Here is a 72,089-nt window from a genome sequence, read left to right as displayed (position 1 = left end):
TAACTAGGACATCCAACTTATTTAAATACCTCCAATTATGAAAACATAACCAAGTATGATATATCCTGAATCCATACAGCCTCCCAAATCTGCATCAGGAAAACCTTCCAAAACAAACCTTTTTCTTTTGAAATATTAAGGAGCCTCAGAAGTACCCTTAAAGTAACGTAACAATCACTTGAATCCTTCCTAATTCTCTTTCCTTGGTTTAGACATAAAACAACTAATAAATCCCACTACATGAGCAATATATGGTCTAGTGCATACCATTGCATACATCAAGCTAAAAACTATTGAGGCTTAAGGAACTTTAGCCATCTCTTCTTTGTCTTCTTCCTTCTTAGGGGAATGTTTCTTTGAGAGTCTCAAGTGACTCAACGAAGTTGTGTTTCTAGGTTTTTCATCTTCCGTATTGAACTTCTTAGAACTTTTTTGATGTACTTTTCTTGGGATAGTTTCAAAGTACCCGCAACTTTGATTCTGGATATGCTCATGCCCTATATCAACTTAGCAACCCCTAGGTCCTTTATCTTGAACTGTAGATAACTGGTTTCTCAACTTACTAATCTCCTGCATTTCTTCTGTAACACCAAAAATTTCCAAAACAATTTTTCGCATTTTACAAAAACATAATTCATTCATTATTGATAAAAACATCACTGTTTACAACTCAATTCATAACATATATCATTCCCAAGATCTCATAACATAAAAATCTCGTGTGTGTACTGATCAAGCCGGCGCCCTTCTGCGATCCTCACTAGTACCTGAAACACTTAACATAAAACACTGTAAGCACAAAGCTTAGTGAGTTCCCCAAAATACCACATATAACACATATTAGCCACTCGAGGCTATAACTATGTGGGTCCGTGCACCCAAACTCTATGAACCCTCAGGTTCTAACTCTGTAAACATGCACAACATAAATTACATAGAATAATACAGTGCAACACATAACACATATATAGCATACAAACACTGTATCACATAACTCCAGTTACCTACTCAAGGTAAAGTATAGTGAGAAGACTCACCTTGGATATCTCAGTAAATCTCTGACTCGGTAAACTCTGGTCTAGCCCCTGCCTAATCACATGAAATAAATAGTCTAATTAATACAACCCTCCGGGCTAGGCTAATCTCTCTCTCTCTCTCTCTCTATACATCCTCTAGGAAGGGTAAAAGACTATCCTACCCTTCCGATGACTCTAAGGTCCAAACATTGACTAACCCTAAAAGTCAACGAAGTCAACGGTCAACCTTGACCAAACTCGCCGAGTGCACAACTGTGACTCGGCGAGTCCACACGTGTTCTTCACTCTCCTAGTCCTCATTCGACTCACTGAGTCAACCTCAACTCTGCAAATCATCACTGATCACATTCTGTGAAATGTCCTGACTCAACTCGTCGAGTCCGGCTCCTGACTCGGCGAGTACCATCGTGCACTCTGTCCTCTAGATTCCCTCTGACTCACCGAGTCGCTTCCCCAACTCATTGAGTCACCAACTGTGTGATTATCGGGAAAACCCTCGCCTATTCGCCGAGTCGGCTATTGAACTCGGCGAGTTCATGTCATGCTCAAGCTAAACTGACCTCCTGAGGTCAGATCCACTCCTCTAAACCATAGATCCAGCTTCCTAAAGCATTATAGTCACGTAAAGCTAGCATCTTGGTGCTCATGCAAAGGCTCAAAGGCCTTATTTGAAGATATGGCCTCTAAAATGACATCCTAAGCTCATAACCTTCATTAACACCCATAAAGCTCATGGGAAAAGGGTCTATGGACCTCTTTGGGTCCAGATCTACAACACCAACACGAGAAGGGACCAATTACTCCATATAACCATCCTCTAAAGGGCTAAAAAAACCCTAACTCTAAGAATTACTCCATAAACTGAAGAAGGGTCGAATGAATACCTCAAAATGAAGTCTCTGAGCTCTGGAATCACTGGATTAGCACCCTCTTCAGCCTCCTCTTGTCTTGGTCCTCTTCTATTTCCAAAAACACTAACAAATAATCAAGAAATGACTCTTTTCCTCTCAAAAATGCTCTAGCTCACTTAGGGTTTCTCTCTGGGTTCTGGTAGCCGCAAATGACGGCCATAAGGCCCTTTAAATATGCCCCAAACCCGAGGAATTAGGGTTTCATTAAACAATGTGGACTCGCCGAGTCCTTGGGGCGACTCGCTGAGTCCAGCCATCCACCCGGATAATGATTCGCGTCTCTACTCGGCGAGTCTATGCATCAACTCGCCGAGTTCTTCCATAAAACTTGAAATTCAATGAATAAATAAAATACCTGAAATTCCGGATGTTACATCTGCTTTGGCAATTAACATGTCCTTAACATAGAATAAGAGAATAATGTATGGAGAGCCAAACTTCTTCAAGTAACAACAATGATCCATTTCGCATCTCCTATACCCATTCCACTACATGAAGCTATCAAACTTAAAGTACCACTATCTTGGAGTTAGCTTTAACCCATACCAAAATTTTGTAGGATTAGATGTCTAAGGCCATAACTATTATAAGTTCTAATATATTAATATGAAATCATATTATTTAATTAGTATCGATCAAGAATTAATTTAGAATTAATTTATTGATAAAAAAGGAACTAATTAAATATGGACTCTTATATATAGGATGGGTCAAGTTCATTTAGGATGGGCTAAGCTTGCATGGATAGTCCATGGAGTTTTTAACCCATGGATCCTATGGAAATGAAAGGTCATGGGTATTTGGGTTTAGATGAATGTAACCCTAATCCTCCATACTATATAAAGAGGTCTTTGGCACATGAAATGGCACTAGTGTGTGAGAAGACAAGAGTGGGCCAATTTATAGTGTGCTTACTATTCTCTCAAGTTTTACAAGGTGTTTTTGGTGATTTGTGACGACTTGAGGCTTCCACACTATTGGGGCTAAGCTCTTAAAGTTCAAGACTTCAAGCTTCATCAAAAGGTATGTCATCTAACTAGGATTCTATAGTATAATTGCTTCATATTATGCTAGTTAGGACAAAACCTTGGAATATTGAATATTTGCATGTATAATAGAGAAAACATAGATCAAAGGTTTATAGGGTTGCATGTACACCATAGGAGTGTTAGAATGATCAAAACCCATCAGTGGTATTAGATCCTAGGCTTGTTTTCTTTTATACTTGATGCAAATAGCTGAAAAACGAAGTTTGTATGTTGTCTGGACAACTGACTCGCCGAGTCCATTAAGGGACTTGACGAGTCCATGACTAAATTCATCCAACTCGTCGAGTTGGTTCATGCACTCGACGAGTTGGACCACTTGACATCATATCTTCGAGTTTTATGGCTGGAATTGGTCTAGAATCATCACCTTAAACTCTTTTGGACTTATAAAATGTATTTTTGATGTGGTAATGATTATGGTAAACCAATATCAAGGTTGTTATCAAAATATCAAGTTTTATGTGTGTTTATTTAATTCTTGAAATTGTTCATATGATTGTTCATACACTTATGAGTTTTGGTAGATCATAGGAATTATTTTGCAAAATTGTTTGTTAGTTAATTCTGGATCTAAATGTGTTTTAATGGAGTCCATAATTTGTCCTCAAGCTACGGATTACCAAAATCCATTTCTTTTAAAGATCCATTAAAATGCATAGGTTACACAATTGAAGAGTCTTTTTGTTTTATGAACTGCATAACTTGTCCTCATGTTATGGATGTTGAAGAGTCTCTACATTAAAGTTTTTTAAAACCTTAATTAAACTCATAAGTGATGAAAATCCAAAAGTTTTGAATAGTTCAAAACTTTCCCTCAAGTTTTGGAATTTGTAAAGTTTCCCCCCTCATGAATAGTTTAATTCCAAGTTACACTTAGAATTTTAAAAGTTAAAATTCAATCCTTATAGTATTATAATATTAATAGTCAATAGTTATATATATATATATATATATATATATATATATATAAGAACAAAGTCATTTTTACCGTTAGTAGGCCTCATTCACGAAGCCGGTCTATAAGAGGGTTATAAGGTTACTGCCTATAAAATTACAGTTTAATGGGTGTCCACTCTCACCCACCGCTTCCTTGACTGGTGGAGGGTCGTTAGCCGAACGGGTAGGATAAGGACTATAATTCTCCCTTCATTATAAGTATAATGATAAATACAAATTAACTAAACCTTTTATTCCCAATCTTAGTTCCTTTAGGAAAATGTGAATTTGGTGCTAACCCATGAAATTACACGTTGAAATTTGCTTAAGTCGGTTGTGGAGCGCGTGTGGTTAATCGGCACACTAGCCTGGATTTAAAAAGGTAGGCAAAAGGTAACTTAATGTTTATCATAGAATCGGTGGAGCGCGTGTGGTTAACCGACACGTCGATTAAGTGATAAATATTAAGGGAACCAAGTATATTTGCATGGTTATTCACACCTTGTTTGTGATCCTCGGCATCCCAATCACAAACTTGAGAGGGCACAATCGAGATTGAAACATGCCATTACAAAGTTCAATGAATTTCAAAAGATCTAGGAGTTTTAAACCAATTAAAACCTAATTTATGTTTCGTTTTTCATGGTGGAAATTGGTGAATCGTCATTCGCCTACCTTCAAATATTTTGTAGCTTGGATTACGGCATCCCTCTTCCAAATTATAAAATATTGTGTTGGGTCCTAGCCTTAATATTTCATGTTGGGTGTTATATAAAGGACCTTAAATCAACTAACTTCAATTCCTCCCATTGTAGATGTCTGGTTCAGGCAACTATGATTTTCCCAAATCTCTTGGAACAAGCTTTCCTAATGAAGATGATATCCCGTGATTGGTTCATGGAAATCACACTTCTCTTCCTCCACCTCCTCCATTTATTTCCCTGACCCACAAGCTCGAAGACTTGAAAAGTTCAAGGTCACTCAAGCCCTACCAACAATGAAACATAAAGATGGAAGACATGTGTGTACTCATGTCTTGGAAATGAAGTCACACATTGACAGGTTGAGAATGTTGGGTGTCGTTGTTCCAAGGATGTTGGCTGTTGACTGGGTTCTTCAGTCGCTTCCAAAGTCATATAGTGAGTTTATTAAAGACTACTATGTGACAGATCACAATATGACCCTAATAGATCTTTTTTATTTGCTTTTTGCTGCTGAATCAACAATGATTTGGCACAATGGTCAATAAAATATTAGTGGAAGGTCTATTTCTCAAACTTTCATGGACATTGAAAATGGTAACATTGGAAGTCCAGAAAAGCTTTCTCTTCCCAATGGAAAGGGATCGGACTTGGTCAACCCGGTTGACCAAAAGGTAAAGGGAAAGACTAAGTCTGTGATAGTCCCGTGTACCATTCCCAAAGAGTCTATATGTTTTCACTGTCAAGAGAAGGGGCATTGGTTGTGAAACTGCCCTAGCTACCTGAAAGACCTAAGAGAAGGACGAATCAAAAAGTTTGACTCTGCTTCAAGTAAGTCCACTATCCAACTCTGTTAAGTTCCTAATTGATGATTCTTAATACAAAATGTGACTCGGTTACATTTTGACGTTTGGTAGGATCAAGCAAAGGGAAGGAAAATTAAAGGAAAACTATGTTGAATCTGATCGCAAAGATGGATTTCAATCGCATGGTTCGAAGATCGGATTCTTGAGCTACTACTTAGGAGTTATGATAGATTGCTAGGAAATATGTAATAGCATAGTTTTAATTTAATGTTGCATTGTAACAAAAAAGTTTTTTCCGCATTTTATAAATAAATAAAATTTTGTTTTACTTTATTTTATATCTCCTTGCAATGACATTTATGAAAAATTGATGTTTGTGTGTTTCTAGAAATATTGGAAATATCAATTTGATTCCTTCATTTGTGGTAGTGTCTAAATTTTCCAAATAAGGAAAGATTCTCGATACCCAAGTTTTAATTGGACCGAAACTTGGAATCATGCAAGTTGTATTGTATGATGAATAAGAATTTTCATCTTTGGAAAATTAAGACTAATTCCTTGTTCACATGTATATGTGAGTCAAGTGAAGGACAAAGGGATCGGGTACACTTGTTTGTGCGATGGTCAGGTCCAACACAAAGATCGATAAGGCTATTCGTCATGATAAAGTTAGTAAATATGGTTACACTTACAAGTTTAAGTGTAATTCGGAAACATTGGAAAAGTTTCAATGTATGGCAGAACGAATGAGAAGAATCAAATTAGGCAGAAAGATAAAAGTTTCTCAAATCTGAAAAGATGGGAGAGTACTTTAGTATCATGTTTTATGATCATCTTAATGATTATGAAACCATATCACAATTAATCCACTAAGGACATCTTAGTGCATTCTTATGGCTAAGAAGATCAGTCATGAACTGTTGAAGTGGTTAAATCAAGAAGATGAGTCATACTTGGTTCCAAAACAATTCTTAGAGTCATGCTCCAAGATTGTAACTTGAGTGACATATCTTAAAGAAGATTTATAACACTTGCCGAATGTAAGAGTAAAATGTTTTCTACTCTTGTACATTTGAAATTGGTAAGTTGTGATGTTTTGGATAAAACAAAGACCAACTAAGGCCAATTGTGTGAAGTGTTTGTCTTGGTAAGAATCCGCACTATCTTTTGAATATTTTTTGTCAATGAATGGTTCTTGGCAAGAGAGTCTTATATATCAAGAGGATAGTGGGAATCTAAAAGATCTTGAAAGAGTTTCAACATCTAATCAAGAATAAAACATGTAGTTTATCACTATCACACGAATTGAGGTTTATAACCTATTGTGTTGACATATTCCTATTTTTGTGCCCATTCTAGTTAAATTTGTATTTGCATATGAGTTCTGAGAGTTCTCAATTGGTTGCATAACAACTTGGAAGCAATGGCAGACCCTTGTGCTGCCAGGTGGCAAGAAGTTAAGACCACGCAAGTTCAGTCCATGAGTTTGGATTTGTCACTAACCTTGTCTTGTGATTATGGTTTTGACAAATTCACATGGATAGGAACACCTACACCATAAAATATAAGTGTTATAAGGTTTCTTTCCGGTTCATGAAAATGATGGTGAGGAAACGCTTTCACTAAGTGGTTTTAAGTAAAATGATGGTGAAAATGATGGTGTGTGTAGGTCAAACTCCACCACAAAGATCGATAAGACTATTCGTCATGATTTACTAAAGTTTAGTAAATATGGTTATACTTCATAGTTTAAGTATAATTCTGAAACATTGGAAAAGTTTCGATGTATGGCAGAACGAACGAGAAGAATCAAATTTGGCAGAAAGATAAAAGTTTCTTAAATCTGGAAAGATGGGAGAGTACTTTAGTATCATGTTTTATGATCATCTTAATGATTGTGAGACCATATCACAATTCATCCTCTGGGGACATTTTAGTGCATTCTTATCGCTAAGAAGAGGAGTCATGAATGATTGAACTAGTTAAAATCGAGAAGATGAGTCATACTTCGCTCCAAAACAAGTCTTAGAGTCATACTCCAAGAATGTAACTTGAGTGACACTTCTTAAAGAAGGTTTATAACACTTGTCAAATGTAAGAGTAAAATGTTTTCTATTATTGTACATTTGAAATTGGTAAGTTGTGATCTTTTAGATAAAACAAAGACCAACTAAGGCCAATTGTGTGAAGTGTTTATCTTGATAAGAATCCGCATTGACTCTTGAATATTTGTTTGGTTGTCAAGGAATGGTTCTTGACAAAGAGAAACTTATATGTCAAGAGGACAGTGGGAGTCTTAAAGGTCTTGAAACTTTCAAGAGTTAATCAAGGATAAAACCTATAGTTTCTCCCTAGCACACGACTTGAGGTTTGTAACCTATCGTGTTGACATAGTTCTTGTTTCTATGCCCATTCCCGTAAAGTTAAGTATGTATATGAGTTCTATGAGTTCTCAATTGTGTGCATAACAACTTGGAAGCAATGGTGGGCCCTTGCGCTACCAAGATACAAGAAATCAAGATTGGAGAAGTTCAATCCATATGGTTTTGAGTTTGTCACTAACCTTGTCTTGTGATTATGGTTTTGACAAATTCATATGGATAGGAACACATACACTATAAAATCTAAGTGTCATAAGGTTTCTATCCGATTCATGAAAATGATGGTGAGGAAACGCTTTCACTAAGTATATTTTAAGTAGATAGCAATTGTGATATTTGCATTCTCAAAGTCGTTAGTGGAGCGTGTGTGGTTAACCAGCACACTAACATGGACTTGTGAGGAATGGAAAAGGTCTAAACAGTTGAGACTATGATTACAAAATCCCTTCTTCATAGTTATGAAATTGTTTAGACACACATATGTGCTATCTAAGGAAAGGTGTATGATTTTGATAAAGTTTTATCAAAGCTTCTCGTATTAGAAGTCTGAACTTTGGTGAGAAAGTCAATAAAGTATTGATCTCTAGAAGTTCAGCTGATTTTTGGATACATGTCAAAGTTGTATGTGTTATGCAAATAATCATCATGTTAGTGGGATCATGATAATTATGATAAGTGTTGCAGTTAGCAATGTTAATTATAGAAAACAAAATTTTCAATTGGGAAAAGTTGTTTTGCTATAGTTAAGGGTGAGGAAATTATACTTCATTTCAATTCTAAAAGGCTTAGATTGAGATTTTAATCATCTTTAGTCAAGGATATATATATATATATATATATATATATATATATATATATATATATATATATATGAATTTTGTGTTGGAATGGCTCAACTTAAGGAAATTCTATATATATTGCTTTCTCAAAATTCGATTATGATTACGGCATCCCTCTTCATAGTCAAATTTTGAAAAACATAGCAAATAAATATATTGTATTAAAAGACTAGTCAAGAATCATTTCTTTATGTGAGACATCATGAATTGTGCCTCATATGCTTCGAGTATGGGATCGATTGCATGTGCTATAATATTTATCCTTTATAAACTTTCGAAATGCGTGGGGGCATTAAGAGGGGAAAAGATCTAGAATTGGATATGACTAAAATGGTTAAGCAATTGTCAAGGACAATCTAAGGTTTACCAAATATTGGTTGCTCAGGGACAATTGGAAATATAGTTTTAATTTTGGAAGGACCATATTGACATATTCTGAAAGGAGGCAACTCTTGGTCAGAAGTGATAGTCAAAATGGGAATATGGAAATGTCTCCATAGGTGGAAATTATTCAATCTCTGTAAGATTAGAAAACTTAATGCAAGAAGGATGTTCAAAGCAATGTACTTTGAATATGAGACTTCATTTCCATGGAGTTGATCTCCATTAATACTCTGTAATGATTGTTGACAAGTCTTTGTGACTTTGTACATAGTCATTACGAGAGGATCAATGCATATAAGTTTAAAATCTAACAGATTTCGATGAATGGCAGGAATTTGGAATTCTTACATTTACGGTAAGGATTTGGGATTGTGAAATAAGAATCATTGGAATTATGCTCAATTGAACTATTCCACAAAGTAAGGATCATAGAAAAACATAGTGTGCATACTTGGTGTATGGCATAACTAGTGTTTAGACAAACATAGTGTGCATGCTTAGAGCATGGCATGACTATTGTTTTGATTCAAATATAAAGTTGATTATTTGAAACATCACACACTGAATAATGAGTAATAAATATGGTGTTTAAATAAAAGGTGTTCTATTTACTCTCAAAGGTGTTTGGGGCCATATTTAAATAGTATTATTCTTTTGTTTCACTTTGCATGTTTTGACTTCCCGAATAACTGGGTTATTCAAATTCTCCAGAGTCGGTCATATGTTGGAAGTAGGTTTCAAATTCAAAAAGGGATCTAGATCTAAATCTGCATAAATTACACACACACACACACACTCGCTCAATGTTACATCTCTCAAAAGCACACCTCCATAAGTGGTATGAACCCAGCTTATATAAAGGTGTTTACATGTCTCTCTCTCTCTCACTCTCTATCTCATAAGTCATAAGGCTAATGCACCACATGCAAGTCGGTCTACAAACGTCAACACATTTACAAAGTCATACATAGATAACTTTGCACCCAACAGTGTTACACGGAGTATCCATTTTAAAGAATAATATTGAGGAATTTGTTCCCAGAAAACATGATAAATATATTATCAAAGCATTTTCGAAGAAATGTATTTTGTTTATATTAAAACATTGGGATGTCATCGTCAATACCAAAACATAATCATAAACATACCTTACATTCATTTACACTAATGATTTACATCTCCTTTAATCTCTCAGTGTACTTTAGCTTCGTATCGACACGTGTGATACAAATAAACTGAGAGGGTCAGGTTGGGAAACCTGGTGAGTACATAGGGTTTTCAACCCACAATAATATAATTGTGTTTAATCATCAAACAATTAACCCAACTTCCTATCCCCATTATCTTCTTTATTCTTAAGGATCTACCCTAAGAATTATCTGTCCTTCATTCATTCATCTTAAAGGATTTTCTTAAGAAATAGGCATGAAGTCCATCGCTGCCAGGTTTTATCTAACAGGCTCTAAGTCTGTAACGACGTAAATTTTCAAAACAAATTTTCATTTTTAAAACGTAATTTCATTCATAAGAAATAACAAAAACTAATGTAACACATGTCATCCTAATGAAACAATCCCAAAATCTCAAATACATAAAAACTCCATCAGTGTGTATAGATCATGTCGGCGCCTTCCGCGATCCTCGCTAGTACCTGAAACACATATCACATAACACGGTAAGCATAAATGCTTATTGAGTTCCCCAAAATACCACATACAACACATACGCCACTCAAGGCCATAACTCTATGGGACCTTCCGATCCATATGTCTCATGGGACTTCCGTCCTAACCTTGGTAGACCTTCCGGTCCTCCTCATTGACCTTCCGGTCCGTCTCATCTTGACCTTCCGGTCAATACCCTGTTGAGCTTCTAGTCCATATCATGATGATCTTCCGGTCCATTCCATGCTACTCATAACATAACATAACACATACATATCACATAAAAACATATATCACATACTCTTCATTGCATATAAGACGTTCCGGTCACACATAACTACCACTCTAGGTAGAGTACAGTGAGAAGACTCACCTCGTATGAAGTCAGATAAACTCTCGTGCTCGAATATCCCGACCTAACCTCCTCCTATCAACATGATAACATCTCTAATCAAAATCCTCTCATGTTATCATCTCTAATAATGGGTAGAAGACCATTCTACCCCTCTCTAACCCCTCTTGAATCAACTTGACCAAAACCCAAAGGTCAACTGAAGTCAACTCTAGTCAATGGTCAAACTTTAACCAGACTCGTGGAGAGCACATGGGTGACTCGACAAGTCCAAGCGTGTCCTCTGGATCCTTCTAAATCCTCACTCGACTCGTCGTGTGAAGCTTCCACTAGACGAGTTACCACTTGTCACGAATCGCGGGGCAACCCGACTCGACTCGTCAAGTTCTCTTATGGACTCGGCGAGTTCCCTCCATGGCGACACTCAAATGACCTTCTGAGGTCAGATCTATTTCTCTAACTTATAGATTTCACTCTCTAACACCCAATAATCACGTAAAGGTCCAATCTTTGTACTCATGCAACACATATATGGCTCTATATGGTGAAATAGCTCTAACAAAGGGATCCTAGATTCATAACTCCAATGGATCTGCAAAAAGCTAGAAGGTTGGGACTCAATGGACCTCTTAAGGTCCAGATCTAATACTTTTTCCACATTGGGACCTCATACACATTTCATACTATCCAAGAAAGGGTAGAGAAAACCCTAAATTCAAGGATTCTACACAAAACAGAAAGAAGGGGCGAGATACTACCTCAGAATGGAGATCCTTGCTTGGATGTCTCAGAATAACAACCTCCATTGGTCCTTCTAGATGAATCCCTTCTCTTCCTTTGCAAAATCCCACCAATATTACTTGTTTTCGTCACAAGAACTCTCCCTTGGCTCCAATGGTGAATTAGGGTTTTCTCACAGGAGATATGAGGCGCACCCAAGGTCATAAGTTCCTTTAAAAAGGCTCCAACCCCGGAACTTAGGGTTTTCTCTGCCCAGCACCTACTCGGCGAGTCCATACTTGGACTCGTCAAGTCCGCTCATTAAATCCACGTGCTCAACTCAACATCACTCGGCGAGTCATCCCTACGACTCGTCGTGTCCCTCCCTAAATCCTCAAAATTAAAACACGAACCATCATACCCGAAATTCTGGATGTTACAAATCTCCCCCACTTAATTTGATTTCGCCCTCGAAATTGCTTCTCAAACCACATAGATAGAAACCAACCACTCGAAAAGCACCACTGAAAGGATCTCGTACCAAAACGATATCTTCCTCCATGAATATCTGAGCCCAACCAGGAACTCCTAAATTCGAAACAAAATGGCCCCTCTGTCGCTAAGATATCCCTTCCGACTTCCAAATATACACCCAACAATCGGTTACCGATCACCCATTCCATACGTACCTGACAATCTCAAATACACTTCGAAAGGGACATGTTACACCAGAGAATCGTCTCCTGCCCTGAAATCGAACCCCACCAGTTTAATGAATTTTTAACACCTTGCCTTCAGATATAAGAAAGTGATCATGCTTCCTCAAAATGTTCTCTAACATCTATAATCATAAACCCCCAACTTACTCTCAACGATCCCTACTCCACACGGGGTACTAGGTCATCTCTCAACCAACTATTGATTTCCAAAGGTTACTCATAACATGTTCCAAGTGTCTTATTGACTTCCTTCTCACATCAACTATCTCGGCCCAGTGACACCCAAGTCACAAAGTTCTCTTTACCTCAACGAATACTATACTCCCAACTGGAATCGTCTCACCCTCGACCTCAGCCAAATTAATAATCATTTGCCTCATGCACCTCATGGTATCTCCCGTACTAACGAACTGACCTCACTTGGGTCTAAGATATTGGGCGACAACAATACCCCTGAACCAATAATCCACCTCCGAATCCAGAATCTCCTCTCGTCTACCCAACACACTACCAAAGCCAAACTCAGACTCGAGAGTCTGGTCCGACCCAATGTTGGGACCACTTATCCCAATGAAACAATCATCTCATGACTCAACCTGCAGTCCGCGTGAATATCACTTTTTCCAATTCCCTCATGATGCGACAACCACAACTCGAGTCAGAGTTTAACGATTCTCGACAAATATGGGGACCCCAGTCTCTTTCTTGGTTCGATCACCAGGTTCCCAAAAAACCCAACTATTAGGGCTACCCTCGCCCAAAACTATTCTGCATCGTGCTTTCATCAAAGAGTACTTCCTCATAACCACCTTTTGCTGACTAAAGAGTACTACGGCTCCCGTAGCATCGCAAAAACCTCCCTCTGACTAATGAGTACTACGGCTCCCATAGCATCATGACAACCTCTAACTGGTGAGTACTACGACATCCCGTAGCATCACAACAACCTCTTACTAGTGAGTACTACGGCTTCCCGTAGCATCACAACAACCTCTGACTAGTGAGTACTACGGCTTCCCGTAGCATCACAACAACCTCTCACTGACTAGTGAGTACTATGGCTTCCCACAGTATCACGACAACCTCTCACTGACTGGTGAGTACTACGGCTTCTCACAGTATCACCACAACCTCTCACTGACCAGTGAGTACTAAAGCTTCCCGTAGTATCACCACACCTTTCACTGACTGGTGAGTACTACGGCTTCCCGCAGTATCACCACAACCTCTCACTGACTAGTGAGTACTACGGCTTCCCGTAGTATCACCACACCTTTCACTGACTGGTGAGTACTACGGCTTCCCGCAGTATCACCACAACTTCTCACCGACTGATGAGTACTACGGCTTCCCGTAGTATCACCACAACTTCTCACCGACTGATGAGTACTACGGCTTCTCGTAGTATCACCACACCTTTCACTGACTAGTGAGTACTACAGCTTCCTGCAGTATCACCACAACTTCTCACTAACTGATGAGTACTACGGCTTCCCGCAGTATCACCACACCTTTCACTAATACATATTCCGCGGACCAATCAAAGATAGGTGCATGCCCTTACCTGAATTAGGCATCACTATATCTGACAGCAATCGCCATAATAAAACACCCTTCTCTGATGCAATCCATATTCTTGGAAAATCTCAGTTGTTTTCATTAACCGAAAGGACTCCCACTACAATCATAGATGCTTGACCCACCACCTGCCGTCTCCACTCCAGACTCAAAATTATCCGAAATCCAATGCAATAAATTCGGATACCTCGATACACCACCATAGTACCTCACGAGGTCTCGTCTCATCCACTAATCTTCATGTTCCACAACCTGAAATTGGTTGTCTAATCAACTTCTACCCTTCCCAAGCTGAATAACAGCCCCATCATTGAACCAGAATTTCTCAACCGTCGAACTCACCCTACAAGCCAACCATCTCGAATTCACCATTATGATCGAAGAATTCCTGTTCACCCCAAGGTCTCCAATCAACGGCCACTTGCCATGGAGGCACTCATCCTTTTCAAACATAACACATGCATTATCTTGCTCTGCACCTCGTCTCAATCACCAATAACCCTGGGCTCATGAATTCGCACTGCCGGTGTCTATATCCAGATCTCTAACCATTCCCGATCGAATCTCTGATCCCCTCAATAAAATACTCGGTTCTCCCCCGCTTAGGGTTCGAACCATCCCCAATCAGCGCACCAGCAATCTATCCCACAGACTGTTTCCACCAGTAACATCGCACCTACTCTTGGAAGGTACTACGCAACGCTCGATGATCTCCCGACAGAGATCGAGCAAATCCAAATGCCCCGAAACTCAGATGAAATCCTCAGAAGTTCCCACCATGACTGCCTCTAGTCACTCAGAATCTCACACCATTCCATCACCGGACCTCCCAACTGTCCAATATTAACCCTGACTCTTAGTCTGGAAGTAATGATCTACCGTACTCCTCATCATCGACTCCACAACCAACGTTCCATCACGTCACTTATCATAAGAGTAGAAACCATATTTCCACTCTTAATACCCATCAAAGGCAATAAGGGTCATCGCCCTGATATACTCCTCTTGATCGTTCGATGTTGTAGCTAACACATGCCCTACTATACTCAATTAGTGGGTATCCTGGTCCTTGACCATCTCAGTCCCCACTGACGACTTGTTCAAGCTACATCTTTACCTCGCGGCAGACCTACTGCCATATACTCTGGTTGAAGGTCACCATCCGTGCAATCCCACAGGGCTCACCCCCAAACTCAAAAAACCGAAATCTCAACACCTCTTATGTCTCCCACAGGAAATGGAAATAGCACCACTCGGGTAACAGAAAGTGACCTCTCCACTATCGGCCGGTCGCCCAGCCCAGAACGTATTCCACCATAACACACCATCCCTACTCATCTCTGAGTCTTGCGACTCCAACTGGCATATCACCCATAATCCCTCGGAGCTCACTCAATTTCCCCTTTCAAGGGATGCTCCACTAAAACTTGTTCTTCATGGATTTCTGGCCCCATACTTATTCACCTCTAATCTAAGTCTAGACAATCCCCACGGAATAACCGGTAAAAACCAGAAACACTAACTGCCACATATCATGGTACTCAAACCGTGTGGCCACCTCTCGATCTGTTATGAATCATGGCACCTGTATCATGTTATCTCCTCTTAATCTTCTACAAATCATGGTACTCGAACCATGTTCCCTCTTCTCAATCCACCTCAATTCATGGTACTCGAACCATGACATCACCTCTTGACCTGCTAGAACTCACAGTACGCGAACCATGACATCACCTCTCGACCTGATACAACTCATGGTACTCGAACCATGTTGTCATCTCTCAATCCTCTATTTATCATGGTACTCAAACCATGACATCACTTCTCAATCTGCTACTTATCATGATACTAGAACCATTACATCACTTCTCAATCCGCTACTTATCATGGTACTCGAACCACGTCATCACTTCTCAATCTACTACTTTAAAATCCTCCGGATTAGCCTTCCGGATCATCCTGGTCATCTCGTCATGAATCATACGGCGAATTTCATCATCGCTAACACCGCTACTCTCTGGTGTGTGTGTTGAACCAACCATGATGTCTCCCAACATAAAATAAATCATAGAATCGCTCGAGTATACTTTCACTTGATCACTCAGCCCTACTTGTTGCTTAGCATCCCAAGGATTCTTACTTGGACTGCTCACTGATCCGGTGCTTCCAGTAGTACGGGATCTATACTACTTTCCACACCACATCAACATTCACCCCAGGTCCTCCTCCTAGGATCCCAAATCACAAGTACTCTATATCTTTCTAAGCATAGGCTACCTTCCGACAGATCACTCAGAAGCTCCTCACTGCTACCTACTCGCTCTCAATGTATCTCAAAGTAGCGTTAATCTCCTAGGCTAAGGCATCACAAATCAGGCCACTCTAGTCCTAATATGAATACCTAGCCTACGCTAGCATGCTTATCATATCATATCATATCTCATAATACATAATGTAAGGGTGGGAAATCACCGTTCGGGCGCTAGCTGATCATACATACTGCTCCTTTCTGCTTTTCTCAAAGTCTTATACTCTTTTAAAAAAATTGTCCCTTTTATGAAAAACTTTCTCAAATCCTCATTTTGAGTTCAGATATGCTCGAAGGGGTATCTGAATCCCTCAAACCAAGGCTCTGATACCAACTTGCAACGACGTACATTTTCAAAACAATTTTTCATTTAAAACATAATTTCATTCATAAGAAATAACAAAATCCAATGTAACACATGTCATCCAAATGAAACAATCCTAAGATCTCAAATACATAAAAACTCCATCAGTGTGTACAAATCATGTCGGCGCCTTCCCACGATCCTTGCTAGTACCTGAAACACATATCACATAACACGGTAAGCATAAAGGTTTAGTGAGTTCCTTAAAATACCACATACAGCACATACGCCACTCAAGGCCATAGCTCTATGGGACCTTCCGATCCATATGTCTCAGGGGACTTCCGTCCCAACCCTGGTAGACCTTCCGGTCCTACCCATAATGACCTTCCGGTCCTCCTCATTGACCTTCCGGTCCGTCTCATCTTGACCTTCCAATCCATACCCTGTTGACCTTCCGGTCCATATCATGATGACCTTCCGGTCCATTCCATGCGACTCATAACATAACATAACACATACATATCACATAACAACATATATCACATACTCTTCATAGCATATAAGACCTTCCGGTCACACATAATTACCACTCTAGGTAAAGTATAGTGAGAAGACTCACCTTGTATGAAGTCGGATAAACTCTCGTGCTCGAATATTCCGACCTAGCCTCCTCCTATCAAAAGGATAACATCTCTAATCAAAATCATCTCATGTTCTCATCTCTAATAATGGGTAGAAGACCATTTTACCCCTCTCCAGCCCCTCTTGAATCAGCTTGACTAAAACCCAAAGGTCAACTGAAGTCAACTCTAGTCAACGATCAAACTTTGACCAGACTCGTCGAGTGCACATGGGTGACTCGACGAGTCCAAGTGTGTCCTCTGGATCCTTCTAAAGCCTCACTCGACTCGTCGTGTGAACCTTCCACTCAACGGATTACCATTAGTCACGAATCGCGGGGCAAACCGACTCAACTCGTCGAGTGCTCTTATGGACTCGGCGCGTTCCCTCCATGGCAACACTCAAATGACCTTCTGAGGTCAGATCGTTTCTCTAACTTATAGATTTGAACCTCTAACACCCAATAATCACGTAAAGGTCCAATCTTTGTACTCATGCAACACATATATGGCTCTATATGGTGAAATAGCTCTAACAAAGGGATCCTAGATTCATAACTCCAATGGATCTGCAAAAATCTAGAAGGCTGGGACTCTATGGACCTCTTAAGGTCCAGATCTAATACTTTTTCCACATTGGGACCTCATACACATCTCATACTATCCAAGAAAGGGTAAAGAAAACCCCAGATTCAAGGATTCTACACAAAACAGAAAGAAGGGGCGAGATACTACCTCAGAATGGAGATCCTTGCTTGGATGTCTCAGAATAACAACCTCCATTGGTCCTTCTAGCTGAATCCCTTCTCTTCCTTTGCAAAATCCCACCAAAATTACTTGATTTCGTCACAAGAACTCTCCCTTGGCTCCAATGGCTATTTAGGGTTTTCTCACAGGAGATATGAGGCGCACCCAAGGTCATAAGTTCCTTTAAATAGGCTCCAACCCCGGAACTTAGGGTTTTCTCTGCCCAGCACCTACTCGGCGAGTCCATAGTTGGACTCGTCGAGTCCACTCATTAAATCCATGTGCTTAACTCGACGTGACTTGGCGAGTCATCCCTACGACTCGTCGTGTCCCTCCCTAAATCCTCAAAATTGAAACACAAACCATCATACCCGAAAATCCGGATGTTACAAAGACCATAGTTGTCGATGTTATCTATTAGGTACTAAATCCATAGCTGTCAACGTTCATTTGTAAGGTACTAAGTCAACAACTGCCAATGATCATCTATAGAGAACTAAATCCATAGCTGCTAGCGTCCATTTATAAGGCAATAAGTCCATAGATGCCAGGTTTTTAGAGTACATCTAGTAAACACGTAGTTCAAAATCACATACAGGTTGCGAGCCTACTAGCGTTCCACTGGACTGTCTAGAATAGTATGTGGTCATTATCTATACTCTTCTAGATGACTGGATCATTGTTAAGGTCAAGGCTTCTCATCATTTTTTCACCTCTCATCATCAATATCATCTTTCATCTCTCATCTTTCATCTACCAATCTTTACGCAATATATTTATAGGTATAAAAATACATATACAATTTTAAATCAAGTAAAATATGTATAAATCGTTCATCCAACATAGATATCAAGAACACAGATAATATGCACACATCACGTGTAATTTATATTTAATACTTCATATCTATGTGTAAGATGAAAGTAACTATGCACTCACTTGTTAAAGTGATGACTCCAAACTCGGGCAACACTTCGCTTCTAACAATTTTATTTTCCTTCGACGAAACCTAGTATCATTATCACTAGATTTTAGTCTAATATTTATTGCGACTAATTATTAACTCGAGGTCTACGAGCGATATTGTTTTATAAGTGTTAAACAATACTTTTCAACTACTATGTATAGACATGGGCCAGACATGAAACACCGGAGGGCAGGACCATTTTGACATTTAAGCTATTCTGCAATTTAACAACCCTATGCAGCCTTACAAACCAGATTCTCCGTACCGCAAGCAGTTAAAATGTATTATAATAACACTTTGTATAATTTATAATACTTAACACATATATTGTTTCTAGGTTCATAATAACGATAATGAACATAAACATAAGTTATACTTAAAGTAGGGTAAGCATCACTCGCTTACAAGGGGGTTTAGCTAGGTGTTGTGCTTTGCGGGGGGCAAAACTTATGAGCTGAAAGCTCTTCTTCTTGAAGCCTTCTAGCACTCCCATACTCGCCTCCAATACTTAGTAAGTTCTAGGGAGTGGGAGCGGTAAAGAGGAGTATTTGAGAGAGAAAGAATGGGAAAGGTGTGAAGAAATCAGGGTATCCTCACATCTATTTATTGGCTGCATCCTCAGTCTATGTTGGGCGTAACTTCTGAGTACGCTGCACATACTCGGTATCTTGTGCGTACGAGGCGCTACGCTGCACGTACCAGGGCTAGGTGTCATCCTCGCATGCGAAGTCGTGGGGAGAAAGGGAGGGTCAGGATTGCGCCATGTGTCGGCCTCGTATCCTCCCATAATTTAATTAACTTCTAAATTTCGTAACTTTCGCATACGAGTTCCGATTTCTATGTTCTCTATATCCACGCATAGGTAGCAACGTGATCTACGACTTTAACCTAGTCTCTATCGGCTAACTTTGACTTAATTTTTTCTAATGTTATATTTTAATAGACTTGGACATATAAAGTTCGTTAAAAGTTCATAACAGTGTCATCCAACATCCGTTTTCGTCTGTGTTTATATCCACTACTAGAAAAACAGCCTTTTACGACGCGCAATCAATGACACGCGCTGATAGAGGACACTCATTTGTGCGTACCCTAAAAGTTGATGTCAGTTTTCCAAAGTATGAAGCATAGTGGACACGCATTTTTGCGTGCCCTAGAATTAGTGTCTAAAAAAAACACGGAGGACACCTTAAATAAAATGTGTGTCGTCTAACCATGTCGCTTTATAAATTTTAATGAAACACGCGTTTCGTCCAAGGGGGAAATGAAATCCAAAAATTAAAAATCCCGCTTTGTTTCCATCGACTGAAAACCCTAGCTCATCCCCGCCGAAAACCCCCTTTCTTTCTTTCGTCTCTCTCGATTCTCAAACCTCCACCGTTTCACTTCTCTACATCTACTCTCCAACTTTGCATCTCTAGCGTGATCCTCCCACAAGTTCGCATCTTCATCGCTTATTCATATAGAATTCAAGAATTTCTATGATTTCGACTATTGAGTGAGGTACAGGGAGGTGTAATCGTTTTGGACTCTTTACTATTGACTTGAAATTGGACCCTAAAAACTCAATCCACACTTCGAACTTCTCTGATTCTCTCTTCTTCCACTCCCCAATCTCGGATTCCACTCCAATCGAGCTCTAATGAAGCAACCAACTCTATAATTTTAGTCTATTCTACCCTCTAGTGATCTAGTATCCAACCTCCACTACTGTACAGTCTATACAATGTTAAGAACATTGAAGGAAGCAACCTCCGGCAACCAGCCCTCAGGTCTCAACAAGTTCCAAGGTTTGGTTTAGCTATCTTTTTGTTATCCCACTTCCCACACAAGTAATTTCAGTTTGTCACCTTATTTCTTCTCTTTTAGGCTGTCACTTTCTTTCTTATCTTGTGGCGTGATGCTCTTCACGGACGATTACGAAGGCTTTGATTGGTGGTCATCGATGTACACCATCACCTCCTTGTTCGTTCCTAAAATAAAGACCTTAGAACAGTATCCGATGTCGAAGACTGCCGGCTTGTCTCTTCAAAATCAAATCGTTCATTAAGGTGTACTTGGCCTTGCTATAGATATCCTTTTTTTGAAGAGAATGGATCGGTTGTGCTTCAGCAAGGAGTAGGTCACCTCATAAATTCAATAGTTGCTATTCTTGGTCCTGTATGTGTTGAATTCTCGATTGCTTGGTTAATCTGGTTTCCTATCACATGAAACTTTCAATTTGCCTCTATAATCAAATAAAGCTTCAATTACAAATATTATTCGCTAATTACTAATCAGATGCATATAAAAAGAGCTGCTATAATATGCATCTCTCACCTTCTTAAAGCATTCTAAGAAAAAAATGAACTTATATAATGACTATTTTTCAACATGGAATGTCCAGGGCTTCAAATTACTTCTTTAGCAATTCATAAAGCTCCTGCCATTTTTGTTTAACAGCTTCTCTAACACTCTTGGGCGAAAAGACTAGCCTTCTATCACCTGAACTTGTTGTTGCATCTGGCGTTCCATGTTGCAGGTGTGTTATTTCTTTGTTCAAAATTGAATTTCACATTCTCAACTTCCTTTAGAAAATCTCAAAGTAATTGTGTAAAACATATGGTGGTAAATTGTTGAGATTTGGGACATTCTACTGAAAATTTCTTCTGTTTTCATGCTTTACCTGCTTACCATGTCATTTATTCCAAGGTCAGCTAGAAATCTTTATAAGTCTTTTGACATATGAAGCTAGAAAGAGTTATTCCAAATATATCAGGAAGGGTAAACTGGTAATATTCTTTAAATGTATTTAAATGGCAGGGTGCCTAAGTCCTTGTTACCAGGGATACGAAGCTCTCATTTAAAAGATCGTCAGAAAGAAGAACGTAAGTTGTTGGTGATGTAAATATGATAACATCTGATGAGGGAATCAATCAAGTTAAACTATGTCCTTTTTTGTAATTTTACCTATAATTAACATCATATTGATAATAATGAGAAATATATATATTTGTTTGAATTACAGATATTTGACAATCTTGTGATGAATTCAAGAATGATGTTGCATTGCCAAATTCAGAATTCAATTCTCCACTTCAAGTAACTCCATTGTTTAGATCAATGGCTGCAGGGATTCCAAGCCCACAATTTTCAGAAAGTGTAAGTCCATTAACCATTTTATGTTTTTTCCCTTGTCATACGTTAATCTTCCACTTAAATTACTTCCTGTCACATTAATAAAAGGGTAAGTTATATTAAAAAAAAACATTATATTTTTAGCAGTTTTAAATTTTAACCAACTAATACTTTATTTTTTCGAATCAAACAATAAAAGTTGAAAGACATTTTGATTTATTATATAAGGTTAAAGTGGTTAATTTGAAAAAAAAAAATGTGTGGAACTTTTATGGTTTGATTGGAAAAAACAAAGCATAAGTGATTAAACTACAAAATTGCCAAAAAAAAAAAAAAAGAATAGTTTTTCCTTACTTTTCCTGTAATTAAACAAGCTAAAAACCAAAAAGATTAAAGAAAGTTTATTTATTTTTTTTTTTTTTGGGTTTTTCAGGAAAGACATTTTCTACTAAAAACACTTGGAATGGAATTGACACCTCCGAATTCAAGCATAAGAACTTCACAACATCCAACCTACAAAAGGGCCCTTCTTCATTGTCTTTAAATTTTAAAAAAGAAAAAAAAATCAGGAAAAAGATTTGACCAATATATGGTTTATGCCTTGAAAGCAAGAATGTTGGGGTACATTCTTGAGTAGAGGGGTAAAAGTGTCTCAATTTTGTGTGTGTGATAATGATTTTGGAGGGTATCGAGTTTTAGGTGTTCGATATTGACCTCGTAACTATTTGGCCTCAAAACATGCCAAATTATGTACAGAAGATAATTTTATGTAACATCCCAAAAATACAGGCCAAAAATTTCATTTTTGAATACGTCATTATAAAACCAACAGTGTAATAAAACATTTGTAATATCATGTCATGTCAAAACCAAAGTAGAAATAATCAAACATGTTATCATAAAACAATATCAGAGTGTAATCCCAAAGATCTCATGTGCGGAAAACCATAGTGTGATGCGCTACGATCAAGCCGTCTCCTTTCCTTTAAACACGAAGTACCTGAAACCAAAACTGAAAACCGTAAGCACGAAGCTTAGTGAGTTCCCCCATCATACCACATACCACACAATCATATAACATACATATACTGTCAGGCATATCTGGGTGCCCGACCTACCCCTTCGGTCCTCTCGACCGGATGCTGCCTAGCATATCTGGATGTTGGGCTCCCCTTCGGTCCTCTCGACCAGATACTGCCTAGCATATCTGGGTGCTGGGCTCCCCTTCGGTCCTCTCGACCGGATACTGCCTAGCATATCTGGGTGCTGGCCTCCCCTTCGGTATCTTTCAACCGGTAACCGGGGACTATTTCACCCCCTAACACTACGACCTAAAAGCATAACATAAAAGTCATATACTGCCTAGCATATCTGGGTGCTGGCCTACCCCTTCGGTCCTGTCGACCGGTAAGTGGGGACTATTTCACCCCTACTGCTACCACATACTATCATATCACATATATCATAATCTGTCTAGCATAGTTGGGTACTAATCTACCCCTTCGGCCCTATCGACCGGTAACCGGGGACTATTTCACCCCCTACTACCACTATCACATAACATCATATCATGCTAGCACATAAACATAACAAGTAGTAGCAAACATAGACAATTATCACAAAGACAATCATCTAACAACAACTCCTACTGGTGGGCCGGCATTGTGGCCATAGACCCACCGTTACTGGAAGGTAACTCACCTCAGACTGTTGAAGTCCCGAAGACACAATCTCACACTTGCTGAAGTCCCGCAGACTCGGCCCTAGCTGCTGGCTGACAGACTCCCGAACTGTCAACACCAAAATAACACCCAATTAATAATTGGGTCCCAGCACATAACCATAATACATACTTGGATAATTACTTAATTACCTCAGGCTTGGCTTATATAAGCCTAAGGCCCAATCCATAGGCCCAAAGCGAATTAGGAATCAAAGCCTAGCATATGGCCCAATTTTCCAAATTGGGCCCAGGCCTATATGTGGTCTTATTGTAAGGCCCAACATTATACTATCATTAAGGCCCAACTATGTCCATCTATGGCCCAATTTTCCAAATTAGGCCCAACCCCTTACATGGGACTTACCCTAGGCCCATTAAATTATTTTAGTCCATATAATTATTCTTAGATGGCCCATTAATAATCCAACCATCAACGCCCAATAGAAAGGCCCAACAATAAACCCAAGTGAAGTTAGGGTTTCACATAAAATGCCGATTAGGGTTAAGTTTCCTACTTAACCCATTAAGGAATTATTCCTTTAAGGACTTAATCCATTAAGTCCATCATTCTTCTAAATAAGTCATATGATGTGATTGGGCTTAATCACACAATTCCATTCTAATGGCCCAAATATGGGTCTCAATAAGTCCAAGCCCATAATCCCAAATTAGAGTTTTCACATGCAATGATGATTAAGGTTTAGTGTTTCTTTCTTAACCCATTAAGGACTTAATCCATTAAGTCCATTATGCCTTACACTAGTTTGCCAATGATTATTAATTATTTAAGATTTAATAATTAATTCTCGTGTGCCCCAAGCAATTTCCACAAATTAGGGTTTTATTTGCATTATGGTTTTTCCAACCCAAATATTAGTCCATTTATCAGTTTCTTGGGCTTTTAGGTCCATTAGGGCTTTATTGGGCCTATTAAGCCCACTAAAATATTATTAAGCCCATTAAGGTTTCTTTAGGGTCCATTAAGGTTTTATTAAGCCCATTGAGTCTTATTGGGCCCATTAGGGCTTCCTTGGGTCCATTAGGGTTTCAAACCCCCAAACGAATCAACACAATCGAGACAAGGCACACCGCCACCCGACACGGCGGCCGGTGGCGGCAGCCACCACCTCACGGTGGTGGTTTCGAATTTCTTTCCATTATTCAGTTTGTTACAATTTACAACGCCAAATACCAAATAAACACACACACCTACTAACACACACACACAAACACGGTGGTGTATGGTGGCAGTGGCGGTCTTCCTCACTTTCCAGCCTAGCATCTCCCTTACAACATCTGTCCGCTACATACATACAACCCCACAAACACCAAACACAGCTAGCACACCCTAACACACACTCAAAATGCGCACACAGCCACCCTCCTCACGGTGGCCGGTGGCAGCAAATGAAGTGACAAGGCAGCAGCCACCATGGCTGGCGGCCATGGTGGTTCTTCGTGGTTACCAGCCAACTGTTATCACAGCGCACAAGGTCCAAAAGCCACTACCCACCAGGTGGCGTAATGAATCGGCGGAAATGGCACCCTAATAGCCGGCGGCGGTCGTTGGATCGTAGCAGCAACAAACGCCAAGCATCCGGCAAAGTCTTTTCTTCGATGGGGACGGGTTACACAGAAGAAGAGAAGAAGAATAGCGGTGGTGGCGCCGGTGGTTTAAGGCAGCAACCCATAACGAACAGCAACGGCCTTCACGAATGAGTTTCCCGATCTCTTCGTGCCTCTCGGACTTTGTTAGCGACGGAATATGGTAGCTACTCGGTGGTCCTTTGGTGATGGCGATGAGATGACGGCTGAGAGAGAGAGAGAGAGCTATAGGGTTTGCGGCTGAAGGAGGAAAAGGGAGCGGGTGCGGCCGACCTTCTCTTAGAGTTAGGGTTTGGCAAGCCTTAAATACCCACTTCATTTAAATGTTCACCATAATGACCAAAATGGTCCCTCCAGCTCCTATTTATTTCAAAATAAGTCCATATTTTTACCTTTTTAACCCTGTCTCTTATAACCCTTTACAAATCAAGTCCGATTTTTACTAAAACAGCCTCTCTGCTACCAATTCTTTTCAAATGGAGTCCTAAAAATTACCAAATAATCCCTGCCCTCATAATTCTTTACGGAACCCATCCAAAACTTACACTTTTAACCCCCCCCCCCCCCCCCCAACTTTTAAAATTGTGACAATTAGCAACTCGAGACCATCCTTTGATATATAATTATTTATTTTAGGGCTACCATTTGCTCATTAATTAATTTATTTATCTAATAAATAAACAGGGTATTACATTTTACTTAGTCTTGGAGAGTGTAATTACAAATATACCTCCCATTGATACGGTTAAAAGATGGGGGAAGGTAGTAAAAGCATAAAAGAGAGTGAAGGAGGATCAACCACCGAATTTGCCCTGTCAGAAAGAAAACAAACTGTTATCCTGTATTCTTAATAGATATTCCTCTTATTATGCAGTTGTATGGAACATGAGTAATGGGTATTTAAGACCTAGAATATTCTGTTTAGACCATGCAAGCAAAGTTGAAGAGCTGTTGGACTTCATAGGTGGAGCATCTACCAAAAGTATCTTGTTGATATTGTTGTTTGGTGATATTGCTGTTACAGGCTATGAGCCTCCAAACACATGCATAGTTCTTCTTGAAAAAGATGAGCCTTTTAAAGCTCCTGTTCGTTTTCAACTTGTCGGGAAAATAAAGAAACATAAAGGAGCTGAAAGTATATCTTGGAAGCTAATCTCAAGGAGTTCATAACTTGGAAGATACTCTCAAGGAGTTCATAACTTGGAAGCTTGGAACTCTTGTTTCAATTGTGCGCCAGGTAGGATTGTATTTGACTTTGTAGAATTACAAAAACTATTTCCTTAAACGCGATGTCATCATTAACCATTCTTGGTTGCTATTTCAGCACATTCGGAAGTATCTACCCAAGCTGCTTTCTTTAATATCAGAATTATGGTCATGATTCAGTCTCCCAATAGCCAATCGTCATGTTCATGGACCCCCGGTAAAGTGTGCTTTTACTATCTGTCTTTTGTACAATGCACATGTGTCAAAGGGCAATAATGTAATTTGACTTTCTGATCAGATCCTGCACCTAGTTGAACAAATTTGTATGGCCCTGAACGATGAATTCAGGAGATATCTTCCTATAATTCTTCCATGTTGTATTTAAGTTCTGAGTGATGCTGAAAGGTGTAATGATTACACTTATGTTCGTGATATTCTTTGTACTTTGGAAGTTTTTGGTGATGAGTGTGATTGTGATTGTGGAAATTATAATAATTAGTCTCCTAAGTCCTAACATAAATTATTATATAATTTTGGTCTACAGGAACATTGGATGAACATATGCATCTATTTCTTCCTACCCTCATACGTTTATTTAAAGTGGATGCTTCTGTTGACATAAGGCGAGCTACTATAAAAACCTTGATATGATTAATCCCTTGTGTTCAGGTCAATGAATTATTATTATTATTATTATTTGGGTTGGTAATAAATATATTTATCATAAATTATTTGACTAAATGCCATAAATTTCTTTTCATTAGGTTACAGGACACATTTCAACACTCGTGCATCACCTGAAACTTGTATTGGATGGGTATGTTAATAATGTTATTGTTAGTTTGTTACTCTCCCAAAATGAATTCCTCTTCACTTTAAATTTTATTTTCTTTTAAAACATTTTCATGCATGTAGAAAAAACGATGAGCTAAGAAAGGATGTTGTTGATGCACTCTGTTGTTTGGCACATGCACTTGGGGAGGACTTTACCATTTTCTTCCCATCAATTCAAAAACTTCTTATAAAGCATCGCTTGCGGGTTTGTATTTTGTAACCATTACTTAATTTCTTACAAAAAATCATGTGTTGCATTCTAGAAATATATACATATTTTACATTAATTTCACTTTCAGCACAAGGAATTTGATGAGATTCAGGGGCGATTACAAAGGCGTAGACCTTTAATTGTTTCAAGTGTAGCAGCACCAAAGTCAATCTGACAGCCTCCTGTGGAGGTTATTAGTGATCCATTGAGTGATATGGAGAATGATCCTTATGAAGATGTTCACAAACAAGCCAAAGTTCAACAGGTATTAAAAAATATATATATTTAAACACGAAATTTTATAACTTAATCATGGTTTTAATTTTTCCAACAGGTTAATGATGCTAAATGGGTTTTTGTTTAGTTATTTCCAACAAAAATGTTTCCATGATGAATCTTTTGGTAGAGACAATGTATAAGAATTACTTCATTGAGCTAATTATGATGTGATCCTTTGTTTATTTGTTTTAAGAGGTCAAGTATTGCTATCAACCAATTAAAATTTCGTTCACCAATGGCGTAATTAAGGTATCAATATCATCACTCTTACTTATTTGTCTATATCATTTTCATGAAAATGTTTATGTTGCAAGAAACACTCATATATAGCTTACTGGATTAAGGGATTGTTTCTTTCTACTTAGTATTTCTTACTGGTTGTGAACAAGCCTCTCATCTCACATTTGAGTTTATAGGAATCAATAATCACTATGAAACTTCTAGTGTTTAGATTTCTTACTGGTTGTGAACATTTGTTTCTTCCCTTTCTACCCTTCACTTGCAGGTTGATGATTTGTCAAGAATGTTCAGACTATTTTCCAAAAATACCCCATGGATTGGATCCTGTCTCTAGTAAGTTTAAACAGGTTTGTGATTTAGGAGTTGGATTCTATGTTTTTTAAAGTAGAATGCAGTTATTTGTATTTGTTGTCATCTGTTTTTATCTTTTTGACGCAATGCAGCATGTTGCTACTGAAGGCACAACCTTGGTCAAATAGGCAGAAGATGCTGCAAGTAATAAGAAGGCAAAAAAGAGATTGCAGGTTGATCCTGCTACATGGCCAATAATGATCTTTAGGGTATGCTAGAAGGATTGGAGATTGCAGTTAAGCTTCTATCTAAGACTTCACGCCAAGGACTTGATGAATTTAAGATATCATATTTTGGCATGGCTAGAAGCTTTGGAGGAAACGAGACTCAAGCAAAAGTAAACACATAGAGAGTTGTTGGCACATAGTAAGCTAGATAATGCAATTGTATATAAATGAGTTCATTTTTTATAACATTTACTCACTATTGGAATAATTATTTGTATTTGACATATTAGTGAAATGATTTATCTTTGTTATTTATGGTATTTTATTTTGTATTATGAGATTTTTAATGTATTATTTAATTTGAAAATTAGTAAATCTATAAATAATATTTTTTTTAAACATTTAAAATTATGATACGCAAAAATGTGTGTCATCTTCACTTATGACATGGCCTTTCTTGACAAGGGCTTTCTTGATACGCATTGCGTGTCATTAACACGTGCGTCGTAAGGTTACGACACGCGAATGCGTGTCGTCTTCCTTTATGACAGGGCCTTCCTTGATACGCATTGCGTGTCGTAAACGCGCGTCGTAATTGTGCATCATAAATGAGCATCGTAAATGCGTGTCGTCTCTCTTTATGACAGGGCCTTCCTTGACGCGCATTTGCGCGTCGTCTGAGCCTTTTACGACGCGCAATGAGCGTCGTAAAAGGTTGTTTTTCTAGTAGTGATCGTTGAGCTCCTATTAACGAGATCTTTGATTCAATTTTAGATTGTGTCAGCTAAAACTCGATCGATCTAAAATTCAAATTCTAGGCTGCACAGTATTATGTTAAATCTTAGAAAAATCATAACTTCCTCATATGAAGTCAGATTTGGACGTTCTTTTTATGTATGTACATGGTTTAACGTACACTACGACTTTCATTTAGATTTCTAAAGCTAAAAAGTATTTTATCAAAAATTCAGTTTTTACGTTACGCAGCGTCGTGCCGGTTTTTTCACAAAACTTTGACAGGTCATAACTTCCTCGTTACAAGTCGGATTTTAGCGTTCTTTATATGTACGAAATGTAACAGCCCGGATTCCCAGGTATTAGTTCTTCTTATAAATTTTGGTGAATTGTGAGGAGACTCGGCGAGTTGGAGCTCAAACTCGCCGAGTATGATCGCGGTTTGGGCGTGGGTTCGCGTCCGGACTCGGCGAGTCCAAAAGGTGGACTCGGCGAGTCCACGCTGTTTAATGAAACCCTAATTTCTAGGGTATGAGACCTATTTAAAGGGGCTGATGGCCGTCATTTGCGGCCACCAACCCCAGAGAGAACCCTAAAAGAGTCCTTGAGCGTTTTGTGAGAGAGAAGAGGAGGATCCTTGATTATTTGTGGGTGATTTTGCATATAGAAGTGGATCAAGGCAAGAGGAGACCAAAGGAGGTGCTAATCCAGTGATTCTTGAGTCCAGAGACTTCATTTGAGGTAACTATTCGTTTCTTTCTCAGCCCTTGGTGTAAATCTTAGAGTTAGGGCTTCTTTGTGCAATGATTCATGGAGTAATTGGCCTCTTCTTATGTTGATGCTTTGGATCTAGACCCAAAGAGGTCCAGAGACTCTTTTCCCTCAAGCTTTATGAGTGTTAATGGAGGCCATGAGCTTAGAATAGCATTCTAGAGACCATATCATCAAATAAGGCCTTTGGACCTTTGCATGAGCACCAATATTTTAACTTTACGTGATGAATGTGCTTGGAAGGACTGGATCTAGGAGTTACTGGAACGGATTTGACCTCATGAGTGAATTTGAGTTCATGCATGGCTTAGACTCGTCGAGTCCGAAGAACATACTCGGCGAGTAGCATGAAGATTGTCCTTAACCACTCAGCGAGTGGTCTTGCCGAGTTAAGGGGTTGACTCAGTGAGTCAGGGAGAGTCAGAGAGGGTTGTCGAGTGGACTGAGTCAAGCTGGAACTCGCCGTGTTGTTCTTGAGACTCGGCGAGTTGAGTCGTGGTGGCCCCGCGATTCATGCCAGGTGGAACTCGTCGAGTCAGGGAAGTACTCGACGTGTCAAAGGAGGATCTTAAGGAGTCAGTGAACACATATAGACTCGCCGAGTCGCCCTAGTGCACTCGCCGAGTCCGGTCAAAGTTGACCATTGACCAGAGTTGACCAGTGTTGACTTGATAGGGGTAGTCAACCTTAGTTGTGAAAGTGTTAATTAGAGATATATTGTGTTATAGGAGGATTATAGCTCGGAGGATCGAGCGCGAGTGATTTTCGGGATTTGCGAGTTATCGAGATACGTGAGGTGAGTCTTCTAACTATACTTTACCTTGAGTAGGTAGTCAGAGTTATGTGACAGAGTATTTATATGCTATATGTATGTCATGTGTTGTATTGCATTATTTCTATGTGATTTATGTTGTGCATGTTTATAGAGTTGGAACCGGAAGGTTCCCAGAGTTAGAACCAGAAGGTTCACAGAGTAGGGTCTACGGACCCACAGAGTTATAGCCTCGAGTGGCTAATATGTGTTATGTGTGGTATTTTGAGGAACTCACTAAGCTTTGTGCTTACAGTATTGGTGTTATTTGTTTCAGGTACTAGTGATGACCGTGGGAAGGCGTCAGCTTGATCAGTACACACACATGGGATTTTTATGATATGTGATCTTGGGATTCTTTGTATGACATTGATTGGAGTTTCAAACACTGATGTTTTTATGAAAATTAAATGAATATGTTTTTATATTATGCGAAAAAATATTTTGAAATTCACGGTGTTACACGAAATCCTTGTGACATATACTATACTTTGGTTAAGATTATTTATTATAAATAATCTTCTATCAAAAAGTTATTTTCAACGCTTATTATCTATAGATTGACTAGCCCGAATCTGCGGGTGTTACATATTATTTCAGGATCGTGGTCAATAAATGTATTAAATGGAGGCCTTGGGCTTCAATTGAATGAAGTTTAGACTCTACTGGAGGTGTATGATGTTAGACAAGTGATTTAAACCTTCGATTGTTCGATGGAAGCTGAGGGATAAAATGGGAAAGGTTATGTTTCGGGTTCTTGCGTAAATTAAGGATTTTAGTTTGAGTTGTTTTTAGTTATAATTATCAATATAGAATTGTAGAGATCATAGGTACCTTTCCGTGGATATAAAGATCATCGAAAACGGAGTTGAAACGAAGAAGTTATGATTGTTTGAAGTTAATCTAAAAAAATGAGTCTGGTATACTGGGTGTACACTAGCTAGTACGTTGGGCGTACTAGGATGAATGAAGTCGCGTTTTTAGGGTGTTACGATGGGCGTAACTTTAGCTACGTTGGGCATACCGCCACAGTGCAAAAAGTTCACTTAAGTGTTAAAACTTATAGCTCCAAATTACAGGTGTTACATTACTTATATAGTTAGATTTTATCATCCTCAAGAGTTAAGACCTTTTTACTACAAACCTTATATGTTGGATCATATCATTTTTTGAGTTGCAAGTTTTCAGTAACTAATTTGGTTGCTCTAAAATTTTCCTTAACATTGTCGGTACCTGGTCACCCGAAAGGCATGCTTCTATCACAAAAGAAATATATCACCTAGATATGAAACTAGCAAACCTACTGACTTACAGGATTGCAGTTTATATCAACTCTAAATTTAGGGTTGTAGGAAACCTTGTCTTTGATCCCGTTTTGTACCTTAGAGCATCCACAATGGGGAGTTTAATAGAAGAGTTGAATGAGGTGTCATGCATACTTGTCATTCAATAGATACAACTCCACCATTGTGAAATGTCACATTGGCACTCAATGGATTTGGAGTTCAATGGCCATTGAACTCTTCAATGGGAAAAAGGAAAGTCTTTAAATCTTTAACTAAATATTTTTTTAATATGTTCTATTAAACTTGTAGAGTTTAATGCATTGTGGGATAAAAATGAATAAAGTTGTATGGAATAGTAAATGATGATGTGACACTCCATTGAACTCTATAGAGTTCAATACATTGTGGATGCCCTTAGCCTTACATGGGCATTACAGTATGTGATGTTCACCCGTCCTGATCTTACTTTTGTAGTTCAACATATGAGTCTATGACGATCCATGTGAACAACATTTTCCCACATTGAATATCATTTTGTGCTATGTCTATAGGAAACTTGATCATTGATTTCAATTGTATGCGTCCATTTCAACCATCCCTATGACATACTTCAGCACATATTAGAGTGGATTTCATGCAATGCATCTTTACATTGTGTACAGTGTTTTCCTAAGTAACAACCTTGTGTCTTAGCCGTGCAAACGCAAACATACGGTCTCTCATTTCATGCAATGAATTTGCTTTGCGAGCTTCATTACGCCGTCCAACACCAGCTAACAAAACACAGTAAGCTCAATATCCACTTTGCTCACGAGTCATGATAAAGTCGGCATGTACTTTACATTCCATCCATATACCATACGTCACCATCTATATGAAAGGCCTCCCATCCTCTTTATTTGATTTATTTCATTCCGATTTAATGTATTTGTTTTTCTCCAAAACTCCAAGAGCATATATTAGTGTACATTATATGTAGGGTTATTGTATTCTACATTTTTTATCCACCATGGAATTCGGGTCTATCATATTATATGTGTACTAACTATTTTTAATATCATTATGTGAAAATAAGGTATATAAAAATGACCAGACCCGACTACAATACAATAGTGGGCCTTATCAATAATATCCGAAAGGCCTCGTCTCAAAAATAAAGATCATTTTGATAAATAAATAAAAGTTGGATATTTCCTTCTGTTTCTAATATTTTTTGAGATATTTTTGTGATCATCCCGATTTCTAGAAATTAACGAACAGAATCTTTTGAAATGCCCTCATCGTAATACTCTCAGTTAAAGAACAACGCTTGAATAATTACATGATACAACATCCATAGGGATTTTCATCACTAAGTAACTCAAAAGTATCGGACGGACGAGGTAATGTAACAAAATCATCACTATCCTCTGTGTAGTCATACGTGTAGGGTGTCGGAGGAATATAGTACGCAGGACCACCATTTCCACTGGGGTGCGTCTCATTGTAACTTACAGCGTAAGCTGGACCAGCAGGCATCGGATACGAGTAGCCACGTGGAGGGCTGAGATGCAGTTGGTCAATCACTTGATTCCTACCCATCTCTGGAGCTACCAATCCAGTGTCCGGTGGTCCACCGGAAGGCTTTGCACTCGAACTCTTTTTCTTTTTTTTCTTCTTCTTCTTTTTACCACCTTGCCCCCCTCCTCCTCCTCCTCCTCCTCCGCCACTAACCTGACTACCACCTCCCGTTTCCTGACTCGCCTGCGCCGAGATGTTCTCCGGTACATCAGCGAACCTCACCGACATACCTCCGTTTTTGCTTGGGGGATTCCCATTCTCAGGTGGAGGATTACGCTCTTCTTCATCACTGCTGTTTCCACTGCTTTCAGACCCTTTCTCTTTCTCATTCTTGCTCTCGCCGCCGGCAGCCGTCTTCTCCTTTTTGTTTGGGTTTTCCGGCCACTTCTCTGCATGCTTTCCAGTCTTGACAAGCTTCTTGATAAGGGTGTCCACCTCAACGTTGCCTACAACCGTAACTTTCTGTTGCTTTGAATCAATATCAATAGTATAAACACCTGCAAAACTAGTGTTTTCTTGATCAGAACACCAAAGGGGTGATGGAAACCAAAGAACGCGAGTGTTTTCAACTTATGATTGTATTCATAACAGCATCTGCGTGTAGATTAACTACCTTCAATGCTTTGAAGGACTCTCTTGACCTTTCGCTTACAGCCAACACAGTGGATGGAGACTTTAAGAAACCATGTCTGCAAAAAACGCGCATGAAGCGTATGCCAGATACATAAAGCACAGATTAGCAGAAATAGAAAACAAAACGGTTGATAGATATATTGAAGCAGAAACGCAGATACCTTATATTTTAGGGGTGGTGTGTTGTGTTCTTCAGGAGGAGGTGCATCCATGGAAGATTGAAGCTTGGAATGGATGGTGGCAGAGAGGAGAATGTGGGTTCTTTGTACAACTAGAACTCTTTGCTTCCACTGATGTTCGGTTGATGCGATATTGAAAATGACATTAGATGCTCTCTAATGTTATTCCATGTACTACGATGGTTTATATTCGTTCGTCATTAGGGTTTTTCTTTTTTCTTGTAGTTTTTTTTTTTTTTTTTTTTTTTTTTGTGAAACTTAATCTTTGTTTAGATAAAAAAACGTCTTTATGTTTTTTGTCATTATATCTTTGAATAAAAAATATTATTCATCATGTAATTATATTTTACAACTTTCAAGAAAAACCGATTTGATAATAATTAACAACAATACTTTAATTGCGGGTCATGTAAACTTTTCATTAAAAGTAGGGATGAGTTTTGGAACCGGAACCGGTTTTCCTATATTATAAGAAACGAGAACTGGACCGTCGGTTTCAGTTCCGGTCCTGGTTTTTGGGTTATTTTTCAAAATAGAACCGGTTGAAATACTATAGATTATATGTTATCTTCTAAAACTTGTAAATGATTCAATATTTAACCAAATTATGACTTTTTACATTCTAAATTGAAGTACAAACACTAAATTACATGATGAAAAAAAAATCAAGTAATTCCGACTTCATATAAGTGAGTTAAGCGTATTTTAAAAGCGGGGAAAGATTCCAAAAAAATAAAAAAAATGTCGAAACAGAAAAAAACGCAGCACTGATATGTTGTCTTCCGAGGTCTATAACTGATTCAATATCTAACCAAACTATGTGTTTTTATAGTCTAAAATGAACTACAAACATCAAATTACGTGCTGGAAAAAAAATTAAATAATTCCGACGTCATATGAATGAGTTATACACATTTAAAAAATGAGACATATTCAAAAAAACAAAAAAAATAATGCTGAAATAAAAAAAATAAAAAAAATTAAAAAAAAAAAAAAAAAACGCAACATCGATATGCTTTCTTTCGGGGCATGTGTCTGATTCCATATCTAACAAAAAAATATGTTTGTACCGTCAAAAATGAATTACAAACTCCAAATTACATGTTGGAAAAAAACATCAAATAATTTCGACTTCATATGAGCGAGTTATACGCATTTTAAAAAATGAAAAAAAAAATGTCAAACCGGTTCCATTTTCAAAAAAATAAAAACCAGTTACCGGACCTATTACCAATTCCGGTTCCGGTTCGGTTTCGGTTCCGACGGTTCTAATGTTCATCCCTAATTAAAAGTTCTATGTGATTTGAGTATATATGTATAAAGATATACCGAGACTCCTAAAATGAAATTTAATTAATGAAAGCCTAGACAACATGGTGGAGTACGACATGAAAGGGATCGTTCAAAGGATGTGTCAAAAGAAAAGAGTTAATGCTCTACCAAATTATCAAAAACTTACTATAAAAAAAAAAAAAAAAAAAAAAAAAAAAAAATTATTCGGTGTCAAAGACAAACAACAAAGTACTAAAAACTTTAAAATTATGGAAATTAACAAAATTAATCGTTAAAAATGAGTTTATCAGGGCCGTCCAAACATATTTTGGGCCCAATGTGAGAAAAAAATGGACCTTTAAAATACATAAATGACATCAAGTTTTTTTTTATAATAACTCAATAATTGAAAGAAAATTACTTGTATTATCTACTAAATATAACAATTTTCATAAAAAATTTGGGCCCTTTTAAAAGATGGGCCCTGGACGGTCACCTCTATCGCCCACCCTCTAGGACGGGCCTGGAGTCTATTAATAAAAATAATTATTTTTTTAATTTATAAATGACCACTAACTCTAGAATGTTATATTTTAGAGTAGTAAAGGATATTCTAGAGTTGTTGGTTCTTGATAGGTCTAACACTCGTATATTTCAAATTGAAAGTTACATTCTATTAAGCAATAGAGTATTGTTCTAAAGTCAAAAGAATAAGATATTGGGATTTATATTGCATATCTAGACCACATACACCTTTGTTGCTTCTATTTGAGAAAACGTGTACATCGAGAGCACATACAACTTTGCGTTATTGAATAAATGAGTTTGTATAATCAATATTTTAGAGTACATGTTTGTAATGAAGGGCAATAAGGATGTATCGATAGTTCGATGTAGTATATTGTTCCACATTACACATGTTTTTGTATAGATTTAACCACTAATATCAACCTTTTTTGGTTTGATTACATTGGTTGCTTGGAAGTCTTGGTTACATACTAATCAAATTTGTGTGTTTTCTATATTCTGGATCAAACATAATTATCCATATATTATTAACGAAAGTGATGTCAAATAGATTATTAGTTTTGTTAGTAATGTACCTCCTACAACAGTGCAACTATTTATTGGTAATAATGTTTTGGAAAGTGACGTTAATTGAATTCCAACGGAAAAGCGTTCTACTGGCAATGAGTTTTCTGGTGTTGGTTGTAACCAAATTTGTAGCTTATTAACTATAATAATGAATAAGGTTCATTCTTACATCAAGCTTGTAGAATGGGTTGTGTAAGGTATAAAGGTAAGGTTGTAACATCCTAATTCAAAAGTTACATGCATCTGAATTAGTGTCTAAGTCTATAACTATTTTGGTATGTACTTGACCCGATTATGAGCATGGTCCTTTTGGGTTGCCTTCACCATAACAACTTGTAGGATGAATTAAGGAGAGAAATGTTTAATTATGATTTATTAATATATTATGAGAATAATATATTAAAGGAGAAATCATATTGTTTAATTAAGAAAAAACATCATAAATGGTCCCTGTGGTTTCCCAAAATCTGAAGTTTAATCCTTGTGGTTTAAAAACCTCATAGATGGTCCTTGTGCTTTCAAAACTTTTGATGTTTGGTCCTTTTTGCTAACTCTGTTAGCTTTTCACCGTTAAATGAAGGGTGTTTCTGTCATTTAACTATCCAGGGACCTTTTATGAGGTTTTCTTTTCTTTTATTTTTTTTTAAATTAAATTTAATATCCAAGGTCTCTCTCCCCCCTCCCTCTCTCTTTCTCTCTCATACACACACCATAGCCATACCCCCACCTTATCCTACTCTTTGTCTGCTATTACCACCACCATCGCCACCACCGTCCACCATCACCACTGCCATCATTAGACCAAAATCACCACCCTTATTTCTCCATTCCAACACTACAAAACACCATAGCCATTGTTACTTCCACCTACCAAACCACCACATACCCTTCACCACCGCCATTATCTTTACTAATACCGTATTCTTCATCTTCTTCATTGAAATTGTTCATTTTTTCTCCCATGTGAGTACCCAATCAATAATGAGCAAAAACAACCATCTCATTCATTAAACCAATAAAAAGTTCATCAACTACACTAGAACTTAGACCTTCAAAATTATCAAATGCAAAAACAGTAAAAAATCAGAGAGCATTGCTTCAACAAGCCGAAAACGGAATTAGGCAAAACCCCAGTTAATGAAATCGATTAAACCTGTTTTGGAAGCCGCCAAAGCATTTTCCCTGAAATCAAATGCTAGGGTTTCCAACATTTACACAGATCGAACAACCATAAACCCTCCACCAGCGATGCAAATAGCCATCGAATTCACAACACCACTAGACAGAACAACCGCCACAACAACATTGGTATCTTAGGAGGTTTTTTTTAGTGGGGATGAAGAAAGCTTAAGTGGTTTCTAAATTGAAATCCAGTGGAATGAAGAGAGGCTTCCGACTTGAAATCCGATGAGGATGAAGAAAGCTTTCTGGTGATGCTATAATATCCGGCGAGCAATGACGGGGAAGCGAAGAAGCTTTCAGACGGGGCCACTGGACATCAGAGGCGATGGAGCTATCGGAGGAGGTGGGAATTGGTAACACCAATGGTGGGAGGTTTGGTTCACCAGCAGTCAATCGATGGATGATTAGATTAGGAAGCAAGGATCGATGATGGTGAATGGTTAGGTTGGGGAAGAATATGAGTGGGGATCTAGTGTATGTATGTGTTTGTCGAGATCGAGAGAGAGAGAGAGAAAGAGAGAGAGAGAGAGAGAGAGAGAGAGAGACCTTTTATATATTTAATTATGTTTAATTTTTTCTTTTTTTAAAAAATACGAGAAAACATCATAAATGGTCCCTGTGGTTGTTAAATGACGAAAATACCCTTCAGTTAACGGACAAACTTAACGGAGTTAGCAAAAAGGACCAAACATAAAAAGTTTTGAAAACACAGGGACCATCTATGAGGTTTTTAAACCACAGTGACTAAACTTCAAATTTTGGGTAACCACAGGGACCATTTATGATGTTTTTTCTTTAATTAATATTAATCAAGAGTTAATTAAGAATTAATTTTGTGACTAAAAGAGATTAATTAAACTTAAGGGACTTATTGTGTAATTATAAGATAATTACATAGATGGGCTAATGGACTCCATAAAAGGTGGAGTGGACGAATTATATGGGGAAGCTCATAAGAATTCGTCTAAGGCTTCTAAAGAAGGAGTCTATGGGCTGCTTAGGGCTTAAGCAGTCAAATTAGGGTTTCCTTGTTAGATAACCCTAATTGCCTACCTATTTAAGGAGCCCCTAAGCCCCAAAAACGTGGTGAATGATTCCCTTAGGGTTTCTGGACGATTTTTGGTGCTCCTTACTCTTCTTTTCTTCATCTTGTTGCTTAGTGGTGTTTGTGACTCCATTAGAGGTGCAACACTTGAGGCACTAAGCTTTCTGAAGCCAAGGAATTGATTGTTATTGCTACATAACAATCAAGGTAAGATCTAAACCCTAATTCATATGTTAATTTGATTACTAGTATGCTAGATCTAGGGTTTGAAAATCTTGGAAGTTTATTGCATGTTCAAAGTAGAAAAACTAGATCCAAGCAATTAGGGTTGCATGAACACCATAGGATTGATGTTATGCTAAAACTCAGCAGTGGTATCAGAGCCTAGGTCGTTTTCTATTGAATAGATGCAATATTGGACTGCCAAAGATCAGAAAAATCGAATTTTTTGCATTCTGACAGGCTGACTTTCGATTTTTTGAGCAGATTTTGTTAAGGATAATTACCAAAACTTGTTTTTATTGCCTAAAATCGATTTTTTATGTTTGGAATGTTTATCCTTATAAAAATTAATGGATTTGGTTAAATATGGATAATATAGAATTATTATTACATAAATATTTGACCTAGTAAGTTTGAAAAGTTTCAATTTGACCCCTTTAGGTTTTATAGTTTAAATTTGAACTTGAAAGTTTTGTTTTTGAAATTTAAATAGTTAAACCTTAATGTTTTGAAAGGTTTCAAAACTTGTCCTCAAGTTTTGGAATTTAAATTTTGATTAAAAGTTTAATTTTGAAATATTTAAATTATAAACCCTAAGTTTGAAAAAGTTTCAAAACTTGCCCTCAAGTTTTGGATTTTAAATTTTAATTAAAAGTCTTAATTTGAAATCTTAAGATTTAAAAACCTTGTATTTTGAAGAGTTCAAATTACACCCTCATGATTTTGTTAAGTTAATTAAAAGTTTAATTAAAAGAGGAAGTTAATAAAACCACCTAGTATTTTAAAAGTGTAAAATACACCCTATACTATATATGTGTAACATTAAAAGTCTAATATTATATATATATATATATATATATATATATATATATATATATATATATATATATATATATATACACACGAGTAAAAAGTCAGTCTTACCGTTAGTAGGCCTTATTCACGAAGCTGGTCTATAAGGTGTGTTCAAGGAAATTGCCTATAAAATGGCGATTGAATGGGTATCCACTCTTACCCACCGCACTCTTGACTAGTGAAGGGATGTTAGCCGAACGGGTAGGATAGGACAGAAACCTTCCATTATAAGTATAATGAAGTACAAAGTAACTACATGCTTTTACAAATTCCCAAATCATAGTTACTTTAGGCAAAATGTGAAATTGCATGCTAACCCATGGAATTACACTTTGTACCCTTATCAAACGTTAGTGGAGCGTGTGTGGTTAACCGGCACACTAATTTAGGTTTGGCATTGGTGGCGAAGGGTGGCTCGATTTTTATCATTGATCAATGGAGCGTGTGTGGCTAACCGGCACATTGATTAGGTGATAGTAACATTGGGTGCATCACGTGATTCGTATGGTTATTCACACCTTGTTTGTGATCCTCGGCATCCCAGTCGCAAACTTGAAGGGCATAATCAAGATTTAAACATGACATTGAAAAGTTTAATGAATCTCAAAAGATCTAGGAGTTTCAATTCATTTAAAACTTAAATTTCTTTTTCGTTTTTCATGGTGGAAATTGGTAAATCGTCATTTACATACCTTCAAATATTTTGCAACTAGATTACGGCATCCCTCTTCTAGGTTGTAGAGTATTGTGTTGGATCCTAGCCTTGATGTTTCATTTGGGTGTTACATCAAGGATTCTAATCAACTTAACTTGAAATTTTCTCCCGTTTTGTAGATGTCTGAATCTAACAATGTTCTTCCCAAATCCCATGGAGCAAGTTTTCCAAATGAAGATGATACTCCACGATATGATCGAGAAACCAGAGATCATGCTTCACTTCCTCCACCTCCTCCTTTTGTTCTCCCTGACCCACAAGTTCGAAGGCTTGAAAAGTTCAAGCTAACTCCAGCCCTTTTGGCAAGTAAACACAAAGATAGGAAACATGTGTATGCATACGTCTTAGAGATGAAGTCACACATTGACAGGTTAAGGATGTTGGGTGTCGAGATTTTAGGTGAGTTGGCTGTTGACTGTGTTCTTCATTCACTTCCTGAATCATATAGTGACTTCGTTAGAGAGTACTATATGATGGACCACGACGTGACCCTCATTGATCTCACCTATATACTTATAACTGCTGAATCAGCAATGATTTGGCGTGCTGGTCAAGCAAATTTGTCTGGTGAATCAAACTCCCAAACTTCAATGGACGTTGGCAACATTGGAAGTCCAGAAAGGACTAAGCATGAGATTGTCCCATGTGATGTGCCAAAGGAGTCCATTTGCTTTTATTGCCAAGAGAAGGTGCATTGGAGACGAAGCTGCCCTATTTACCTGAGAGATCTAAGAGATGGGAGAGTCAAGACGTATGGCGCTACTTCAGGTAAAAATCCATTAAATAACACTTTTAAGTTCCTATTCTAGATTCTTAATACATGATGTGATAAGATTACATTTTGATGTTTTGTATGATCGAAGAAAAGAAAGGAAGCTTAAGGGAAGAAGTGAGCAGAATCTAATCGTGAAGAAATGGATTTCGATCGCATTACTTGAAGATTGGATTCTTGAGCTACTACTTGGAGTTAGAATAGATTGCTAAGAAATATGTAATAACATAGTTTTTCAATTGAATTGCATTGTAAGGACAAATTTTTCCGCAATAAAATAAATTTTGATTTTATCTTATTTATTTATCCTTGCAATGGCGTGTATGAAAAATTAATGTTTGAAGGTTTCTATTATTAGCAATAATGGATTTGATTCTTAATTATGTTATTTGTGGAAATTTCGAGAATTTGCCAAATAGGGAGAGTTTCTCATCGCCCAAGTTTCAATTGGACAGAAACTTGGAATCATACAACTTGGTTGTGTGATGAATGAGAAACTTTATAATTGGAAATTCAAGACTAATTCATTGACAAAGAGTCAAGTGAAAGGACTAGGAGATCGAGTTCGCCATGTTGTGCATCAATCAAGTCCACCCCAAGAGTGATAAAGATATTCGTCATGTGTAACACCGTAAAAATTCAAACAATTTTTCGCATTTTAAAAACCATAAAATTTCATGCACTTCCACATTTTAAAACATTGTATCATCATTATCTCAATACAAAACCCCAAGATCAAAACATATGAACACCAGTGTGTGTGTGTACAAGTCATGTCGGCGCCTTCCCGCGATCATCACTGGTACCTGAAACACCACACATAACACTGTAAGCATAAATGCTTAGTGAGTTCCCCAAAATACCACATATACACATATCAGCCACTCAAGGTTGTAACTCTATTGACCCTCTGGTCGAATATCTCTGTGGGACCTTATCTGTACCATAACTCTGTGGACCCACTGGTCCTAACTCTACAAACTCTGAATCATGCATATCTCATATCACAAAAATCACAACACCTAATATCATACAAATACACTGGCATATAACTCTAAAATACTCTGTCACATAACTTTGTTACCACACTAGGTAAAGTACAGTGAGAAGACTCACCTCAGATGTCTCGGTAAATCTCTGACTCGGTAGAAATATGATCTAGCCTCCGCCTAATCACACAAAGTAAATATTCTCATAAATATAACTCTCAGGACTAGACTCAACCCTCTCTAGGTGAAAGACCATTTTACCCCTCTATCAGCTCAAAGGCCACATTGTTGACCAAATCCTAAAAGTCAACAAAAGTCAACGGTCAAACTTTGACCCGACTCGGCGAGTGCACTTGGGCGACTCGGCGAGTCTACACGTGTCTACTAACTCTTTTAGTCCCGCTTGGCACATCGAGTTCCTCCCCTTACTCGACGAGTCACACCTGGCATGAATCGCAGGGCCACCCCGACTCAACTTGTCGAGTCTCAAGAACAACTCGGCGAGTTCCGCCTTGAACTCCAGTCCCCTAACTCTCTCTGACTCACTGAGTTATTTCCCTACTCGGCAAGTCTACTCACTGAATGATTTACGGGAAAACTTCACCCTACTCGCCGAGTTTGATCCTTGGACTCGACGAGTTCATGCCATGCACAAACTCCATGGACCTCCTGAGGTCAGATCTGTTCCTTTAATCCATAGATCTGACCTTCCCAAGCATGATAATCACGTAAAGTTCAGACCTTGACACTCATATAACATCTCGATGATCTAACTTGGCGATTTAGCCCCAAAAATAACATCCTAAGCTCATGGATCCCAAAATAACTCATAAAGCTCCAAGGGTTAAGGTCTCTGGACCTCTTTGGGTCCAGATCCAAAGCATAAACTCAAGAGGGGACCAATTGCTCCACATATCCATCCTCTAAATGGGTTAGAAAACCCTAACTCTAAGAATCAACACCAAATCTGAAGAAGGTCCGAATAAATACCTCAAGATGAAGTCTATGAACTCTGAAGTCACCAGAATCGCACCTACTTCAGCCTCCTCTTGCATTAGTCACCTCTTTCTTGCAAATACACCAACAAAATGATCAAGAATGGCCTCTCCTTCCTCATAAACGCTCTAGATCTCTTAGGGTTTCTATCTGGGGTTTGGTAGCCGCAAATGATGGCCCTAAGGGCCTTTAAATAGGTCCCAAACCCAGGAAATTAGGGTTTCATTAAACCGCGTGGACTCGCCAAGTCCAAACATGAACTCGTCGAGTCCAGCTGTGAACCCGGATACAAATCCGCGACCATACTCGGCGAGTCTAAACACCAACTCGCCAAGTCCCCTCTCAACTTCCAAAAATAAAGGAATAATTAATATATCTGGTAATTTGGGTGTTACATCATGATTTAATAAAGATTACTAAATATGATTATACTTACAAGATGAAGTGTAATTCTGAGTTAATTGAAAAAGGTTTCAATGAATGGCAGAACGAATAAGAAGAATCAAGAAGGCATAAAGATAAAAGTTTCTCTGTTCTAAGAAGAAGGGAGAGTACCTTTTATTGTGTTTTATGATAAAGTCTTAATGATTAAGAACCATATCTCAATTGGTCCTCTAAGTGAGTCTTAGTACATTTGTTTGTCTAAGAAGAGGAATCGGGAATTGTGGAAATGGTTAAATCAAGAAGTTAATCATACTTCGTTCCAATATCGAATCTTAGAGTCAGACCTTGACACTCATATAACATCTAGATGGTCTAACTTGGCGATTTAGCCCCAAAAATAACATCCTAAGCTCATGGATCCCAAAATAACTCATAAAGCTCCAAGGGTTAAGGTCTCTGGACCTCTTTGGGTCCAAATCCAAAGCATAAACTCGAGAGGGGACCAATTTCTCCACATATCCATCCTCTAAATGGGTTAGAAAACCCTAACTCTAAGAATCAACACCAAATCTGAAGAAGGTCCGAATAAATACCTCAAGATGAAGTCTATGAACTCTGAAGTCACCAGAATCGCACCTCCTTCAGCCTCCTCTTGCCTTAGTTACCTCTTTCTTGCAAATACACCAACAAGATGATCTAGAATGGCCTCTCCTTCCTCACAAACGCTCTCGATCTCTTAGGGTTTCTCTCTGGGGTTTGGTAGCCGAAAATGACGGCCCTAAGGGCCTTTAAATAGGTCCCAAACCCAGGAAATTAGGGTTTCATTAAACAGCATTGACTCGCCGAGTCCACTCATGAACTCGTCGAGTCTAGGTGTGAACTCGGATACAAATCCGCGACCATACTCGGCGAGTCTAAACACCAACTCGCCGAGTCCCCTCTCAACTTCCAAAAATAAAGGAATAATTAATATACCTGGGAATCCAGGTGTTACAATTCTCCCCCACTAGAATTAGACTTCGCCCTCGAAGTCTCACTCTGCAAACAACTCTGGATGATGCTTCCGCATCTCACGCTCCGGCTCCCAAGTCAACTCTGACCCTTTCCGATGCTGCCACTGGACCTGCACCAGAGGCACCTCTTTATTCCTCAAAATCTTGATCTTTTGATCCCTAATCGCCACCAGTCTCTCAATATAGTTCAGGCTCGCATCCACCTGAATATCTTCTAATGGCACCACTGCCGACTCATCGGCTATACAGTTTCTCAGCTGCGACACGTGGAAATTGTCATGGATCTGACCCAACTCTGTAGGTAACTCCAAATGGTAGGCTACCCTGCCTACCCTCGTGATCACCCTGAAAGGACCAATATATCGGGGCCCCAACTTGCCCCTCTTTCTGAATCGAATCACTCCTTTCCAAGGAGAGACCTTCAGGAGCACGAAGTCGCCAACCTGAAACTCGAGCTCGAACCGGCACCTGTCCGCATAACTCTTCTGATAACTCTGAGCGGTCAACAACCTCTATCTGACCTGCTGAATCTGCTCGGTCGTCTGAAGCACGATCTCAGTACTACCCATCACACGCTACCCTACCTCTCCCCAGCAAATGGGGGTCCGACACCTCCTCCCATACAACAGCTCAAATGGTGGCATACCAATGCTCGAATGATGGCTGTTGTTGTAGGAAAACTCTGCCAAGGGCAAGTACGTGTCCCAATTCCCGCCGGAATCCAACACACATGCTCGGAGCATGTCCTCGAGCGTCTGAATCGTCTGCTCACTCTGTCTGTCAGTCTGTGGGTGGTATGCGGTACTTAAATGCAGTCTCATACCCAATTCCTCATGAAACTTCTTCCAGAATCTGGAAGTGAAATGTACATCTTGGTCTGAGACAATCGAGATCAGCACTCCATGCCACGATACCACCTCTCTTACGTACATCTCTGCCAACCTCTCCGCGGAAGAGCTCTCACTGATAGCAAGGAAATGAATGCTCTTCATCAACCTGTCCACAATCACCCAAATTGCATCGACACCTCTCGCAGTCCTTGGCTATTTGATGATGAAATCCATGGTAATCTGTTCCCATTTCCACTCGGGAATCTCTAACGGCTGCAGCTTACCATGTGGACGCTGGTGCTCGGCCGTAACCCAGCAACAGGTCTAGCATCTCTCTACAAACCATGCGACATCCCTCTTCATACTTGGCCAACAATACTCCCTCTTTAGGTCCAAATACATCTTAGTGGCCCTGGGATGGATCGAGAATTTCAATTTATGAACCTCTTCCATCAAAATGGTACGCGTCTCGCCCACAAACGGTACCCATATCCGACCCTGAAATGTCATAAGCCCCCGGCTATCAGTAACGAACTCTGATACCAGCCCGACAACTCGCTCTTTCTTCTGGCTTTCTAGCCTCACGGCCTCATCCTGGGCCCCACGAATAGTGTCCAACATCGGAGTCATCACTGTCAATATCAAACAAACATCTCGCATCGGGGCGCCCTCCGCCCAACGGCTCAGTGTATTGGCTACAACATTAGCCTTTCCCGGGTGGTACATGATCTCACAATCGTAATCCTTCACCACATCCAACCATCTCCTCTGGCGCATATTCAGGTTGGGCTGATCCATTAGATACTTCAGGCTCTTGTGGTCTATGTATATGGTACACCGAACCCCATACAGATAGTGACGCCAGATCTTGAGTGCGAACACCACCGCCCCCAACTCCAGATCGTGGGTGGGATACCTCATCTCATGAGGTTTCAGCTGTCTCGATGCGTATGCTATCACATGACCCCTCTGCATAAGCACCGCTCCCAGCCCATATATCAACACGTCACAATACACTACGAAGTCCTCCATCCCCTCCGAAAGGGCTAACACCGGAGCTTCGCATAATCTATGGCGAAGTGTCTCGAAGGAGGCCTGCTGCTCTGGACCCCATGAAAAAGCAACACCCTTCCGGGTCAACTTGGTGAGTGACACGGAAATCTTGGAGAAATCCCTGATAAATCTCCGATAATAACCAGCCAACCCTAGGAAACTCCTGATCTCGGTAGGTGACCTCGGCACCTCCCAACTCATCACTGCCTCAATCTTGACCGGGTCAACCAATATCCCTTTCTGGTTAACGAGGTGCCCTAGGAACTGGACCTCTCGCAACCAAAAATCACACTTGGAGAATTTGGTATAAAGCCTCTGCGATCTCAGGACTCCGAGGATCTCCCTCAAATGCTCCTCATGCTGATCTCTGGTTCTCGAATACACTAATATGTCGTCAATGAATACAATCACCGAGCGATCCAGCATCAGCCTGCACACTCTGTTAATAAGATCCATGAACATCGTCGGTGCATTGGTGAGTCCGAAAGGCATCACCACGAACTCGTAATGCCCATAACAAGTCCTTAATGTTGTCTTCTGGATGTCCTCATCTCGCACCCTCACCTGATGATACCCAGACCTCAAATTGATCTTGGAGAACCAAGATGCTCCCTGCAACTGATCGAACAAATCGTCGATCCTCGGCAATGGGTAACGGTTCTTGACCGTTAGCTTGTTCAACTCCCGATAATCAATGCACATCTGGTGTGAACCATCCTTCTTCTTGACAAAAAGGATAGGCGCTCCCCATGGCGAACTGCTCGTCCGAATAACCCCCTTCCCCAGAAGCTCCTGGAGCTGCGAGGATAACTCCTGCATCTCTGGAGGCACAAGGCGATAAGGTACCTTGGCAATAGGCGCAGCCCCCCGAACCAAATCGATGTTGAACTCTACCTGCCTCTACGGAGGCACACCCGGTAATTCCTCCGGAAATACATCCGCAAACTTACGCACTATCAAAACCTCATCAACTGACCTCAGTCTCTCTGAATCAACCCTCACATCCATCACATATGCTACAAATCCCCTACAGCCCTGCTGTAGACTCTGTCTCGCTCTGGCGGCCAAACAAAATGTTGACCCAGAACGTGTACCCTCGCCATACACCGTACGAACTCCCCCACTGGGGTCTCGTATGGTCACCAGCTGTCTCTCGCAGTCGATAACTGCTCCCCCTTTGCTCAACCATTCCATGCCCACGATGACACAGATGTCCCCCATCGCAATAGGAACCAAATCAATCGGAAACTCGACGCCGAAAATCTCGAGTAAACATCCTCGGATCACTTCAGCGGCACACATCGTCCTCTCATCAGCTATGGAAACTCTCAGAGGTCGACTCAACGCCTCTCGACTAATACTGATGTGCTGACTAAAAGCCAAAGATACAAAAGACCGACTCGCACCCGAGTCAAATAACACCAAGGCAGGTACAGAATTCACAAGAAAAGTACCTACGCCTAACATAAAATAAATACTACATCCCAACATCAAAATAAATACAAGAAAGGATACATACCAGCCACGACGTCGGGCGCAGCGAGGACCTCCTCCGCAGTCAACTGAAAGGCTCTCTCTCGTGCCTTCGGTACCTCGGCCTTCACTGTCCGGCTCTCAACAGCTCTGATAGCAGCAGGGGCAGATCCCTGAGGTGCTCCCTGGGCTGTCCCTCGCAACTGTGGACACTCTGCCTTGGATGTCCGGTCTGGTTGTATTGGAAACATACTGCAAACCCCTTGGGGCAATCCTTGGCCATATGCCCCTCCTTGCCACATTTGTAGCAAGATCCCACTATTCACACCCCATCGTGGCTCTTGCCGCACTTACCAAAGGTGCGGCCCTTCTGACTCCCAGATCTCGAATCAGCGGGCTTGGCCCGCTTGGCTGCCGGCTGAGACTGCGCCGGTCGCCGATCCCTCCCCTGAGACTCAGCCTCCTCCCTAGCATGAGTCTCCAGCTCTATCTCCCTCTTCCGGGCATTAGCCTGAAGCTCAGCAAATGTCTAGTACGTTGAGTTCGCCACGAACTCCCATATATCCCTCCTCAAAATGCTTAGATAACGGCTCATACGTGCCTACTCGGAGGACACATGCTCTGGGCAGAACATCGCCCGCTCATGGAACATCCTCGTAATCACTGTGACAGACTCAGTACCCTGCTTGAGGGTCAAACACTCCTGGGCCAAACGCTCCCTCTCCACCTAGGGAACGTACTCATCCCGAAACATAGCAGTGAACCTCTCCCAGGTCACTACAGCAGGCGTATAATGCGCACTCACAAACTTCCACCAGTCCTTCGCTCCCAAGCGAAGCTGGTTCAGCGCGAACCGGACTCTCAAATGCTCAGGAGACGAGCAAGTAAAGAAACACTCCTCAATGTCTGAAATCCACCTCATCGCTGCAATTGGGTCTTGGGTCCCATCAAACTCCGGTGGTTTTGTGTTGCTGAACTCCCGGGACAGCAATGCATCACCACCTTGCGGTCTAGCCGCAGCTACAGCTGCAGTGGTCGCAGCAAGAGCAACATCAGAAAGAGCAGCGTATCTCTCGTTAAATGTCTCTATCAGGGTGGTCTTGATAGACCCAAACATCTCTGGAATCTTAGCGCGGATGGCAGCAGCCACCTCATCATGAATCATCTGGCGAAGCTCCTTGTCGTTCACACCCCCTCCACTAGTCCCTGGTCTGTGGCGCGTTCCCACCATGGTACCTCTCTGAAATACAACACAAGATATCAAAGACTCGCTCGAGCGTGCACACACTCGATACCCCCAATCCTACTAGGTTCCTGGTACCCTAAGGATTCTTACTTGGGTTGCGCACTGACCCAGTGCCTTTGGTAGTGTGGGCCCAATACTACCGACCACATCGACTCAGCATTCATTCCAAGTCCTCCTCCCAGAGTCCCAAATTCCAAGCACTCTACTCTCTTAATCATGTGCTACTCACAAGCAGATATCTCATAAGCACCTCGCTGCTATCTAAACACTCTCAAAAATTTCTAGCAGCAAAAGCCCCTAGACTAAGGCATCATATATCAGGCCACTCTAGTCCTAATAAGAATACCTAGTCTACTCTAGCTTGCATATCATAATTCATCATATAGCATAACATAACATATCTTATAGCACTTATTGTAAGGGTATTTTGGGAAATCACCGTTCGGGTGCTGGCTGATCGTACACACGGCTCTTCTCTATTTGTCTCAAAACTCTTTTTACTATTTTCAAAAATTTTACTTTATTATCAAAATTTTCCTCAAATCCTCAGTTTGAGTTCAGATATGCCCGAAGATGCATCCGAATCACTCAAACCAAGGCTCTGATACCAACTTGTAACACTGTAAATATTCAAACAATTTTTTGCATTTTAAAAACCATAAATTTTCATGCACATCCACATTTTAAAACATTGTATCATCATTATCCCAATACAAAACCCCAAGATCAAAACATATGAACTCCACTGTGTGTGTACGAGTCATGCCGGCGCCTTCCCGCGATCATCACTGGTACCTGAAACACCACACATAACACTGTAAGCATAAATTCTTAGTGAATTCCCCAAAATACCACATATACACATATCAGCCACTCAAGGCTGTAACTCTATTGACCCTCTGGTCGAATATCTCTGTGGGACCCTCTTGGTACCATAACTCTGTGGACCCACTGATCCTCACTCTACAAACTCTGAATCATGCATATCTCATATCACAAAAATCACAACACATAATAACATACAAATACACTGGCATATAACTCTAAAATACTTTGTCACATAACTTTGTTACCACACTAGGTAAAGTACAGTGAGAAGACTCACCTCAGATGTCTCGGTAAATCTCTGACTCGGTAGAAATATGATCTAGCCTCCGCCTAATCACACAAAGTAAATATTCTCATAAATATAACTCTCAGGACTAGACTCAACCCTCTCTAGGTGAAAGACCATTTTACCCCTCTATCAGCTCAAAGGCCACATTGTTGACCAAATCCTAAAAGTCAACAAAAGTCAACGGTCAAACTTTGACCCGACTCGGCGAGTGCACTTGGGCGACTCGGCGAGTCTACACGTGTCTACTAACTCTTTTAGTCCCGCTTGGCACATCGAGTTCCTCCCCTTACTCGACGAGTCACACCTGGCATGAATCGCGGGGCCACCCCGACTCAACTTGTCGAGTCTCAAGAACAACTCGGCGAGTTCCGCCTTGAACTCCAGTCCCCTAACTCTCTCTGACTCACTGAGTTATTTCCCTACTCGGCAAGTCTACTCACTGAGTGATTTACGGGAAAACTTCACCCTACTCGCCGAGTTTGATCTTTGGACTCGACGAGTTCATGCCATGCACAAACTCCATGGACCTCCTGAGGTCAGATCTGTTCCTTTAATCCATAGATCTGACCTTCCCAAGCATGATAATCACGTAAAGTTCAGACCTTGACACTCATATAACATCTCGATGATCTAACTTGGCGATTTAGCCCCAAAAATAACATCCTAAGCTCATGGATCCCAAAATAACTCATAAAGCTCCAAGGGTTAAGGTCTCTGGACCTCTTTGGGTCCAGATCCAAAGCATAAACTCGAGAGGGGACCAATTGCTCCACATATCCATCCTCTAAATGGGTTAGAAAACCCTAACTCTAAGAATCAACACCAAATCTGAAGAAGGTCCGAATAAATACCTCAAGATGAAGTCTATGAACTCTGAAGTCACCAGAATCGCACCTACTTCAGCCTCCTCTTGCATTAGTCACCTCTTTCTTGCAAATACACCAACAAAATGATCAAGAATGGCCTCTCCTTCCTCATAAACGCTCTAGATCTCTTAGGGTTTCTATCTGGGGTTTGGTAGCCGCAAATGATGGCCCTAAGGGCCTTTAAATAGGTCCCAAACCCAGGAAATTAGGGTTTCATTAAACCGCGTGGACTCGCCAAGTCCAAACATGAACTCGTCGAGTCCAGCTGTGAACCCGGATACAAATCCGCGACCATACTCGGCGAGTCTAAACACCAACTCGCCGAGTCCCCTCTCAACTTCCAAAAATAAAGGAATAATTAATATATCTGGTAATTTGGGTGTTACATCATGATTTAATAAAGATTACTAAATATGATTATACTTACAAGATGAAGTGTAATTCTGAGTTAATTGAAAAAGGTTTCAATGAATGGCAGAACGAATAAGAAGAATCAAGAAGGCATAAAGATAAAAGTTTCTCTGTTCTAAGAAGAAGGGAGAGTACCTTTTATTGTGTTTTATGATAAAGTCTTAATGATTAAGAACCATATCTCAATTGGTCCTCTAAGTGAGTCTTAGTACATTTGTTTGTCTAAGAAGAGGAATCGGGAATTGTGGAAATGGTTAAATCAAGAAGTTAATCATACTTCGTTCCAATATCGAATCTTAGAGTCATACTCCAAGATTGCGAATTGAGTGACGAGTCTTAAGTAGGTTTATAAAACTCATCAAATGTGGAATTTGAAAAGTTTTCATATTCTTACACATTTGAAATTGGTAAGTTGTGATGTCTTGGATAAGACAAAGACCAACTAGGACCAATTTATGAAGTGTTTTGTCTTGATAATAACTACACTAACTCTTGAATATTTGTTTGTCAATAAATGTTTCTTGACAAAGAGAGTCATATATGTCAAGAAGTCAGTAGGAGTCTCAATTGTCTTGAAAAGTTCAAGAACAAATCAAGAATAAACCGATAAGTAAATCACTAGCACACGACTTGAGCTTGGCGACCTATCGTGTTGACATAATTTTGTTTTTGTGCCATTCCAGATTAAGTCAACTATGCAAATGGATTGTATAAAGGCAAGGCACCCTGGTCAATGGAAAGTACATTGATAAGATAAGGGTGAGCTTGTTAAAAACTTGCAAGCAATGGTGGGCATTCATGCTGCCATAAGGCGAGAAATCAAGATTAAACAAGTTCAGTCCATATGAGTTGCATTTGTGACAAACATTGTCTTATGATTGTTGTTATGACAAATTCACATGGATAGGAACACATACACTTTGAAATCTAAGTGTCATAAGGTTTATCTCCTTCATGAAAATGATTGTGAGTAAATGCTTTCACTAAGAGAGATTTTAAGTAGATTTTAATTGTGAAAATTGTATTCTCAAATTCGATTATGATTACGGCATCCCTTTTCATAGTTCGAATTGTGAGATTTGGCAATTGGTCTGAACATTTGGGACTTAGTAACATAAGTTCTGAATTTCTTTAAGACACACATGTGAGCTTTCTAAGGCAAAGGTGTATGAGTTTAAGAAGCTTAGATAAAGGTTTATCAAAGCATCATGTATTTAGAAATATGAACTTAAGGAATTCAATAAGGATTGTTTTCTGGAAGTTCAAATGTTTTCTGAATATATGTCAAAGCTAGTGGGAGCATAAGTGTTATGCTTGTAAGGAAATAATCACCATGTTAAGTGGGAGCATGATTATTATGGTAAGTATTGCAAGTTAGAATTATTAATTATAGAAAAACAAAGATTCAATTTGCAAGGTCGCAAGGGTTGAAAAGTTGTTTTTGCTATAATTAAGGGAGAGAATATTATATTTTATTTCAAAATCTAAAGCTTAGATTGAGAAATTTTAATAAATTTAGTCAAAGGATAAATAGTGTGTTCTCAAATTTCGATTATGATTATGGCATCCCTCTTCATAGTTCGAATAGTGAGAACGTGACACATAAAATATTATGGCAGAAGATTGATAAAGTGTCATATCTTTATGTAAGACATTATGCATCGTGTTCCATACGCTTCGGGTATAGGATCGAATGCAAATGCTATAATATTTGACCATTCTAAAAATTTTTCCAAATGTCTAGCGCATTAAGAGGGAAAAAGGACTAGAATAGGCTTTGATTAAAGTAATTAAACAACTATCAAAGGACGATCCAAAGTTCGCTGAGGATTTGTTGCTTATGAGTAGTTGGAAGTATGGTGTTGGATGGATCATATCGACATTATTATGAATAGATAAGATTCTATTAAAAATGAGTTGTCGTATGACAAATATGGAAATGTTTCCATATTAGGAGTTGAAAATTAAGAATTTATGTCTAGATTAGAAATTTTATGCAAAAAGGATGTTCAAAGGAATGTACTTTGAGTGAGAGACATCACGTCTATAGAATTGTTTTGTAACAAATTCTAATATAGAACCTTGTATTTTCATTGGCCAAGTCTTGGTGACTTTTGTGCTATGACTTTACGAAAGGATCGTTGCATAAAATGTTAGAATCTAACATATTTTAGTAGTGGCAAGAACCTTGTGTTCTTACACTAACGATGAGGATTAGGAATTGTGAAATGAGCATCATTGAAAAAGTTTTCAATTGATCTATTTCATGGACCATAGGAAACAAAGTGTGCATGCTTGGTGCATGGGACAATTGTTGTTATAATTCAAGTAATGAGTTGATTATCCGAAACATTAAATGATAAATAATGAGTAATCAATATGGTGGTTAAATAGAAGTGTTTTATTTACTCTCACAAGTTTGGGGCCATATAGGATTAAGTATTATTGTTTTGTTTTAGTTTGCATGTTTTGACTTCCAGAATAACTCGGTTATTCGAACCTCCACAGTCGTTCATACTTTGGAAGTAGGTATGAAGCAAGACTGTCATGAAGAGTCTGTAGATTGTCTAAAAGTTTAGACATAGCACAAGTTTGTTGTAGAGTTCATGAGTGCTTTAATAAGATTAGAGTATTGGATTAAACCCAAGCTCACAAGAATCACTTCATGGATTTTATCACGAGTGATTGTGAGTCGATAATATTGTATATTCTTGAAACCGGGACGTGAGAGTTGTTATTAGCTGGTCAGTTACATATTGATGATAAGTAAACGCACCAGTAACTTGGTGTTATAAAACTTATTGTTGTGTGTGATTCGATGAGTGAATGCGAACAAGCATATGATTCGAAGTTTACCCATTCCTTTTACCCAAAGTGGGATAAAAGCGATATATGTGGGCCCCTCAATGATTTAGTGATGACACCTAAGCGCTTGGCCAAGTCGAGACTAAGTTGATGTGTTCAATTGTAGTTTGTTGTCAGTCATCATAAATCGGAACTCAGGAAACAGTATAGAGACAATGATCAAAATTCATGTCTTGTGTCTATATGACATCTTGAGAATGGAGGGATATATGATCCCTTATCTAAAGGACATGCATATCTAATAAGATCAGAGTTGATAGCGGCTTTTGAAAGCTACGATTGCTGATCAGGTTCTGAAGTCATGCAAAATAGTTATTAGACTTATTCAAGTGGGATACTATTGGATTAGTGTCTAAGTCCATAACTATTTTGGTATGTACTTGACCCGATTATGAGCATGGTCCTTTTGGGTTTCCTTCACCATATCAACTTGTAGGATGAATTAAGGAGAGAAAGCTTTAATTATGATTTATTAATATATTATGAGAATAATATATTAAAGGAGAAATCATATTGTTTAATTAATATTAGTCAAGAATTAATTAAGAATTAATTTTGTGGCTAAAAGAGATTAATTAAACTTAAGGGACTTATTGTGTAATTATAAGATAATTACATAGATGGGCTAATGGACTCCATAAAAGTGGACGAATTATATGGGGAAGCCCATAAGAATTCGTCCAAGGCTTCTAAAGAAGGAGTCCATGGGATGCTTAGGGCTTAAGCAGTCAAATTAGGGTTTCCTTGTTAGATAACCCTAATTTCCTACCTATTTAAGGAGCCCCTAAGCCCCAAAAACATGGTGAATGATTCCCTTAGGGTTTCTGGACGATTTTTGGTGATCCTTTCTCTTCTCTTCTTCATCTTGTTGCTTAGTGGTGTTTGTGACTCCATTAGAGGTGCAACACTTGAGGCACTAAGCTTTCTGAAGCCAAGGAATTGATTATTATTGCTACATAACAATCAAGGTAAGATCTAAACCCTATTCATATGTTAATTTGATTACTAGTTTGCTAGATCTATGGTTTGTAAGTCTTGGAAGTTTATTGCATGTTCAAAGTAGAAAAACAAGATCCAAGTAATTACGGTTGCATGAACACCATAGGATTGATGTTATGCTAAAAACCCATCAAATAGCTTCCCCATCACAATGTGTTTTAAAACCGTAAGGGAAGTAGATCTCATAAGAACTATGCGGGTAACCATGCCTAGTGAGAGCAATTCTAGGATGGGTGACTCCCTAATGAAGCTTTTGTGTTGGGTGTCCCAAAGCATACAATATTATGATATATGCCAAATGGGGATTTTACAAACGGTGTGGTTAATGTTGACGTTAATGTTGGTCTAGCATTTGAAGGTGATGAATCATTAATTCATCAGGAAAAATTGGTGAAGTTGGTTAAGGATGGTAAGATACTTCCATATTAAATCCTGGTGGAAAAATTGCATTGTTTCTCTAAATTTGATAAGGATGAGATCAAATCTGATGACAAGAAAACAGATCCGCGACAACCCCAACCGGAGAACTATCCTTATTCTTTTTTAGATTCTGAATAAACAATAACCATTCATTAGGGAATGATTCATTCCTGTAACGTCCAAAAAACTTAGAGTAAAACTTTCATCATTTAAAAAAAACACAGTTCCACAAATCCATAAGTTACCAAAACATCGTTTACAAATCATAATAAGTCAAAGTATCGAATCATGGTATCAATCAACATATATTGTGGGATGATGTGTACATTCATGCCTTCGCTTTTCCCCGCTCATCAAAAGTACCTGAAACATTGAAATCCAAATTGTAAGCCAAAGCTTAGTGAGCTTCCCAAAATACCCCATACCACAAACAAATACAAATACAATACAAGCATGCATACAAGGTTTGTTGGTCATTGACCTCAACCCAATCATACCAGGTTTGTTGGTTAGCAATAAAACCTTAACCCAACCATCCAGGATTTGTTGGTACGTGGCCTTAACCCAAAAATCCTGGTTTGTTGGCATGTGGCCTCAATCTTACCATACCGGTTTTGTTGACCTCCAGTCTCAACCCAACCACACTGTGTTTCTTGGCACGTGGCCTCAACCCAACCATCCATATGTCGACATATACACAGATAAATCACACAGAGAACTATCATAGCAATCCTATATCCAAGGATACATAAAATCAGTAAATAGGTCAGCCTTTGTGCCTTAGACCCATTGGCATAATAAGAGAAATCACCTCGCAATCAAAAGGATAACTGCAATGATCTCTACTACATATACCAGCTCTATCGCTCTCCTAAACAATAAATTGAGACCCAATTACATATTGTTAATCCAAACTACTCAAAAAGCATGAAAGTTAAACTTGGTCAAAAGTCAACAGTCAAAAAAGCCAACTCATGCTGAGTATGGTCAGCGTACTCAGCATGTATGCCCAACGTACTCACCATCCAGGATGGGCCTCATACAACGCACGCTCAACGTACATCAAGGTACGCCCAGAGTACGCAGTGTCTTAATGATCCAACTTTTAAAAGCTTATTCCCTTAAGCCACTTTGTCTAAGTCTCAGATCTAGTCCTAATGACACTCCAAACCATAAAGTTTCCAAATTTATGGTTCTACATGTCTAAATCGAACCCAACAACAAGGCCCTAACTATTCTTAACCACTAAAGCTCTTAATAATTTTAACAAGGGAAACCAAGAGGCCAAAATCACATTTTTATAAATCTAGAAATGGTAACACATCCAAAAGGACAACCCATATGTTCTATAGCATGCTATACATAAGAAAGGCATAGCTTGGGGACGAAAGCTCATAATATCAACATATGAACAAGATCTATCAAGTTAATCACCAAGGTATGAACTTTATACCTCCTGGAGATGGAGAATAATTCAAGTCTTCCAGATCCAAGCTTGCTTCTAGCTTCTAAGCTTCACCACCACCTTCTTCTTCGTTTGAAATATACAAAAAAAAAACACTATTAAGCTTCAAAATGAAACGATAGCGCTAATGTTTGCAAGGGGGAACGTTTCTAGTGATGTAGGCTGAAAATAAGATAAGGGAGTGGGACTTAAGGTTCAATATATATTGTCTAAACCCTAAAGATTCAGGTTTATGCCCAAACAGAGTACGCCCCGCGTACTCAGCTTACACCCTACATACTCTCCAAAACGCCACCATTTCGCTTAATTCCCTTTACACACAACGTACCATCTAGGTACGCCCAGTGTAAGGGCAAAATCTACACAGATTACAAATAAAGGGTAGAAAGGGAAACTTACTAGGACTCAAGTGTAACAATTCTCCCCCACTTGGATCAAACTTCGTCCTCGAAGTCCGCTGAAGTAAACAACTCTAGATAATACTCCCTCATATTCGAATCCGGTTCCCAAGCTCAATCGAAGCCCTTCGGATGCTGCCACTGAACCTTGACCAGTGGTATCACCTTTTTGCATAAGGCCTTCATCTTCCGATCAAGAATCATTATCGGTATCTCAATATAGTTCAGGTGCTAATCGATATGAATGTCATATAGCGGTACCACCGTCGTATTATCAACCAAGCACTTCCATAATTGAGAAATATGGAAAGTGCTATGAATCTGATTAAGCTCCTTCGGTAGATCCATCTGGTAAGTCACCTTGCCCACCCCTGACAATCAGACAAAATGGTCTAATGAATCGAGGTCCCAGCTTACCTCGCTTCCTAAAGCGTATCACACCTTTTTGTTGGATTAGGTGTCTAAGCCCATAACTATAATTGGTATAAACTTAAATTGATAGTAGCACGTCCTTTTGGGTTGCCCTCAAACCTAGTAATTTGATAGGATCTTTTGGAGAGTGAGGTTGATTTATTATTTGATTAATAAATTGAAATAAATAATTTTTTAATATATTATGAATATAATGTATTAATTAGAAATAGTAATATTTAATCATAATATAATTGGAAATAATTTTGTGATTAAAAGAATTAATTAAAAGTATAGGGACTAAATTGTAATTGTTTAATAGTTGAACACGATGCATTCTAGAACCTCCTTGGAGCCTAGGACGGTTTTGAGGTGGTTTTAGGGTTTCTAGAATTATCCTTAGTGGATAATTAGAAAGCTGGATAATTATCCAATTCAAGATAGTATTATTATGTTGGTTTTGGGTTTATCTATGGTTCCTTGTTTCACTATATAAGGAGGCCAACCCCTAGCATTTTCGGCACTCATCATTCCCCAAGGGTTGGATGAATTTCTGATCTCCTCCCTCCTCTCTCCTTAATATCCTTCTTGCTTGTGTTGGGTGTGAACAACTAGAGGCATGACACTTGTGGTGCTTGCTTCCAAAAGATCAACAAAAGGGATTCTAGGTTCTTCTCTTCAACAATCAACAAGGTATGTATTCTTACTAATGAATTCAGGTTTTGTTAGAAAATTTTGTAGTTTGATAGTTCATAGTATGTTGCCTTTATGTGAAAGAAAAAGATCCTTCTTAGGTTGTATGTGCCTTAATCATTTAATTGTTAAATGTTTTTCCGCTTAGAGCATTTTTTGTAACCTCTATAACCTATCAGTGGTATCAGAGCCTATGGATATCTTTCATGTGATTGCATGTTGGTGAATGGATCAAAACTAAAATTACAGATTAATTGCATCTCACGACGTGAGCATTGCTGCTCATGATGTGACATCTGATCAGACTAGATTTTTCGAAATTATCTACCTAATCTGTTTTGTTTGGTAATTATCTGCTTTGAATATCTTCTAAATCCGATTTTGATGAATATTTAATAACAAATAACAAGCCTAAAATTTAGGAGATAAATCTTTGACTTGATTAATTATTTTATTGATTAATATGATTAATTTTTAAGTGTGTAAATAATTGGTTTGGATATTAATCCTAATAATTAATGTCAAATATTATTTGGATTATATTATATTTAAATTAATTTTTTAATTTTTGAAATTTAAATATGAACCTAGTATTTTGGAAAAATTCTAAAATACACATTATATTGTTGTAGAATTTGATGGGTTTTGAGCACTACAACATTCCTATGGTGTACATGCAACCATATTTGCTTTGGATCTAAGTTTTCTCTATTGAACATGCAAATAAGAACAACAAAGCAATAACCCTAGATCTAGCATACGATAATCAAACTCATAATGAAATTAGGGTTATGAAGTTACCTTGCATGTTATGTAGCAATAACAAGTTCAATCGTTGACCCTTGAAAGCTTAGTGCCCCAAGTGTTGCACCTCTAATGGAGTCACAAACACTCAATGCATAGGATGGGAGGAGAGATGCTAGAAATCGGCCACTCTAGGGTTTCTTAAAGCTTAGGGCCGAATACCACTTGTGAAGGGGCTTTAAATAGTTGTGAGGGCTGCTAAGGTTTCTGGAGGAAACCCTAATTCCTTCTTATGGCCTAAGCAGCCCATGGACTCCTTCCTTAGAGCCCTTGGACGAATCTATAGGGCTTCCCTATAGGATTTCGTCCACTCCACTCAATGGAGTCCATCAGGCCCATTTTTCAACTATCAATGATTTGCAAAACCAGTCCCTCCATTATTAATTAGTTCCTTTAATCCCAAAATTAATACTAGAGTAATTTCTAATTAATTACTAATTAATAATATGATTTCCAAATAATATATTAATCTTATAATATATTATTAAAATCATTTTGAGTACCAATTTATTATTCATATAATAAATCCTACTCTCTCTCCACTTGTCATTCTATCAAGTTGCATGAGTGAAGGCAACCCAAAAGGACCATGCTCATAATCAAATCAAGTACATACTGAATATATTTATGGGATTAGACACCTAAACCAACAGTCTCCCACTTGGATAAGTCTAATAACTATTATTGCATGTACGAATTCAAAATCTGATTAGCAACCGTAGCTTTCAAAAGTCGTTGTCGAACTCTAATCTTATCAGTAACGCGTCCTTTAAATAAGGGGTCAAATATTCCTCCATTCTTCAAGATATCGTATGGACATGAGACATGGATAATAATCATTCTCTCTGTCCAATGTTTGTTTCCCGATTTCCGATTTATGACGACTGACTACAGACTACAATTGAACACATCAATTGAGTCCAGTCTTGGCCAAGCGCTTAAGGTGTCATCACTAAATCATAGAGGGGCCCACAGATATCTCTTTTATCCTACTTTGGGTAAAAGGAACGGATAAACTCCGACTAATATGCTTGTACTATTTACTCATCAAATCACACACAACAATATGTTTTGTAACATCAAATTACTGATGTGTTTACGTATTATCAATGCATAACCGATTTGTAAACAACAAGTATATGTATCCGTTTCAAGAATATAAGATATTATCATCTCACAATCACTTGTGATAAAATCCAATAAGTGATTTAGATGAGTGTGGGTTTAATCCAACACTCAAATCTTATTTCAGGAGTACTCATGAACGCTACAGAAAACTTGTGCTATGTCTAAAATCTTAGACAATCTACAGTTGAATTCATGACAGTCTTACCTCATTACTTACTTCCAACGTATGATTGACTATGGATGTTTAAATAACCTAGTTATTTGAGAAGTAAAACATGTGAAGTGAAACACAAGAATAACCTAATTCAACATGGTCTCAAAACTTTTGAATATGAATAAAACACTTATTATTTAATCACCATATTGATTAGACTTTAGTCATTGTATAATGTTTCGACTAATCAACTTAATACTTGAATTAAAACAATAGTCATCCCATGCTCCAAGCATGCATACTATGCTTATCTATGGTCCTTACTTTGTGAAATAGATCAATTGAACACATTTCCAATGATGCTCATTACATAATTCCAAATCCTTATTATAAGTGTAAGAATACCAAATTTTTGTCACTATTAGAATGTGTTAGATTCTAAACTATCATGCAACGATCCCTTTTGTAATGTCAAGGCACCAAAGTCACCAAGAATTTGCCAATGATATTACAAAACATTCCCCTGGAGATTTGTTACTAAACAATTCCATGGAAGCAAAGTGTCAAATTCAAAGTACATTCCTTTGAACATCCTTCTTGCATAAAAGTTTCTAATCCTACACATAGATTCTCAATATCCAACTCCCATTATGGAAACATTTCCATAATTGCCATTTGACTATCCATTCTAAATAGATTCCTATCTCTTCATAATTATATCAATATGGTCCATCCAATACTATACTTCCAACCGTTCACAAGCGACCAATCCTTAGCGAACATTACATCGTCCTTGACAGTAGATTAACTACTTTAGTCATATCAACTCCTATTCCTTTTTCCCTCTTAATTCCCTAGGCATTTTGAAAATTAGAACATGTGAATATTATAGGATATGCAATCGATCCTATACAGAAGTATATGAGACATGATTCATAATGTCTTACATAAAGACTTTGCCAGTCTCTTGCTATAATATTTCCATATATAGAATTTCTTATGTTGAAACATTTCAACATGACATTCATATATATATATATATATATATATATATATATATATATATATATATATATATATATATATCCATGACTAAGTCCCATTAAAAGTTCAATCTAAACTTTTAGATTCAAAATGAAGTATGAGTTCATCTCCCTTAAATCCTACTATAGCGAGACAATTTTTCAAACTATGCAACTTTGCAAATTAAAACTTTGTTTCCTATATATATAGCATTGCTAACTAGCAACCTCAACGTAATAATTATGCTCCCACTAGAATAATAATTACATTCTTACAAGCATAACACTTATGCTTCCACTAGCTTTGACATGTACCCAGAAATCAGATGGACTTCTAGAAATCAATACTTATTGACTTTGTTACCAAAGTTTAGACTTATGATACGTGGTGCTTAGATAAGTCTTTTCCTAGACTTCTCAAGCTCATACACCTTTCAAAATATAGCTTATGTGTGTGTGTGTGTCCAAACCTTTTCAGAACATATAGCGATAAGTCCCAAATCTTCAAACCATTTGCCATTTCTCACAATTCGAACTACAAAAAGAGATGCCGTAATCATAATCGAATTTGAGAACGCAATCAACACACCAGATAACTCTTTAAAATCTTCTCGTGAAAGCATTTCCTCATAATCATTTTCATGGAGTAGAGAGAAACATCTTGTCACTTAGATTTTTATGGTGTATGTTTTCCTATCCATGTGAATTTGTCATTCCCAGCCACTATCATAAGACAAGGTTTATGACAAATGCAAACTCATATGGACTGAACTTTCTTATCTTAATTTCTTGCCATTTGATAGCATAACGGCCTACCATTTCTTCCAAGTTATTGAGCAGCTCACCCTTACAGGTCAATGTACTTTCATTGATCAAGGTTGTAACACCATAAATTTTCAAACAAATTTTTGATTTTAGAAATCACATAATTCTCATAAACACAATTCACAAAAACCTAAAATTTCAAATGATCAAAAACACATGTCCATAATTGTTTTAATAAAAATCCAGGATCCTCAAAATCATAACCCCATCTTGTGTGTACAATAAAGTTGGCGCTGTTACAACCGCTGTCGTGCACGATTTTAACAAATAAAAATGTAAAATAGACTGCTTTATTGCACTAACATGTAATACATGTAAGCAGGTTCGGATCTTCAGGGACATGTCCTAAAGTTTATACCTCTTTGCGTAAGGCATGAACTTATTCTTGATAATTGCATAAAACATAAAAGGGGTGGGGGTTATTTCTGAAAATTAAACTAATAGAAATCAAAAATGACAAAAGAATAACTAAATTTAAAGTGGTGAAAATTCAATTAAGAGAAAGCAATTCCAGTTTCACGGTGACACCCCTGATCATATAATTAACTCTCAACACAATATTTGACTATGCACTTGTTTAAACTGGTACTAAAGTTCATTAACAAGCTCTAATGAACTCTATCACAAAAATCATGTAATCAAAATAAATTATTTGAATTAAATCTAACTGTTTACCAAAGTAACCAAACAAGCTCTTGATTAACAAAGAAAAGTTGCATTAGACACAATGTAATTCCCAGTAAAGTTCAATACCTCTCATAAGCTTGGAGGCGTTAAAACTTTTTTGATCATTTCATATTAGAGTTAACCCTAAACTCAGAATTAATCTAGTATTTGTCACTTTTTACTAATTAGTCTAGACAATTATGGATCTAAACAACCATATGACTAGAATGATTCACATACAATTTAAGTGGCCAACAGAAACTGAAATCAAAACCAAACACTCAATTTAACATATAATTGATCAAACTAAACAGGAATCATAGTCAAACATAGTGCCTAATGACTAATCATACGAAAATGTTACGTCTTGCGAAACTAAAATCTGAGTTTTTAGCCTGACATGGCTAAAAACGGATTACAAACAGTAGGAAATAGAGTCTAAACGATAAATCTTACTAAACTACGAATAGAAATTGAATCGTCTCCTTTAGATCTGCGTTCTTCACTTGAAACCCTCTGAAAATCGCCTTAGTATCGCCAATTAGGGTTACTAGATGAGTATGGGGTTGTATTTATACGTCCAACTGTAAAAACATCGTACATGCGATCGCATAAGGGAATACATACGATCGCATGTATCACCCAAAACATGTCATGGACCTTTTTAATGAAGTTCGTTACCATTTTGATGCAATTTGACCAACCTGCGATCGTAGGTTACAAGGCTGCGATCGCATGTATCACTTTTCCTTAGGCTGATGAAGTTTTGGCACGAAAAAAACCATGAAGCAAAGTTGCAACCAAACCTATGTTCGCAAAGGCCTACCTGTGATCACATAGAGCAAGGTGCGATCGCATGTTGTCTTTTTCTGGCTCTTTTGATCGTCGTTCCTCCTTCAAAGCAGTTCTTGATCATTTCTCGGCATCCTTCCTCGGTCTAAACTCCAGTTAAGCTCCAAAGCATCCAGTAACGCATCCCGAACTCACGCAATATCCATGTGCTCCAAATTACCCTGAAAAGTCATAACAAACGTGAGCAGTACGGGATTCTACAAAATAATCACGAAACACGGAATACATAAGAATAATCGGGAGTTAGTTAACTTTTAATAACAAAATACCAAGGAAATTGTGCTAAAAGATGCATATAAAATGCATCTAACAAACCTCACCAAGCTTAGACCTTACTTGCCCTCGAGTAAGGAAATGATAACTTTGGAAATGGGATAGAGGCTAATGGCAATGAAGAAGTATCCTAGACACACTAACAACTTAGAAACGAAAAAACTAACGAACAAGAACTACCAAAGATAAACATAACAAAGAATAAAATATGCATGCAAAATAAAGAAAATGAATAATGAACAAAAATATTATGAAAAGGATAAATGAACAATTAAAATAAAAACATGCTTCTTTTTGATATTTTTTATATTTTTCTTACAATTACACTTTACATCAAAAAGGGCTCCAATCACTAACACCTAAGCAACCATCCTGCTACCTTTCATGTATCACAGACTCCCAAAGTGAGGAAGTCCACGAAACAGTGTAACTCAATAGTCTAACCCTAGTTTTATTTAAACTTCATATCTTAATTAGCCTTATGAGCGAAAATAACACAGTCCGGAACTCATGTCCTGAAGACTAGATAAGTAAGAATCAGAATCGATGCATCCTTAAGAACCCGCATGACAAAATTAGATTTCGCCGAAGCAGCAAGGGCCAACCCCCGTAGGATCCCGAGCTCTATATTTTCACTTTTTCGAGAGCCACAAGTATCATATCACACAGTTCTTCATTCTCCAGATATAACTTTGAAACGGATTCTAATTTGATTGAACTTTGATTGGTACTTCGTTTTGAGCTTGAATTCTTCAATCTTTATTTTCTTGGAATTTCTTGAAATTTCTTTAATTGAGCGCTTGAAATTCTTGATTTGGGTACTAGATATAACATTGTACCCCTTCTTCTTTTTTTCCTTCTTGACTGTGTGGATCTGATACTTAAGCTCTCTATTACCGCAAGGATAATGTGTGTCAACAAATAGGGTCATGTTCTGTGGGTCCAGAGTTGTCAATAAAGATTCTTTTTAAACATTCAGAAGCAAATCATCATAAAGTTGTTATTACCGCCCACAAAATGTTTTGGTATTTCATTTTTTTAATATCTAAATTTAAGGTCTCCAATCACGGTGTTTGGGTCCCCTGGTTATGACAGCTGATTTTACACTTCCAATAATGTCACAACTGAAAATTTTGAGCCATGTAATCTATACATTCAAGTTAATGTGAATCAAAAACTTCAATCAAATACATCATACAAGTACTACTAGTAGTCATCAAACAATTGGAAAACCCTAGAAGTTCTTGTTAAGTCTATTTTGGACTAGAACTTCCTTATTGGATCCAAATGGACCAATAAGCTTCCAATTAGACTATCATGGGCTTAGAACCCTAATTGGGCTCTATTTGGACCCACACTAATTTATTTCAATATTATGGGCCATATTGGGCCTAGAATGAAATAAATTGAAAGCTTTGAGCCATAATTGACCTAATTTGACCCTAACAAGTTATAAAAATCACCTTTATATTTATTTGGACCAAAAATCACTCAACTTAACCATGAGAATTGGGCTTAAGCATTTAAGCCCCAAATTTTTCTTTTCCCTTCCAAAATCTCGGCCCAAGGCCCAAATCCAAGAAAGAGTTGACTATTTGCTTGCCACCTCACTATTACCCATAGGACTTCCATGCATTATTTCCCATTCTTCCATGCAAATCACTTCAAGGTCACATCTCTTCTTCTCTCCTCTCTCATTCTCGGCCGAGAGCAACACCACACACACACAAAACACTCACAAACTCTCTCTAAAATTCACTCAAGACTTCCTCCTCTTCTCCATCCAAAATCTCGAAAATTAGGAAGCATTCAAGGAAGTTCTTCCACAAAATCATCATCTAAGGTAAGGTTTTGCTTGGATCTATGACTTGTATTCCTTATTTATCAAAAATCTCTTCCTAATCCATGCAAAAATCATGATCTTGCACTCTAGAAACCCCATAAACTCGAAAAGTTCATCAAGGAGTGCAAAGGCCAAAAATCACTTCATTTCTTCCAATCTTTCTTCAAAAACCGAATCAACACCCAAGGTGAGCTTCATACCTCCTATTTTCTGTTTTTATGAGTTTTGTGGGGGGGGGGGGAATACAAGTGAAAGTGTAGATCTATATGTGTTTATATGCCTTGTATGATTTCCATGCTTATATGTATGCTTTTATGTGTTTTAATGTTGGATCTAGCCATAAAACTCCTCAAAACCGAGATATAACTTAAGTTTTATGATTTTAGCATGAAATGTATTTCTACATATAAAGTGTTTCAAGAAAGATAGCTAAATGGTTTAGTAGCAATTTTCTTTAAGCTAAAAACACAAATTTTGGGCCAAAAATGTGAAAAATACAAAATTAAGGGCCCAAATTGACATTTCACAGATTCTGATGGATGAAGTGTGCCAAAACAGTTTCCATAAAACTATTTCTGGAATTATACTCTATTAGAGGATTAAAAACATAAATTTCGAGCTTAATGGGCTAAAAATGAAAATTTCGGCCCAATGAGGCCCATTATGCAAATTTTTCTGTTTTGGAGGGCCAAAACTGTGATTTTCTGTAAAACAGTGGTCCATAAGTGATCCAAGTCCTTTTCAAAGGTTTAAAATGATTGTTGAATTTAAAAAGGACCAAAGTTGCAAAAATTTTACAATTTGGGCCAAAATTGTCAAAATTGCGAAAAGAAGGGTATTAACCGAGAAAAACTGAAATTTCAGGGACCTAAGCTGTTTTCTATGAAAAATATGCTGGAAAATGTTTATTTCAATAATTTTTGGTGTTAAAATGTCAAGAAAATTGATTTAAGGACCAAACCGGAAAATATTTTAAATAAAGAATTGAAAAAGTAAATTTTACAAACAAGGAGGGGCTGAAAACAGAAAATTTACATGACTAATTCAATACATACAATTTGACCAAGTAATGGTACTACAACTATCGACAAAATACAATACACTACAATACCAAAAGTCGTTGTTAAACGAACTGGTTCGGTCTCGAACCAATAAAAATCCGAAACCACTAACACAACGATACTATGATACTACAATACTATGATTCATACAAATAACGATTCGGAATTCATTATACATGTGCACAGACGTCTACGCACTATCTTTGGGCCCCACAAGTGTAAAATCTTGTTCGTTGAGCCTAGCTAGCCCGACAACCTGATCTTAAGGCCCAAAGACTTCATCTTACGAAGTGTTGGGTTTTACCAATCCGACACGACGTAACCGGACTTTCAATGGCTGTAGACTACTGGTCCCCAAGGGTCCTTTAGTGTCGCTAGTAGAGTCTGCCTTTTTGCGAGGCGGGTCTGGGACCCCTCGTACCTTTTTATCCCTAACCGGCTAATGGAGTCGTCGAGGCCTTCGTGTCCTCCTTCTCTTCGGACGTGGGAATACAGGACGGTTGGATAACGTGATTAGTACAGACGACGCCTTCGGGATCGTTAGTATTGCTATAGACTAGTCGTTTGTGTAACGCGTGTTTGTAGCGGATAATCATGCTCAAAAATAATCCAATGTCGTCTGGAATGATAACTTCATGCGTTGCAATGGTTTCAAGTAATTTCATGGAATTCAAAGAATTAGGAAAACATCGGGTTTTCCTAGGGTTTTCAATACATACAATTTCAGAATACATACGATTTCAACAAACATTATTTTACAAGTATAGAAAACAAACAAGCATACTTATGGATCTTCACACCTTTTCAACTATACTATTTTCGGAAAATATCGGATTTTCTGGCGGTTTTCAAAAGACACGAAACGTTTTTTTTAAATACAACTTATGAACTCACCAACATTTCATATGTTGACGTTTTTCAAAATACTTGTATTCTCAGGGAACCCGTGAATCAAAGGAAATCTTATTCAGTGATGGCTTGCAGTTTACTTATGTACGAACCGAACAATTTATTGTGGAATGTAATGTTTAAACAATGTATGACATGTAAACACTACTGGTTGTAATATATTAATGCACGGTGACGAATGTTGTTATGTTTCATATATATTCAATGTTATGGTATTCAATTGAGTCACGACAGCCCCCGGACGTTTCCGCCGTCTGGTTCGGGGGTGTGACAAATAACAATCAGGTCGTTTCGGATTTTTTTCATTTTCAATTCTTAGATACCCACTTCATGGAGCTATCGTATGCAAAGAGTGTCATCATCTCGTGTGTGTGTGTGTGTGTGTGTGTATATATATATATATATATATATATATATATATATTGAAATCAAAATTAAAAAAGAAAATATTTCTTTGTTTTTTTTAATATGCAAATGCAAAATGCAACAAAATGAAAATATATTTTTTTAGAAAAAACTAGGAAGAAATAAAATGACAAATAAAAACATAAATGAAAAATCTTTTTGGATTTTTTTGTTTTTTTGGATTTTTTATTAAATAAAAATAACAAAATAAAAACTTTTACAAAAGGATAGCAAATCCCCTCCCCAAGTTTAAAATTAAGCATTGTCCTCAATGCTTAGGGAGGAATGGAAAACGACTACTCTGGCGAGGATGGAAAACGACGAAAGAACTCGTCGCGGAAATCGGTAAAGTCCTCGCGATATCCTAAGACCTCATCATTATACCCGGAAACCTGGGAGCTATAAAGCTGATAATCGAGGCGAAGACCAGTCATAGTCTGCTGAAGGGAAGCAATATCTTGACAGAGGTCAAGATAAGTGAATGGGGAGTTGGAGTCAGGGTGAGGTGGTTGGGTGGGTGTGGGCTATCCTGAAAGTCAGTCTACATGGGATCAGGATGGCTATAGGAGATAGGTGTGGCGTCCGTGTAATCTGGGTGCATAGTGGATGAAGATGGTTGATATGAATGCAGGCGTGGGGCCTGTTGTGACCTACGTGGGCGAAGAGGTGGTGGAATGTTTGACGGAAGAACCCACGCAGTCTCGCTAATGGGGTCAGCGATAGTGATGTCATCAGGGCCAGTGACCTTGAAATAAGTGGATCAGTCCTACATCCAAACATACCCACCCGGTTCGGAACGTAACATGTGCATTGCCCGAATGTTCTGCAAGGTCAAACGGAAGGATTCACCCGTAAAGAAGGTGTACTCCTGAAGAGGTTGCGCCACAAGGGCGCGGGCGATGACGGAAATCAGACCACCACAATGAATTGTACCGCCGGTGCGAAGGCCTATAACTCTGTGGAACCTTTTGATGATAATATCACCAAAATGAAGGTGGTGCGACCCGGTGATCATGCACCACAAAAGAAAAAGTTCGGCCTTGCCAACTTTTGTAGTCTCAATCTGTGCATATGTAATATTGCATATAATTTTCATTGCAATTTTGAGAACATGGTACTCGATACTAGTCTGGATGGAATGGGATGAATCGTAAAAGTCCAAACCGGTAATGGAGTACCAAAACTCATGTACGTCAAAAGTGGGGGCGACCTGGGATAAATTTGTGATGGGGATATGGAAGAAAGTACATAACTAGTCCACGTGAATAGTGTGTGGGGTGCTAAAAACGTGAAAAGCAAAATTTCCCTCATGGTTGACCTCACTCAGGGTAGCTAAAAAATCTCGGGTCAATAGGGCACAAGTGGCAAAATCTATGAATAAAAGGCGCTCCCAGCCAATATTGGCAAAAAGAGCATGAACACCATCATAAATATGGAGTTCCCACATTAATGTGCGGCTAGGGGCCCAGACTTGTAGCAAAATCTCGCGGTCGAGAATTCACTGGTAACAGTCGAGTGAAACCTGTGAACCTAGATCCACAATGACATTGTCCACCTTGACAGTGTATGACAGGTCTGGAGCGTCAACCTGTCTGCGTCAACGAGATGGTCTAGGGGGCATTTTTCAAGTCAAAACTAGGACAGAGTAGGCACAATTTCCAGGTAGACAATAATAAAGCAAAAATAAAAATATTTCTAACTACTCCCAAAGCGGATACGTAAGCCCACACAAATATATAACAAAAACAAAAATTCTATTTCAGAACGAAAATACCTGACTGTGCGCTGAGCAGCAGCATATTTTTCATGTCTGAAAAATTTTTGATTTTTGAAATTTCGTCCGGAAGAATCTCTTCTGAATTGCGTCGTGAGCAAAATTTTCAACTTTTCGTAGTCTGCGGATTGCTAACAGAGCGTAGATCTAAAAAAGAAACTCACAAAAATTCAAATTTCAAAATGAACAAAATGAGAGTTTTGGAGAATTTTAACCGTGAAACCATAATTTCGTTACCGTAGAGATGTTGTAGGAGTAAAACAGAAGAGATTGATACCTTATTTGCTTTATTTGGATGAAAAATGAGCGATTTGAGTGATTTTTGGTGAGAGAACTCGAAAACTAGTGGAGTCCAGAGAGAATTTTTGGAGTTGTGGTGGTTAAAATGAGGCCTGCGACCCATATTTATAGCAAAATCCTAACCTACAACCGCAAAGACAGGACCTGTGATCGCAGATTTTTAAAAAATGTAACCGTTTGGTGTTTTATCGATACAGATAACGGCTGGATGCCAAAATCTTATACATGCGATCGCATGTACGGAACCTGCTATCGCATGTTTTATAAAAATAGTTGGATTCGATCATTTAACATTCAAGGATATAGCAGGGATAAAAAAATCAATTCATGTGATCGCATGTATACAACCTGCGATCACATGTATACAACCTGCGATCACAGGTTCTGATAAAATACTTGATTTTGTTATTTTAGGTGTCGAGGGTATAATTGAGATAAAATTTTTGATACATGCGATCGCATAGGCTAAACCTGCGATCGTTCTGCGACCAAAAAAACATACCCTGCGATCGCAGGTTCCTCCAAAATTGAATTTTTTTCAACATTTTTCAA

At 38.4% G+C, this 72,089-nt stretch overlaps 1 protein-coding gene across 1 annotated transcript; it reads right to left on the bottom strand.

The window, feature by feature from the left end:
- Positions 1-33,626: 33,626 nt before the first annotated feature.
- LOC111884101 (heavy metal-associated isoprenylated plant protein 35) lies at positions 33,627-34,874 on the bottom strand. Its single transcript, XM_023880420.3, has 3 exons — positions 34,717-34,874; positions 34,536-34,611; positions 33,627-34,419 (listed from the first exon to the last, which is right to left on the bottom strand). The coding sequence occupies exons 1-3, from the start codon at positions 34,765-34,767 to the stop codon at positions 33,680-33,682; spliced, it is 867 nt and encodes a 288-aa protein (XP_023736188.1). The 5' UTR covers positions 34,768-34,874; the 3' UTR covers positions 33,627-33,679.
- Positions 34,875-72,089: the final 37,215 nt, after the last annotated feature.

This window comes from Lactuca sativa, chromosome 5 (assembly GCF_002870075.4).
Source record: "Lactuca sativa cultivar Salinas chromosome 5, Lsat_Salinas_v11, whole genome shotgun sequence".
NCBI lineage: Eukaryota > Viridiplantae > Streptophyta > Magnoliopsida > Asterales > Asteraceae > Lactuca > Lactuca sativa.
Note: the sequence above shows the minus strand (reverse complement) of the source record. Positions and strands in the feature narration are given on the sequence as shown.

Coding starts and splice junctions, on each gene's coding strand:
- LOC111884101 (XM_023880420.3), bottom strand. CDS start 34,767: ATGGATGCACCTCCTCCTGAAGAACACAACACACCACCCCTAAAATAT. Junction 34,612..34,716: donor CACCACCCCTAAAATATAAG/GTATCTGCGTTT, acceptor CGTTTTTTGCAG/ACATGGTTTCTTAAAGTCTC. Junction 34,420..34,535: donor AGTCCTTCAAAGCATTGAAG/GTAGTTAATCTA, acceptor CTAGTTTTGCAG/GTGTTTATACTATTGATATT.